The following is a 72,089-nucleotide window of genomic DNA, read 5'->3' on the forward strand; positions in this document are numbered from 1 at the left end:
GAAGAGAAGGACCAGGGGAGACAGGAGAACATCTTCCAATATCTGAGGGGCTGCCACAGAGAGGAGTTAGGGGGTCAAGCTATTCTCCAAAGCACCTTTGAAGGCCAGAGAAGGAAGAATGGATAGAAACTGACCAAGGAGAGATTCAACCTGGAAATGAGGAGGAATTTCCTGACAGGGAGAACAATCAACCCATGGAACAGAAGTTTTCTTTGGAAGTTGTGGGAGCTTCATCCCTGGAGGCTTTCAAGAAGAGACTGGACTGCCCTTTGTCAGAAATGGTGTAAGGTCTCCTGCTTGGGCTGAGGGGGGGGGTTGGACTAGATGACCTCCAAGATCCCTTCCAACTCTTGTTAATCTGTTAAGCACTCGGCATGGCTAGTTTAGTGAAGAGAAGCACCAGGGGAGATAGGATGGCCTTCGGAAGTTGTGGGAGCTTCATCCCTGGAGGCTTTCAAGAAGAGACTGGACTGCCATCTGTCAGAAATGGTGTAGGGTCTCCTGCTTGAGCTGTGGGGGGGGGGGAGGGTTGGACTAGATGACCTACAAGGTCCTTTCCAACTCTGTTAATCTTCTCTTTGGCTCAAGCTTAGCAGAAGAGACCCAACCTCAAGAGGACGGCGTCTTCTGGATTTCAAGGTGGAGCTTCCTGGAGGGTGAGGCTTCCTCAGAGCCTATATCAACGCCCTTCCTTCCTCCAGCCCGCGGTTTCGACCTTCTCTGCATCTCCTGGCCATCATGAGAAGTTCCCTGGTGGCTCTCCAGCTGTTCCTGGCTTTTGCCCTGGTCTGGGCGACCTCAGTGCCGGAGGAAAAAAAGGAATGTTGTGGGCCAGGAGTGCCTCCAGAAGAGAGTTGCTGCCCTAAAGGCAACGCCACTTCACAGGAAGCGGGAAAAACAGCGGGAACGAATTCGGAAGAGCCAAAAACACAGGAGACGGTGCCAGCGGTAGGAGCGGGAAAACTGTCGAAGAAGGCACATGTTCCAGCGGAACCGACTTCGGAAGAACTGGAGGAAAGAGGGGAGGAGCATCGCGAAAGGATGCAGCACAGTTCAAGCCCGTACGAATTCATGTTCTTGAAGGACCAGGCCCTGAATTACTTCAACGAACGGCGCTCCGATGCTCACTACAGACCCCTAGAAGATACAAATATCAAAGTGAAGGTAATTCCAAGGGGCAGCCTCGGGAAGGGGGCGCAGGTGGGTTGAGGGACTATGCCATCTGCAGAGGGGTCTGGCTGCCCCCGACCCATCGTGAACTAGCGACTGCCCTCTCTTGATGGTCCTTGATGAATGTGTTTTGCTTCCTTTCTTTTATTTTTTATTTTTTCCTCTCATTCACACTGAGGGCTTAGGCCCCCAAGACAAATTCCTTGGGTGTCTAATCACGCTTGGGCAATAAAGAATTCCATTCCATTCTATATTCTATTCTATTCTGTTTCCATTCCTATTTATTCTATTTCTATTTTTCTTCTGTTCCATATTCTCTTCTCCTCTCCTCTCTTCTTCTTTTTTTTTAAAAAAACTTTATTTATTTTTCTTTGAAAGAGACAAAACAACACATACAGAACAAGAGCAGGGAAGTAAAAGAAAAGCACATAGTTTCATCCAGCATGTCGTTTGGTTACAAGTTTTTGTGGAGTGGTTTTTACAATTAGAAGTAAGGTCACTAATTATCCATTAAACATAGTCAAATATTCCATTGAGCATTGTATGTTCAAGTTACCATTGATATTCTTTCTTTTGTGACAGCCCTTGTTTCTTTACATCCATAATTATATACTAGGTAACAATAAGTCTTTATAAAATTATATCACCATTCTCTGGAAGATAAGAATAAAAATTAAGTCAAAGAAAAAGAAAAACTCATTGCTTCATATAAGACATTTCTACTTTCTACTCCTCTCTTCTCTATTCTATTCCATATTCTATCCTATCGTATCCAATCTTATCCTATCCCATTCTAGAGTATATATCCTATCCTATCCTCTTCCTATTCTATTTCTTTTATATTCTATATATTCTATTCTATTCTATTTCTATTCTATAGTACATATTCTATTCTATTTCTATTCTGTTCCATATACTCTTCTCTCTTCTCCTATTATATTCTCTTCCATATTCTATTCTATTCTATTCTATTCTATTCTATCCTATCCTATCCTATAGTATATATTCTATTCTTTCTATTTATTTCGTATTCTATTCTATTCCTATTTATTCTATTTCTATTTCTATTATATTTTTCTTCTGTTCCATATTCTTTTCTCTTCTCCCCTCCTCTCCTCTCCAATTTTATTCCATATTCTATTCTGTTCCATATTCTCTTTTCTCCTCTCCTCTCCTATTCTATTCCATATCCTATCCTATCCTATCCTATCCTATCCTATCCTATCCTATCCTATCCTATCTTATCCTATCTCATTCTATAGTATATATCCTATCCTATCCTATTCCTATTTCTATTCTATTTCTTTTATATTCTTTTCTATTCTATATGTTCTATTCTATTCTATTTCTTTTCTATAGTACATATTCTATTCTATTCTATTCCATTTCTATTCTGTTCCATATATTCTTCTCCTCTCGTCTCCTATTATATTCTCTTCCATATTCTATTCTATTCTATCCTATTCTATAGTATATATTCTATTCTATTTCTTTCTTATTCTATTCTATTCCATTCTATTTCTTCCATATTCTATTCTATTCTCTTCCATATTCTATTCTATTCTATTCTCTCCCATATTCTATTCTATTCCATTCTATTTCTTCCATATTCTATTCTATTCTCTTCCATATTCTATTCTATTCTATTCTATTCTCTCCCATATTCTATTCTATTCTATTCTATTCTATTCTATTCTATAGTATACAGGTGAAACTCGAAAAATTAGACTGTCGTGCAAAAGTTCATTTATTTCAGTAATGCAACTTAAAAGGTGAAACCAATATATGAGAGAAGACTCATTACATGCAAAGCAAGATAGTTCAAGCCGTGATTTGTCATAATTGTGATGATTATGGCTTACAGCTCATGAAAACCCCAAATCCACCATCTCAGAAAATTAGAAGATTACATGCAATCAATAAAACAAGGATTGTACATAGAACAATATCGGACCTCTGAAAAGTATAAGCATGCATATATGTACTCAGTATTTGGTTTGAGCCTCAGGGTCACCAGAGTGGTGCAAATGGTTCTTGTAGTCTGCAATTCCCCCCCCCCCCTCTGGAAATCCATTCCTACTCCCGCACCAATTCAAAAGGTGTTTATTAGAGATTGTGTTGTTTTCGCAGAGAAAGCAACTTTTGGGAGACGTGGGTTTAAAACTTCAATAGGACATTGGGACATTAAGGGTAAAGAAGCCGAAACTGGAAAACGGGAAGGGTCTGCAATTCCGATAAGCAACTCAGCTTTGGCGAGTAGATTAAGTGAACAGTTTTAACTACACCAGGGGTGTCCAAACTTGGGAACTTTAAGACTTGTGGACTTCAACTCCCAGAATTCCCCAGCCAGCATAGAATTCTGGGAATTGAAGTCCACAAGTCTTAAACTTCCCAAGTTTGGACACCCCTGGTCTAGTTAGTACATAGCAGAGAAGTGAACTGCTTGCCTCAATTTATTATGCTTAAAGGTTGTAAGGAAACAAGAAATATAGGCTAAGGATTTTTTTTAAAAAAGGGACGAAAGGTAGTCTGTGGAACTGGGCAAAAGGTGGGGCAACAGATGAAGCATGGGAGGAAATTCACGGAGAAACAGGCATTCCAGGAAGATTGGAACCTTGTGGTCTTGGTCAAAGGGGGCTGGAAGGGGGATTTGTGGTTGGGGTGGAGGAAATAAAAATCTAGAGAAATATATTCCTCTGTGTGCCCACATAGCTGGCCACTTGCTCTTCCAAGAACGTATTTTATAATTGAGCCAGTCAGGATCGAACTGCTGGCAATGGGCAGAGTTAGCCTGAATCTTGCATTCTAACCACTTGGAAGGGAGGGAGGGTGGGAAGGTGGGAGGGAGGGAGGGAGGGAGGGAGGGAGGAAGGAAGGAAGGAAGGATGGAAGGAAGAAAGAAAAAATAGCAATAACACTTAGACTTATATACTGCCTCAGTGCTTTTACAGCCCCCTCTAAATGGTTTACAGAGTCAGCCTCTTGCCCCCAACAATCTGGGTCCTCATTTTACTGACCTCGGAAGGACGGAAGGCTGAGTCGACCTTGAGCTAGTCAGGACTGAACTCCTGGCAGTCAGCAGAATTAGCTTGCAATGCTGCATTCTAACAGGAAGGAAGGAAGGAAGGAAGGAAGGAAGGAAGGAAGGAAGGAAGGAAGGAAGGAAAATAGCAATAGCACGTACACTTATATACTGCTTCATAATGCTTCACAGCCCTTTCTAAAGCAGTTTACAGAGTCAGCAATATTGCCCCCGACAATCCTCATTTTACCGACCTGGGAAGGATGGAAGGCTGAGTCAACTTTGAGCTGGTTAGCATCAAACTGCTGGCAGTGGGCAGCATTAGTCTGCAATATTGCATTCTAACCACTGCACACAAAGGAAGGAAGGAAGGAAGGAAGGAAGGAAGGAAGGAAGGAAGGAAGGAAGGAAGGAAGGAAGGAAGGAAGATAGCACTTAGACTTATATCCCGCTTCACAGTGTTTTTACAGCCCTCTCTAAGCAGTTTACAGAGTCAGCCTTTTACCCCCAACAATCTGGGTCCTCATTTTACCCACCTTAGAAGGACGGAAGGCTGAGTCAACCTTGATCCTGGTGAGATTCGAACTGCCAAACTGCAGGCAGCCGGCCGTCAGGAGAAGTAGCCTGCAGAATTGCACTCTAACCACGGCGCCACCCTGGCTCAGTGCTTACTGCTTCATTTCATGACTGGTGAATCTGTTTCTCAGTCTGGAGACCCATGTTCTCCATCTGCGTGATAGTTCTTTGCCTAGGATAGCTTGAGGATTCCTCCACTGGGCAGCGGGGTGGTGTAGATGACCTCCAAGGTCCCTAGAATTCAGGAGAGACGCAATCTAGAACTAAGGAGAAATTTGCTGAGAGTGAGAACAATGAACCAGCGGAATGGTTTGCCTCCAGAAGTTTGTGAATGCTCCATCGCTTTCAAGGCTCTCAAGAAGAGATTCGACAGCTGTTTGTCCAACATGGTGTAAGGTCTCCTGCTTGAGCAGGGGGTTGGACTAGAAGACCTCTGAGGTCCTTTCCAACTCTGTTATTCCTCTTTCCAGAGAGCCATTGGCACTATCCTGACCTTCCCGCTATTTTTGGTGAACACCAACTGTACCAAAGAAGAAGGACGAAGGCTTTCAATCCCGTGGTATGCGCGTCCAAAAGCGGACCCCTGCGTGGCCTTGCCCAAACACGAGCAGAAGGTAAGATGCCAAGCCCATCTCCCTGTTGCGTCTCGCCAAGGTTGCCCACCTGGGGAGCGCTGTCGTACGTTCGCAGTCCATCAGGCTGCATCGTAAGGCACGACCAGTTTCAGGTAAGAGGCGAATCCCCTGCAATGCTTCCCAGGATCTTTTTTGGGTAAAGAGAGGAGAAAATTCTAGAAGAAGAAACCGAGAAGCCGGACTAGAACAAAAGACCTGAGTTGTAAACAAACCAGAACCATCGCCATCTCTCGAGCACCAGGAGGATCAATTGAAAGCCTTGGTAGAAATAGCGAACTAGGAGTTGAGTTCCGGTTCCGGCGGCGGCGGCGACGGGCAGCTCTTTGCCCGCTCCGGCTCCCCGGTGGGCTTCCCCACTCCTTGGGGGGCACAGGACACCCCGCAGAGGGGTCCTGCCGGAGGGGCGGCATCGCGGAGGTCTCCTGCAGCGGCGGCAGCCGGCGGGAGCTCTCTCGCGCGCCCAAGGCACCGGGGAGCAAGCTCGGAGGGCGCATCGCGTTTCCACGCCTCGCGCCTCGCTACAAGCCGACTGGAGAATGCTACAATTGAAGGAAGCAGCTGCGGTGCGGTGAGGTTGCCTCTCTCTCCATCCCTTACTTTGCATGAAGATTTGATTCAGCTTTTAAAACTTTAAAATAACTTTCGGAGCATTTTGGAGGTGCGGCTGGAGGGAGGGGGGTTTCCCCCCCCCCCCCTTGGACAAGCGGCAAGAAACAATTTTGCTCTCAGCCCCCGGGGAAGGAGGAGGGGGGAGAGCCAACGAATGAAGCCTCACTTAGGCTGAGATGATTTTCCTTTCAATTTAATTTTACATATTACAATGATTTGAGGACTTTTGGAACTTTTTAAAACTTTGTTACGCCTCTGTGCCCAAAACTGGCAGGGCAAGATGGCACACTTCCGTTGTCTTTATGAACTCTGAAACCTGACTCCACCTTTAAAATTCAGGCTTCCGGTCTTTGTCTCCGTGTCTCCCAGAGGAACCTCTTGTGGATTGGTATTTTTTTAACCTTCTAGGGGAAATTTTCTATCTATTGCCAGACTTATTGGAGAGATTCTCTTCTGCCTGGTTATTCTGCTCCCGGATTCACCTGGCTACCCTTCTTTTCTAACTGCTTACTTCATATTTGGACTGAACTTTTAACGTTATAAAGGATGGCATCTAAAAGACCCCCTCCTGGAAAACCTGGCTTTGCCACCTCTGCTCCAACATCCGCAACATCCAGTCCAGCCACACAGTCAAAGATAACAGAACTGATGCAACATAAGATTACAGAGATGGACTTTCAACAAATGCTTCAACAAATTCTACAGGGCCAGGAGGAAATCAAGAAACAGTTAAGGGAAATGAAAGATGAAATTAAAGAAAATCAAGCCCAAATATATAAGAACTCACAAAGACTGAATCTTGTGGAAGGGGGGGTGGAGGAGGTGAGGGGGGGGGTGGAAGCTGTGCAGAAAGGGAACAAAGATCTTGACATCCAACAGATGAAATTAGAATTTGAGAGAATGTCCTATTATCTTAGATTTCAAAATGTTATAGAAGAAGATGGGGAAAATATAAGGGACATCATGACAAACATTCTGGCTGACTATACACACAAAGAAAAACAACAGATGGGGTGGGATATAGATCTGGTTTATAGAGTGAACTCAGCTTATGCTAGAACACACAATGTACCCAGGGAGGTTCACATTAAATTCCTTAGAAAAACCACAAGAGATGAAATTCTGGGTGTACAAAGGGGGCAAGCATTGACATATCATGATATGGAGATAACCATTCTGAAGCAGATCCCTAAGAAGATTAGAGAAAAAAGAAAAAATTATTCGCAATTAGCGAATAAATTATACCAGAAAGGGGTGTGGTTTAGATGGTTGATGCCTGAAGGTATGCTGATATTCTGGGAGGAGACAAGAATCAGAATTAATTCACCCATAGAGGCGCAGGCCTTTATGGAAAAAAATAAAACACTCCTAGAGAAACCACCAGACACTACAACGGACACGCAGGACACGGGAGGGGCCAGAGCTCTGCCAGTGGAGGGAGATGGGGCAATAGCAAGAAGACTCAGATCACAGAAATAAATATGAAAATCATATTATTATAAATTGACCGAAAGTGAAAATGGAATTATATTTGGATTTTATATTGTAATGTTTAATTTGATTGAATTTAATAATAGAACTAATATGCTGATTATAATCAATTATATACTAATGCATTATATATAAATGTACGCTATGGGTATGGAGGGAGGGGGGCCTCACACACTTTGCAACTGCCAAAATTTGTATACCTGTCCATTTACCCTTTTCCCTATAAATTTTGAAAAACCAATAAAATTTTATTACGAAAAAGAAATAGCGAACTAGATGTGGATAAGTGGGGAGCAGGACAGTGGTGGGTTCTAGCCGGTACGTACCGGTAGTAGCCGGCAGCAGCTGACAGCGCCCACCTGCCTGCCCTCGTTCTATACTGGTTTTTAAAGCAACCGGCCAATTGCACACGCGTGCTGTGCCTGTGTGAGCTCCGACAAGCAGCTGGGTGTCGCAGGGGTGGTGGAGTCCACATGCGTGTGCAGCATACGTGCACAAAAAGATGCACGGCCCAATGAGCACCGTACCGGTAGCGACGGGGAGAGGAAGCCACCACTGGAGCAGGATATAAGGGTAAACCCCAGGGGTGGGATTCAGCCAATGCCGATTGGTTCGGGCAAACTGGATGCTAATTTTACATCTGGTTCACTGAAGTGGTAGTTGCCAGGACTGGCTGGCCCTGCCTGCCCCTCCCCCCTCCAAGGAGCCTCTATGTAGCCCGTTTTGGATCCAGGGCCCGTGCAGAGACTCTGGGAGGGCAAAAGATGGGCGTACCAGGAGTTCCGGAAGTCTGGAAATGGGCCCGTTTCCAGCCTCCGGAGGGCCTCTGGAGCCTGGGGAAGGCTCAAGGAAAGCCGGAGTTCTTGTCCTGCTTTAGGCATGAAAGCTGGCTGAGTATCAGTCACCAGGAGACAGGGATGAAAGCCAGCTGAGTGACTCCGTATCAGTCACCAGGAGACAGGGAGTTCTAGTCCTGCCTTAGCCATGAAAGCCAGCTGAGGGACTTGGGGCTGAGCTCCATTTTCATTGGCAGAGGCACCACAGGCTGTTTCCAGGGTATCCCCACGGTCCAGATCTAAGCGACCCGCAGGCCAGATCCAGCCCGGGGGCCTTGAGTTTGACACCCCTGTTGTAACTCTTTTTCCTCTTCCTCTACTATGTTCCCAATTTCCAGAAATTGAAATGCAGCGTTTCCATGTTTCTCAATGCCAAGACCAGACAGAGCACCGTGGTGGAGCACGAATGCCAGCCAGTGGCCTTTTGGGAAGATTCCGACGACACATTGGATCTCAATCACTTGATGGATTTTTCAGCCATGGAATTCGGGCAGGACTTCTGATGCCTCCCGCTTTCGACCCTCGTTTCCGGGTAATCTCTTAGATGCAACGCCTCAAATACTTTCCCCTGGAAGAAAAGGGTACCTGTCACAGCTCCGCTTCAGCCAAGGATTCCCCCGTAGTTCTCTGTCCTTTTCTTGCGAAATAGTTGTGAAGATTAAATTGCATAAACCTTCCCGCATCATTGAACTGTTCTTTCTTGTGAAGGTTCAGCGGCTTTGCATGCCTGGGCTGGTGAAAGTCAAGGGAGGGGCTTTAGCCTTTGAATGTTGGGGGGGGGGAACATCCACAGGGAGTCCTCGGCCTACGACCGGTTACTTAATGATCATTTAAAGTTAATTAAAAGTTTAGAGTTAAGTGTACAAAGTTTAAAGTTAAATGCATATCACCGTATACCTTGCATTGTGCAAGGTGATACTATTAACAGTATTGTAGATACTTAAAATAGTATTGTATCTGAAGTGGTGTAAGGTTTCCTGCCTAGGCAGGGAATCTATATCTATAACTCTGTTATTTTATATTCTGTTATTCTATATTCTGTGTTATTCTATATTCTGTGTTATCCCCTATTCTGTTATTCTATATTCTCTGTTATATTTTGTTATTCTATATCTGCTATAGATATAGAATCTATATCTATAACTCTGTTATTTTATATTCTGTTATTCTATATTCTGTGTTATTCTATATTCTGTGTTATTCTATATTCTGTTATTCTATATTCTGTGTTATTCTATATTCTGTGTTATTCAATATTCTGTTATTCTATATTCTGTGTTATTCTATATTCTGTGTTACTCTATATCTGTGTTACTCTATATTCTGTTATTCTATATTCTCTTATATTCTGTTATTCTATATCTGCTATAGATATAGAATCTATATCTATAACTCTGTTATTTTATGTTCTGTTATTCTATATTCTGTGTTATTCTATATTCTGTGTTATTCAATATTCTGTTATTCTATATTCTGTGTTATTCTATATTCTGTGTTACTCTATATCTGTGTTACTCTATATTCTGTTATTCTATATTCTCTTATATTCTGTTATTCTATATCTGCTATAGATATAGAATCTATATCTATAACTCTGTTATTTTATGTTCTGTTATTCTATATTCTGTGTTATTCTATATTCTGTGTTATCCCCTATTCTGTTATTCTATATTCTCTGTTATATTTTGTTATTCTATATCTGCTATAGATATAGAATCTATATCTATTACTCTGTTATTCTATATTCTATTCTAAAGTTATGATGGACCTGAAAAAAAGTATACTTACGACCCATTTCTAAGTTTCAACAGCCACTGCCCCCACCCCCACCCACCCCCCGCCCAGGCAGCTATGTGGCTGTATTTGGGGCCCTAGACCACTCACCATAATTAACAGAATATCAGAGTTGGAAGGGGCCTTGGAGGTCTTCTAGTCCAACTCCCTGCTCATGCAGGAAATGCTATACCATTTCTAGTGTAGTAACTGTCTAGACCAGTGTTTCTCAAAGTGGTCCGTACCGCCCCCTTGGGGGGCGTTAAAGAAGTGCAAGGGGGCGGTAGGAAGTTCTGCCTTACATGGGGGCGTTGAACGTACAGAAGGGGGCGTTGAACAAATTCTATTTATTACTTGTTCTGTGACTAGGCGGACTCACACAGCAGTCATTGCGCGCGGCGCGCGGGCAAACCTGCAACACCGATCGTTGCTGTTGGAAACATGGCTTTCATACGAGCGAATGTGCACTTCCTTAGTCAGTCTTGGGTCTAACATTGCGTCCCCAGTAGCGCAAGGAATAGAAAATTCAATAAAATCCCATAGAATGCTGATCAAATTTCTATGATATCCTATTCAAATTTCTATGGCTGTGCTACTGGGGGTCTAGTGTTTGCCGCGCGCAGTGACTGCTGTGTGAGTCAGCCTCCTTTCACTGCGCCAGGAATGGAGGCTTCCCCAGTAGCACAAGGAATAGAAATTTCAATAGAATCTCATAGAAAGGTGATCAAATTTCTACGGTATTCTATTTAAATTTCTATGGCTGTGCTGTTGGGGGTTGCTGGGTCTTCTTCCTTAGAGTTTAAGCGTCCTTGGCACATCTGACGAGCAGTTTCGGATACGTCCTTCCCTTCTGTCTGAACAGCCAATCACGTTACAGATTGTCATTTGTGTGTCAGACGTCGGAGATGCCCAGTAATTACTACCATAGAGTTATGAATAGAATTTCATCAAATTTCTGTGGTATTCTATTGATATTTCTATGAATATTTTTTTACTGGGATTTTTCAGAAATTTGAGTCATATACCCGGTGGAAAAAAGTCATAGAGTTATGAATAGATTTCCCTAGAAATATTGTAAAATTCTATTGATAACTCTATGGCTTTTTCCACCGGGATGATGATGTTGTTAATCGACGGATTTTCAAATTAATTGTACTATCAGCCACCCTAAGATAAGGTGAGTGTTTGACCACCTCCATGGTCGTTCTAACCGTTAGAACTATTGTTATTGATATAGAATTTAAATAAATATTTCTTATAAGTCGATGTACAAGATTACAACATCCGTCCTTCAATATCTTCTTATAAATTAACAGAGTTCAGTCATCAAGCTGGCCTATTGTTTCTGGGGCTCGTAACATAAAAGCTAAGCTGCTTGCAAACTAGGATATAGCAAGCACTTGCAAACATTCCTGTAACATAAAACGTCTATTCTTGCAACTGCTCGCATAGCCACACGCAAACGTAAAAAATGCAACCACTTGCTTTTGGCAATGTAACATAAACCTCCAATCCGCTTGCAAAGCCGTTCGCAAATTTGCATGCAGCTGGAGGCGCTTGCAAAGTCACCTTTCTATCATTCATCGATGAGAATGAAGAAAAAGCCACAGAGTTATCAATGGAATTTCCTAATACTTCTAGGACATCATGTTCATAGATCTACCGGTGAAAAATTTATTTACGTGTAATACATTTTGCAATTTAATACATTTTGTATATTATACAATTAAATAATCTTTAGGGGGCGGTGGCAAATCAAATTGTGTCTTAAGGGGGCGATGGTTTAAAAAAGTTTGAGAAACACTGGTCTAGACTCTTCTTGAAAACCTCCAGTGTTGGAGGCATTCACAGTTTCTGGTGGCCAGTTGTTCCAATGGTTAATTGTCCTCATTGTCAGGAAATTTCTCCTCAATTCCCGGTTGCTTCTCTCCTTGATTAGTTTCCATCCATTGTTTCTTGTCCTGTCTTGTCCTGCCTTCAGGTGGTCAGTGGTGAAATTCAAAAAATTTCCCTACCGGTTCTGTGGGCGTGGCTTGGTGGTCATGTGACTGGGTAGGTGTGGTTTGGTGGTCATGTGACTGAGCAGGCAGCAAGCAGGAACCTCGCAGAGTGTCACAGAGAGCTCAAAAAACCAACGATCACACTTCACACAAAAATAACACCAAAGCTACACAACCGACTCCACACACAATGCAGCTGGACTTCTTCACACACACACAAAGGTTCCAACGGTCGCACGGCACAGCTGATTGTTGCACAGCAGACCATCACAACATTTATTATTATTTTTTAAAGCATTTTTTTAACGGTTGGGACGAACCAGTAGCATTTCGCCCCTGGCGTGACTGACTGGGTGGGCGTGGCCAGCCTGACTCCATTCCCCAAACCGCTGGCATCTTTGCACTGGGCCAACCGGGCCGAAGCAATGTGGTCCGGCCCCTTACAATTTCTAAGATTGGCCCGCGAGCCTAATCCAACCCCATCGTGGGCTGTATCCGGCCCACGGGCCTTGTGTTTGACACCCCTGCTAAAAAGGCAATTCTACTTGCAATACGATCCCACAGCAGAGGTGGGTTTCTACCGGTACGGTACGGTACAATTCGGCCAAATAGGTAGTAACTCCAGCGGAAACGTGACCGTACTAATTTTATCGGCGGCGCTGTAGGCTCTGCCATCTTGTTTTTTGCTTCTCTGCATAGCATGCATCAAACGCGTGTGTGTGCCCGAAATGCTTCCCTGAGCAAACCGGCAATAAAAGAAGCCGGACCCCACCCCTGTCCACAGCCACCTAAGCCTACCTTGTTTGCATTGTTTTGCGTCGCTCGGCACGAAGCCGGAGAGAATTGCGCCAAACACTCAGAAAGGATTTATAAAGTGCAAAGCTTTTATTTCTTCAGAAGACGTCAATTTGGCGTGTCATAACCGAGGCATCCCGAGACGGCCACGATGAGGCCGGGTCATTCGGCCACGGGTTCAAGAAAGGAAGCAGCATTCTCCACCGCTTGGATAGCCACCGTCAGATGTTTATGGACATCGTCCCACTTGTCCTGCTCTTTGGCCGCAGCCACGGCGTCGGCCAAGCCTGGGAAGGTAGCCACGGACGACGAGCTGGAGGCCCAGATGACATGGCTGCAGGAACAGAGGGAGAGACCCGGGTGCAAATGGCATTCAAAGGCAACAACAGAAATGGATTCTTAACAGCCGGTTCTACTGGAGTGTAGCCAGAGGCGTTTACCAAGTTGGGTCAGAAAAGTCAAGATGGCAGCTATGGTAGTTCACTCAAATCATTGCAGATCCCATCAAAATTAGAGGGAGGGAGGGAGGAAAAGAGGGAGGAAGGAAGGAAGGAAGGAAGGAAGGAAGGAAGGAAGGAAGGAAGGAAGGAAGGAAAGAGAGAGAGAGAGAGAAAGAAAAAAGGCGAGTGAAGGAGAAAGGAAGGAAGAAAAAGGAAGGAAGGAGGGAAGGAAAATAGGGGAGGGAGGAAGGAAAGAAGGAAGGAAGGAAAGAAAGGTGAGTGGGGGAGAAAGGAAGGAAGAAAAGGGAGGAATGAAGGAAGGAAAGAAAGGCGAGTGAGGGAGAAAGGAAGGAAGAAAAAGGAAGGAAGGAGGGAAGGAAAATAGGGGAGGGAGGAAGGAAAGAATGAAGGAAAGAAAGGCAAGTGAGGGAGAAAGGAAAGAAGGAAGGAAGGAAAAGAGGGAGGGGAGGGAGGGAGGAAAGGAAGGAGGGAAGGAAGATGGATGGATGGATGGATGGATGGAAGGAAGGAAGGAAAATGTCAGGGTTCCAAATAACACCCCCAACGAAAGAAGACTCCGAGGCCTGAACTTCGTCAAAGTTCCATTTCATTAGAGATAGGAAGTGAGGGAAAAAGGAGGAAAGAAAAGGGAGGGAAGGAAAAGAGGTGGAGAAGGGAAGCAAGAAAAGAGGGAGTGGGGGAGAAAAGAAGGGAAGGGAGGGAGGGAGGAAGGAAATTGGAAGGGAGGGGAGAAGGAAAAAAAGGGAAGAAGAAAGACAGGAAAGAAGGAAGGACGGAAAAGAGGAAAGAAAATAGGAGGCAATTAGGAAAAATAAAATCGGGAGGAATTAGAAAAACAAAATGAGAAGAAGGGAGGAAGGAGAAGGAAAGGAAAGGAAGAATAAGAGGGGGAAAAACAAGCAAGGAACGACATACGATTTCAGTTTGCAGGAGTACTTGACTTTTTCTAACCTATTTGTAGCAATGGGCTACTAATCGTTGGAGCTGGACCGAATGCAACCTTAGGGAGACTCAGCCTAAATAAATGAGGGGGGGGGAAACCAGGTGTGTGTTGGGCAGTTGAGTTACCTGTAATAATGCTTGTCTGGAAAAGCTCTCGGGTTCAGAAACGTCCTTTCTAACAGCATCAGCTGGTCATTCACCGTCCGCAGAGCAAGAGGGCTAAACGGATGTCCGGGATGAAGGAGAAGAGACCGGTTACCCACATTCCACTAAGCCTCACTGTGGCTTGTTCAAGAAACAGGACTCCCACCCACAAGGGATTAGGTAACGGTAAAGGTTCCCCTTGCACATCTGTGCCAGTCATTCCTAACTCTAGGGGGCGCTGCTCATCTCCATTTCAAAGCCGAAGAGCCAGCGCTGTCCAAAGACGTCTCCGTGGTCATGTGGCCGGCATGACTCAACGCCCCCGAAGGCGCACAAAACGCTCTTCCCTTCCCACAAAGGGGGTCCCTATTTTTCCACTTGCATTTTTTACGTGCTTTCGAACTGCTAGGTTGGCAGAAGCAGAAGTCCCGGGAGCTCACTCCTTTACGCGGCACTGGGGATTCGAACCACCGAACAGCCGACCTTTCTGATCGACAACCTCAGCTACTGAGCCGCCGCGTCAAATCCGCAAGGGATTACAGGGTCATTAAACAATGACTGCCGTTGTTAAATCCGTTAAGTGAATTACTGCAGTCGTTCAGGGAATCCGGCTTCCACGTGGACTTCGCTTGTCAGAAGGTCGCAAAAGGGGGTCACGTCACCCCGGGACGCAGCGACCGTCATAAATGTGAGTCAGTGTTGCCGAGCATCCAAATTTAAATCATGCCAGAAAGGGAGTAAGTATGAAAAAACATCCCGTGTACTTTTTTCAGTGCCGTCGTAACTTTGGACGGTCACTAAACGAACCATTGTAAATTGAGGACTACCTGTACTGTACAGCAGGGGTTGGCAACCTTTCAGGCCTCAGGGATCACTAAATTCATAATTTTAAATCCCACAGACCATTAACAGGATCTGCCTAATGACTGGTTGGGTGGGTGTGGCCAGGTGGTCGTGTGACTGGGTGGGCGTGGCCAAATTGATGTCACTCACGTCGAGGGGCGCCTCGCCGGCCTCTACTCGCCCCTCCCCTCCCAGCCACTCCTGGCCTGAGCCCGCCTGGGCTCCTTAGGGCCCCAACAGGAAGCAGTTGCTGGAGCTAAGCAGCCCCCCGGAGAAAGGCTTGGCAAAGCAGCTCAGTTCAAATTGGATCTGACCGAGAAGGAGGCTCAGTAGAAGCACCTCACTGAGGACTAGGAGCATAGGCTTTCCAAGCAGAGGGAAGACCTGCAGGAGTGCAAGGCCAGGTGCCGGCACCTGGAGGCTCAGTGGGCTGAGATGGTCAGCCAGTTCCAGGCCATGATGCAGCCCCACTGGAACGAGGCCCTCCGGCTCTTCACCACCAGCGGCTCTTCCCTCCAGCCTTCGCCCAAAGACCCCCACCAGGAGGCCGAAGCAGACCCCAAGTCGGGATTTCTGCCCCCCTCTGACCCACACAAAAAGACCCCAAAAGGGGGAGACTCTCTGCAGCAACACAAGTGTTCATTGCACGTATCCGTCCCAGGGGGCCGTGGTTTGAGGACCCCTGATTGAGTGCAATATTAAAAATGCAAATAATTTTTCTGCAGACCACCAAACTTTTCTCGCGGACCACCAGTTGGTGACGGATGCTGTACGGGATTAGAAAAATGAAGGGGAAAAAAGTCACCTGGGAAAGTCTTCCTTTTGCAAACTTGCGATGCGCTGGTTGAGGCCGGCAGCTGCAGATTGGAAGCGAAGTACTGCATCACGGAGGGGGACTGGAAGGATGGGAAGCGGAGAGAAGGGAGGGGAAAGATGAATTTCCTTCACATATAATAATTTGAATTGTGTGATAATGGATGCCACCTGCATGACATCTTTTTTGGCTATTAATATTTTTTCCCCATCGCTTAATGACTCCGTAATCCATTGCGGGGGTGGAGTCAGTGCAAATGAATGAAGCTGAGTGGCCCGATGCCTTTCCTGTTGCCAGCGTGGAGTTTTGTTCAGCAGATATATTCCCATCGAGCTCAAAGAGAAAAAAATATCGCCCTCCACCTGGGATCGAACTCATAGTCTCCTGTTTGTGAGGCGAGAGCTCCCCCTCTAGGCCACCGTACCACTCAGCATGCTTAAAGATACGGAGATTTCCATTTACATTCTCCTAGTGCTTCGTCATAAATGTGGTCTCAAGCGACAGAGAGGAAAGGGACCACCAGAGGCCATCTATTTTCCCCCTGCTCAGAGCAAGCCCCACTTGAGTGTCTCAACAGACGACCATCCATTTGTCACTTCATGTGGCAGGTTGTTCCTCTGGCTAAGAGGAGGTATGGCCAGAAAGTCTCTCCTGGTGTCTACCCTGAATTTTCCTTAGAAGAGAATATTTGTAGTTGACAAATGCTTGGTATTCTCCAGGCTTAGTTGTTCTCTTGCAGACATTTCGTGACCCATCTCGGCAACCTCATCAGTGCTAGAAGGGAATGGGATTTGCCTTCTGTTTATATACAAAGGTTCGAGGGAGCATCCTTGGGGGTCCCTTGATTAGGCTGTTGTTTATGATTTGATTGTTTGTCTGAGTCGGTAGTTCCTTTATTTTAATAGCAAAAATTTTTATTTTTTCATTTTCATAACATATAATCGCATGTATACTATTACATAGCCAGCATCGTTTTGTGTTATTAAATGTTTGTATCAAATCATCTTACTATCAACTCCCAAAACACAATTATTTAGCTCTTCTGCTCTCCATACACCATATTTGTACATTATCCCTCTCTCCTCCTCCTCCTCCCTACCTCCTTTCTTCCCTCTGTCTTCCTTCTCTTCTCTACTTCCCCTTCCTCTCTCCTTCTTCTCTCTCCCCTTTCCACTCCTCCTTTCTCTCCTCTTCTCCCCCCCACCCTCTCTCCCATCCCTCTCACCTTCTCTTACCCCTCTCCTCTACTTCCCACTCTTCCTCTCTCCTTCTCCATTCCTCCTTTCTCTCCTCCTCTTCCCCCTCCTTGCCCTCTATCCTATCCCTCTCTTTTTCCCTTCCCTTTCTCCTCTACTTCCCACTCTTCCTCTCTCCTTCTCCACTCCTCCTTTCTCTCCTCCTCTTCCCCCTCCTTGCCCTCTCTCCTATCCCTCTCTTCTTCCCTTCCCTTTCTCCTCTACTTCCCATTCTTCCTCTCTCCTTCTCCACTCCTCCTTTCTCTCCTCCTCTTCCCCCTCCTTGCCCTCTATCCTATCCCTCTTTTCCCCTTACCCCTCTCCTTTTCTTCCCACTCTTCATCTCATTTACTTCATCTCATTTACCTCTCCTGAGCAAGCTCCCTTTTATGTTGAGGGTATTTATAGTTCACTTTTCGATCTACATATTTCATGTTGACCTCCTTTCTTGAAAAAGAAAAATAGAACAAAAAAGGGATAGCTGGTAGTTCCTTGATTGAGGTATTATTTACTGCTTGATTCAGAGGGCAAAGCCCACTCCCCTGCTAGCACTGATGATGTTCCCTAGTTGGGTCATGAAATGTCTGCAAAAAACCCACCAAGCCCAGAGACCATCAAGGACCCCACAGTCCTCCTCCCCTTCTCTTCCTCCTCCTCCTCCTCTCGGCAGATACCTCTTTCTTCCAGCACTGATGATGTAACCTAGTTGGGTCACAAAACGGCAAACTCAGAGCGCCTCTTGAAAACAAAAAGGCCCTTTGGGAGAACCATGCCCTGAATGACTGAGAATCTCCATAGACAGGTGATCTCCTTCCTTGCTGTCTCTCCGTACAACAGCCCTGCGAGGCAGGCCACTCCCCCCCCTCCTCACCAAGAGAGATGCTGTGGTTGAGAAGGTCCACCTGGAACGCTCGCTCGGCCGCGTCGTACATGCCTTGCAAGGTCTCTCCATAGTCGCTCACGTTGAAGGGAAGGATCGAGGCGCCCGCCAGGCGCAGCAAGACGTTGCCGGCGGTTTGTGCCACGGCCCGGTGGCTGGTGAATCCTGTGGGGAGAGAGGAGGCTGACCAGGGTGCCTGGGAAACTTGCAGTACACTCTGGGCGGGTCAAAAAAAGGCAAGATGGCGGCCACTGGAGCTCCACCAGCTTTGGATGGTGAGAGTGAATCTTCCTCCTAGCGTTTGGGCACCAACAAAGCACCATATGGGAATTGGGCAGTTTCACTCAAGCAAAAGGGCGTCTAGCCAAGGCGATGGTTTTCCCAGTTGCAATGGATGGCTGTGGAAGGTTGGACCACAAGGAAGGCTGAGCGGCAAAGAATGGAGGCCTTTCAAGTTGGCTTGAAACTCAACATGAAGGACCCTCTCAGTTCCTAGGCAATAGATGGGACAGCAGCCAAGGAATTAAAAGAGGCTTGCTCCTGGGGAGGAAAGCGATGGCAAATCTAGACAGCATCCTAAAAAACAGAGACATCACCCTGCCAATCAAAAGTGCGTCTAGCCAAGGCTGTGGTTTTCCCAGTTGCCATGGATGGCTGTGAAGGTTGGACCAGAAGGAAGGCTGAGCACCAAAGAATGGAGGCCTTTGAACTCTGGTGCTGGAGAAGAAGACTCCTGCATTGAGTCCCTTGGACTGCAAGCCCATCCAACCGGTCAGTCCTAGAGGAGATCAACCCTGGCTGCTCTTTAGAAGGCCAGATCCTGAAGAGGAAACTCAAATGCTTTGGCCAACTAATGAGAAGGAGGAAGGACTCCCTGGAGAAGAGCCTCATGCTGGGAAGGATGGAGGGCAGAAGAAGAAGAAGGGAACGGCAGAGAAGGAGGGGGCTGGATGGAGTCACCGAAGCAGTAGGCGTGAGCTTGAATGGACTCCAGAGGATGGGAGAGGACAGGGAGGCATGGAGAAATGTTGTCCATAGGGTCACAATGTGTCGGACACCACTTTGCAACTAACAACAACACTGAAGCATGGAACTAGTGCTGTGATGTTTGTGCGCGATAGTGTGTGTATCTACACAACCCCACACACACACACTCAAAAGTGGGAGTTTGTTTCCTCATTTGCTTCACACCCCAACACACTTACACCCATCCAGAGCCCAACATCTTGGGGGCCATTTCGGTCTGTAAGTCCTTTCTCAACCTTGGCTGGTAAGTGGTTCAGGGACTCACACCCGATTTTATGCCAGGGTGGTTATGTGAATCCCCGCCGTTGTTAAGTGACTCACACTGTCATTAAGCCAGGGGTGTCCAAACTTGGGAACTTTAAGACTTGTGGACTTCAACTCCCAGAATTCCCCAGCCAGCCAGTTCTTGTCCCGCTTTAGCCATGAAAACCAGATGGGTGACTTTGGGCCAATCACCAGGAGATAGTGAGTTCTAGTCCTGCCTTAAGTAAGAAAACCAGATGAGTGACTTTGGGCCAATCACCAGGAGACTGGGAGTTCTAGTCCTGCCTTAAGTAAGAAAGCTGGATGGGTGACATTGGGCCAATCACCAGGAGACAGGGAGTTCTAGTCCTGCCTTAAGTAAGAAAGCCGGCTGGGTGACTTTGGGCCAATCACCAGGAGACTGGGAGTTCTAGTCCTGCCTTAAGTAAGAAAGCCGGCTGGGTGACTTTGGGCCAATCACCAGGAGACTGGGAGTTCTAGTCCTGCCTTAAGTAAGAAAGCCGGCTGGGTGACTTTGGGCCAATCACCAGGAGACTGGGAATTCTAGTCCCACCTCAAGGATGCAAGCCAACTGGGTGTCTTTTGGCACCAGGAAACAGAGAGTTCTAGTCCCGCCTTAGGCATGAAATCCAGCTGGGTGACTTTGGGCCAATCACCAGGAGACGGAGAGTTCTAGTCCTGCCTTAGGCACAAAAACCAGCTGAATGACGTTGGGCCAATCGCTCTCTCAATCCGATCCACCTCGCAGGGTTATTGTTATGGGGAAAATAGGAGGAGGAAGATCTTGTGTTGAATCTGTTTCCCTCCTTGAGTTGTCAAAATAATACAGGTGGGATACAAATAAATAAATAAGTAAAAACAGCGGCCTTGAGGTCTGCCTGCCCCACCGCCCACCAATCATTACCAGGGTCGATATATCGGTCTGCGTAGTCAAAGGTATCGAAGGCCGTGTGGTAGGCTGGGTAAATGCGTGCCGACGTTTTGCTCTGGAGAAGAAAAGAAAAGTGGAAAGCAAAGAAAACACATCACAATGGGGTTTGCTGGCTTATGTTGTGGTGCGACAGTGAAGCCGGAAGCCGATTCAGACAGTGAGGAGGGTTGGGGAGGAACCTGGGCCAGTCCTGGAGTCTGGGGAAGGCTCTGAGGAGGGCTCTGTGTCGGAGGCAGAGAGGGGGCCAGGGCCGTCTGACAGTTATCAGCTGCCTTCGGAGTCAGACATCAGTGAGGCAGAAGAACAGCTGGAGCCTGTTCCCAGTGTGCGCGTGCGCAGAGTTGCCAGACGAAGGGAACGGCTAAAGAACAGGGGTCGACTTGGGAGTAAAGCCACAGGTGGATGGTGAATGGCCCCTCCCAGAGGAAATAAAAGAGGAGCGACAGGGGAGTGGAGTTTGCAGGAGATATTTCACCACTGCTCTGGACCCCTTCCATTTCTGGCCTCATCCCTCCTCTCTAGTGTGCACAAAACACGCTTACACACATTTCTGTGTGTGCCCCAGGGACTCACCCGATCGTAGGTGTAAGCAATGTCCATCGCCGTGATGCCCAGGTAGTGGATAAAAGGTGCAAAATCACTTCCAGCCCCCAGAGACCCCAAGCTGCAAAGAGCAAGCCAAAATCCCAGCTGAGTTTGCGCAGGACATTTCAAGAATTCAGGCTGCATTGCCCTCAAACCAGGTTCTCCCTCTCTTTCTCTCCCTCTCTTTCTCTCTCTTTCTTTCTCTCTCTCCCTCCATCTCGCACCTCTCTTCCTCTCTCTTTCTTCCTCTCTCCCCCCTCTCTTTCTCCCTCTATCTCTTTCCTTCTATCTTTCTTTCGTTCTCTCTCTCCACCTCTTTCTTCCACCTCTCTCTTCCTCTCTCTTCCTCTTTCTTTCTCTCTCCCCCTTCTCCTGCCTCGCTTCTTCTTTCTTTCTCCCTCTCTCTCCATCCCTCTCTTTTTCCTTCTCTCTCTTTCTTTCTCTCTCCCACCTCTCTCTCTCTTTCTCTCTCTCTCTCTCTTTCCTTCCTTCCTTCCTTCCTTCTGTCTCTCTCTGTCTCTGTCTCTCTCTCTCTCTCTCCAACCAACCTTGTAGGGTTGTTATCATGAGAACAACTAGGATAAAAATCTAATCAATAAAATGCACAGTTTCTACAAACCCCAACCTAACAAAAACCACTTCAGAAAGTTTTGTGATGCCAGCCACACAAGGATATTTCTAGACACGCTCTGGTTACAGGCAGGCTGGTGTAAGGACTGGCATTTATGCATTCCCAAGATCAAAAGCAACAAACTACAATTTATACAGCCATGATGGATAAAATGTAGTCCTAACTAGTTTTGTGAAGTTAACCAACAGCTGCTAAAGATCTAGAGTGGCCCTCAATTTACAACCGCAACTGACAATGATTACAGTCATAAATCATAAGAGTCGTAAAGCGGGTCATCACATAATCAACCCGATTTTATGAGCTTTCTCGTGGCCGTTGTTAAAGCCAAGGTGGCAGTTATTGCTCGCTGTGGGTGCTTTTTCGCAGAAAACAGAATCCAAGGCCACTTTTCAGCAAAAACCTTCTAAATTGCAGTCACCCGACAGGCAGGACACTACAAACAACTGTCAGTGTGGGCTGGTTGCCAGAATGTGGTCACATGACTGCAGGGAGGGCATCCAAACTTCAGAACTGGGTCATCTTTGGGGGCACCTGTCGTAACTTTGAAAAGTCACTAAGTGGCCGTTCGTAACTTGGGGACTACCTGAAATTCCTCCTGGGTGGGCTACTCGAAGAAATGAATCTATGGGGGTATAAGATACTCACACACATACACACACCTACTTACACACACACACACACACACCTACCTACTTACACACACACACACACACACACACCACAACTTCTTTTACCTGGGGATTATTCCGTAAGCCGAGCTAGTTCTGTTGAAATGACGTTTCCAGTTTTCATAGACGGACACCGAAGCATCGGCTGGGGTCTTAACCTACAGGGAAAGAAGTTCTTAAAAGTGGATGCAACTAACTTTGTAACTTACAATGATAGTACCGATGAGGAACGTGGTCATCATGGACCGGGGGGGGGGGGGGTACAGTGTGCCCATCAGTAGAAAAAAATTAAATATTCTGTGTAAGGGAAGTTACACATGGATTTTTCTCTCTTCAAAATGTTGCCTGTCTTGTTCTCAGCAACAGTTGGATTCTCTAAACAATGCACAGGAGCCCAACGGACGTATGTTGCTGTATGTGTAACTTTTAAAATTGCTCCATAGCATCTACGGAAGTGTGTAATTTAAACTAACCACACACAGACACACACAAAGCTTACATCTCTCTCTCTCTCTCTCTCTCTCTCTCTCTCTCTCTCTCTCTCTCTCTCTCTCTCTCTCTCTCTCTCTCTCTCTCTCTCTCCTGACTTTATTAAAGGTAATGTGGGATAATATAATATGGGATAATAGGAATCTTAAATATATGTAACTATCTTTATAATGGAGCATGTTAAGAGTTCTGTAAGAGGAAAACTTTAGTGAGAACATTAAAGTTTGCAAGAGGAAGCTTAAACCACACCTAGCCAAACCGCAATATTGAAGACAAGGAAACTTAGATAGTTTTGCAAGTACCTGTGAATTACTAGAAAAGCCACATTTTATTTTAGCTTTGAGAGAAGGAAAAGGGAGGGCTTGTGGGGTGTGTGGGGTGTGTGTTTGGGGGGGGAGCCTGTCAGATCTCTAATAGTTTTGCAAACGAATCATTCAGGATTCAGTCTGTGCTTCTTGCGACTGGATCTATTGCGCAATAAACCTTTTCTGTTTGATCCTGGAATTCTGTGTCAGTTCCTATATTCTATAATAAAGGCACTTTATTCTCCTGTTCATCTGGATTAAGTTCCGATCCTTTTGCGCTTGATTTTTACCAGTATTTTTTTGCGTGTAGATTTTACGTTTTCTTTATCTTAAATTCGAAATTCTACATTGTAAAGTTTGGTGCAAAAAATGTGCTCCGAGGCTTAGTTATTTGGGCTGCATCTGCAAAAGCTGCCACAAATAGAATAAAGAACTGCCTATCCTGTATCTAATCATTTTTAGAGGCTTGGTAAATAAATTGAGTTTCGGCACACGGAAATAGAACCTGATGGGGAAAACCATGGAAGATTTTGTTAAAAAGTGGTTGTAAGAAGTTTTATTACCATCTTGTGAGGGGAAAAAAGTTTCTGACACTTAATAAAAAATCATTGGTGTATGATGGGGGGGGGGGGAATTGGATGCAAAATTGGCATTTAAAAAAAATATGACGGCGCTCTCCAGCTAGAGAGAAGAAATCCATTTGGGTGGTGATGAACAGAAATGGTTTTTTTTTCCAAATCCCTGCACACAGTGATTTTTCTCCTCTTTGGCAGTTTCAACATGGGTGGACTTCAGCTCCCCCCCCCCCCAAAATTCCCAGGCTAGCTGCCACGCCTGCAAGCCATTCTTTTCTTTTGGGACTTCAAGCCTGCCACACTTTCCACTGTGGGGAAATTTGAGGGAGGATTATATGGAGTTGGGTGATAAGTAGCCATAACAACGTTCTTCTCAGAAAGCCAAGGTCATCCTTTGTCTCTGCACCTGACCGGAACTGGATGGGTGGAGATGCCAGCACGGCAGTGGAAGATTGGACCATGTGATGAACTTGTGGGTGTGGGGATGCAAGATCTTGAACTTTCAACTGGGTGGGGAAAACCGGGAAGCTTTCAGATTCGGGTTTTCCCAGATGGGCCAACATGGCTCTTTTAAATAAATTGGAACTTTGAGGAATCTCTTGCTTCGGACTCTGATTTTATTTCGGATGCTATTTGGAACCCTGACACTAGCATGCTTTACAATGGGTGGACTTCAACTCCCAGAATTCCCCAGGATCTCCCAGGCTTTTTGTTACCGCAAGGCAGTGACGTGCAGTCAGGTGAGGCAAGTGAGGCACAGCCTCACCACTCTCATCATGAAAAAAAAAAGGAAAAGGAAAAAGCTGAGCTAGTTGCTGCTTCACCGTGGATGACTCTGCTTAACCTCACTGGTGCTCTCCCTCCCCAAGTGTAGTGACTTCCTCCCCAGGCCCCCATTCATTTCTCTCTCTCACACACACAGCTGGATAAAACTATATAAAAATCTAGCCCAGCTTCACTGATTACAAGTTTGAAAAGGCAACGTGGCTCCACCTGCAATCAAACTACACTTGGGGAGGGAGAGCACAAGCGAGCACTGAGGAGACCACAGGAGGAGGCAGGAAGCCAGGCAAAGAGCCATGCTGTAGTACACACACTTCCCCCCAGCCTCTTTCTTTTGGAAGGCTTGGCTCGGCTCCCCTCCGGCTTCTCTGCCTCTCCTCTCACCCCAGCCTGCCAGCAGGAGGTGGTGGGTGGGCTTTATTGTGTTCCAGGCATTTCCCACCCAGACAGCAGGCTGCATTTGCAATGGTGGAGGTGTTTGGGAAAGGCAGCAGGGGAATGGGGGTGGTGGTGGCAGAGGAGCTGCTTTCAAGCCACTGGAAAAGATATCCAATCCAACTTTTGTGTGTGGGGGGGGTTTGTTTGAGAGTGAGTGAGAGAGGGAAAGGGGTAGGAGAGATAGTCCAATCCAACTTCTGTGTGTGTGTGTGTGTGTGTGTGTGTGTGTGTGTGTGTGTGTGTTTGAGAGAGGGGGAGGAAGGGAGAGAGGGAGGAAGGAGGGGAAGGAGAAGAAAAAGAAAAAGAAAGAAGGAGCAAAGGAGAAAAACAAATGCTGTCGCTTTAAATTGGAACTGAGCATGCCTGGCTGTGGAATTCTGGGAGTTGAAGTCCACAAGTCTAAAAATATTTGAAACCCAGCACTGTGTCAGTGCCTCACCAGTCATAAACCTCACTGCACGTCACTGCCGCAAGGAACAACTGTATTTCAGCAGCTGCTCTCTTTCCTCCCCTTCACCTTCTCTGCTTACCTGCTGAGTAGCAGCAAAAACGACCTTTTGGGCTGGGGGCGTTCCTTGGACCCTCAAGGTGGCATTAGCTGGGGAAGGAGACATGGAACATTAAAGGAAGATGCTGAAGGGTTATGCTTCTCATACCTCTCTTTCCTTCCTTCCTTTCTTCCTTTCTTTCTTTCTCCTCCCTCCCTTCCTTGCATCTTTCCATTTCTCTCACTTTCTTTCTCTCCCTTTTCTTTCTTTTTTCTTTCTTTCTTTCCTTCCTTCCATCTTTCCATCTCTCTCTCTCTTCCTCTTCCTTCTGACTTTCTTTTTTCTTTCTTTCTTTCTCTTTCTTCCTCGTTCTTTATCTTTCTTTCTTTCCTTTCTTTCTCTTTCCTTCCTTCCATCTTTCCACCTCTCTCTCTCTTCCTCTTCCTTCTGACTTTCTTTTTTCTTTCTTTCTTTCTCTTTCTTCCTCGTTCTTTATCTTTCTTTCTTTCCTTTCTTTCTCTTTCCTTCCTTCCATCTTTCCACCTCTCTCTCTCTCCCTCTTCTTTCTGACTTTCTTATTTCTTTTCTTTCTTTCTTTCTTTCTTTCTTTCTTTCTCTTTCTTTCCTTAGTTTCTTCTGTCTCTTTCTTTCCTATCTTTCTTCTTTCTCTTTCTTTCCTTCCATCTTTCTGTCTTTCTTTCTTTTTTTCCTCCCCTACCCACAATTATGAATGTAATGTAATGTAATTTAATTTTTACAAAATGGAGCTGGTGAGCCTATTTTGTTCTATTTTGAGACAGGCAACCTTTTGAGATGCTTACCAAAGACAGCAATATCCACATTGATGTAAGCCACGCTCCTCTCTTGCAATTTGCTGAAAAATTCCTACGAGTGAGAGAGAAAAAAGAGAGGAATCAGTGCCCTCCACTGTGGACCACGGTGTCCATAATCCCTTGCCATTTCACACTGGCAGGGGATGATGGCCGTGGAACCGTCAAATATCCAGACGATACTAAATGATCAAGACGGCTTTTGTTTAAAAGTGAAATAATTGTTTCTATGTTTCATAGTTTGGAAGAGCTTCATAGCTCCCGTTGCCTTAAGAAAGTTCCAAACATCCTTAAAGATCCATCTCATCCTGGGCAACCTTTTATTTTTTGAACTATTACCATCTGGCAGCCGGTACAGGACAATAAAAACAAGGACAAGCAGGCTGAAAAACAGCTTCTATCCCAGGGAAAGTAACTACATTGAATTCTACTGTATAATGTAATATTAATGCATCATCATGGGTTTTCAATTTAATGGTGTAGAATGTGAAGGAGGTGTGTTTGTGTTTGTATTTTTATAGTTTTCTTATGTATGAAGTACCCTGAAGATGGTGTTTAATTTCTTTGTACGAGGTGCAATGACAATAAAGTAAACTAAACTAGTTAAGATTTACAAATAGCTCTCAATTTATACAATACAATACAATACAAATACGAGTTGGAAGAGATCTTGGAGGTCTTCTAGTCCAACCCCCTGCTTAGGCAGGAAACCCTATACTGCTCCAGACAAATGGCTAGCCAACATCTTCTTAAAGACTTCCAGTGTTGGGGCATTCACAACTTCTGGGGGAAAGTTGTTCCACTGATTAATTGTTCTAATTGTCAGGAAATTTCTCCTCAGTTCTAAGCTGCTTCTCTCCTTGATTAGTTTCCACCCATTGCTTCTTGTTCTACCCTCAGGTGCCTTGGAAAATAGTTTGACTCCCTCTTCTTTGTGGCAACCCCTGAGATATTGGAAGACTGCTATCATGTCTCCCCTAGTCCTTCTTTTCATTTAACTAGACATACCCAGTTCCTGCAACCGTTCTTCATGTTTTAGTCTCCAGTCCCCTAATCCTCTTTGTTGCTCTTCTCTGCACTCTTTCCAGAGTCTCCACATCTTTTCTACATCGTGGTGACCAAAACTGGATGCAGTATTCCAAGTGTGGCCTTACCAAGGCATTATAAAGTGGCATTAACACTTCACGTGATCTTGATTCTATCCCTCTGTTTTTATGTAGCCTAGAACTGTTGGCTTTTTTGGCATGTGCTGCACACGGCTGGCTCTTATTTAAATGGTTGCCCACTAGGACTCCAAGATCCCTTTCACAGTTACTACTACTGAGCAAGGTATCACCTATACCAGTGATGGCGAACCTTTTTCGCCTCGGGTGCCAAAAGCACATACGTGCGCGCTATCACACGAACTCGAGTGCCGACCCACATAACGTAATGTCCCCGCTCACCTGTGTGGACCATGCATTTTTGCACAAGGCTTCCTCGCTACTCCCTGCTCTGGCTGCTTCCCCTTGGTTAACACCCAGTGAGGGGAGAAGTTGCTCTGCCACTAACGGGCAGAGATTGGGGTGGGGGTGGGGGGATGCTCAAGTGTGCTCCTGTGTCAAAAAACCTTCCCTTATCATTCTCCTGTGTAAAGATTGGGCCCTTTTTACAATGGCAGGTGTGAGTCCAGTTGCTAAATTCTTCCCTTCTATTAAAGAGGATCCTGGGCACTACAGTCAATAGACAAATGAGGAAGGGAGCTGCTGGCACAGGGGAAAGAAAAGCAGCAAGAAAAGAAGAAAAAGCAGCTTTTTCCCCTCAAGGTGGCTGCTCTGTTCCTCCCCCCTCCCTCATGCTAGCACAGAGGATCCTGCCTGGTCCCTGCAATTCAAAGGGAAATGAGGAAGAGACCAATCTGCATGAGGGAAAGACAAGTAGCAAGGAAATAAGGAAAAGCAGCTTTTCTCCCCTCAAGGTGGCTGCTCTGTTGCCCTTTTCTCCATTTCAGCACCACTCCATGGAGCCTGCCCCACCCCCCATCGCCCAGGTCCTCGCTTCTCCCAAGCATTTCTTTGCCTATTTAATTTCCCCTCCGTAGCATTTTTCCATCGTGTTTCTTGCCGTTTTGGACAGGAAAACAAAGTTTGTGGGACTAAAAAAAACTCCTTTCAATCAATCAATTCCAACTTTGCGAGATCTCTTCCCCCTCCCCAAGTTGTAATTGATTGAAGTTTTTTTTTAGTCCCACAAACTTTGTTTCTCTGCACAGGATGGAGCTGGAAATCAGGTAGGCAAAGAAATGTTTGGGAGAAGCGAGGACCTGGGCGATGGTGGGTGGTGCAACCTCAATGCCCTAGCACTGAAATGGAGAAAAGGGCAACAGCAGCCACGTTGAGTGAAAGAAGCCTCTTTTCTTCTTTCCTTACTGCTTGTCTTTCCCCCCTGCTGGCAGCTCTCCTCATTTCCCTGTGGATTCAAGCGATCGGGCAGGATCCTTTTTAGTAGCAGGGGGGAGGGGGGAACACAGCAGGCAGCACGGGGGGAAAGACAAGCGGCAAGAAAAGAGGCTTCTTTCACTCGTGCTGGCAGCTCTCTCCTTTCCCTGTGGATTCAAGCGATCGGGCAGGATCCTTTTTAGTAGCAGGGGGGAGGGGGGAACACAGCAGGCAGCACGAGTGAAAGAAGCCTCTTTCCTTACCGCTTGTCTCCCCCGTGCTGGCAGCTCTCTCAGCGATCGGGCAGGATCCTTTTTAGTAGCAGGGGGGAGGGGGGAACAGAGCAGCCAGCAGGAGTGAAAGAAGCCTCTTTCCTTGCCGCTTGTCTTTCCCCGTTCCGGCAGCTCTCTTTGCATTGGGCTGTTTTTCGCCCTTTGGAGGCTTCAGGGAATCCTCCAGAGATTAAAAAAAACTATCGAAAATCAGCTGGCCAGCGGGTGCATGCGCACTGGAGCTGACAGGGCAATGCCTCGCGTGCCCTCAGAAATGGCTCCGCGTGCCGCCTGTGGCACGCGTGCCATAGGTTCGCCATCACGGACCTATACTGTACCTGTGCATTTTGTTTTTCTTGCCTAAATGTAGAACCTTACTCTTTTCACCATTGAATTTCATTTTATTAGATAGTGCCCAATGTTCAAGTTTGTCAAGATCCTTCTGTATCTTAAGCCTATCTTCTGGAGTGTTGGCTCTTCCTGCCAGCTTGGTGTCATCTGCAAATTTGATGAGTTCCCCATTTATTCCCTCATCCAAATCATTGATGAAGATGTTGAAGAGTACTGGGCCTAAAACAGAGCCTTGGGGTACTCCACTGCATACCTCCCTCCATGTAGATGCAGTTCCGTTGAGGACTAGACATTGAGTGCGGTTGGTCAGCCAGTTACGAATCCATCTGGTGGTGATGCTGTCTAACCCACTTTTTTCTACTTTATCTAGTAGTAGGTTATGGTCTACCTTATCAAAAGCCTTACTGAAGTCCAAGTAAACTATATCGACGGCATTCCTCTGGCCCCCTAATTTTGTCACATTATCAAAGAATGCAATAAGATTAGTCTGGCATGCTATAATCGTTCATTTAGCAACGATTTCAAATTACACCCCCACTAAAAACAAAATTGACATGTGGCATCTACCACCAGCCAGAATGGCTAAGATGTTCCCAAACCGATCGCCGGAATGCTGGAGGTGTGGGGTATAAGCAGAGAACATTCTACCACATGTGGTGGACTTGCCCCGAGGTTACTGGATACCAATATGGAAAAGCTGTTACAAGTGTAAATTTGTGTTTTGTCTTTTAAATGTTGGAAAATGTAATAAATGCTATTCTTTTAAAAAAAATTGACTTTTGACTGGTCCTCACACTTATGACCGTCGCAGTATCCTCACGGTCACATGATCAAAATTCAGATGTTGGAGACAGGTATGTATTTACAACATTGCAACATGCGGTCACCAATTGTGACCTTCCCAGCCACTCACCGACAAGGAAAATCAACGGGGAGGAAATCTAGATTAACTTAATGACTGCAGTGATTTGCTTAACAATGTCGAGTCGCTTAGCAACAGTGATTGCGAGTTGCTTAACAACACTGGCAAAAAATAAGTTGTAAAATCAGGTGAGACAACTGCCTTGTTTAGTGATGAAAATTTTGGTCGTATGTCAAGGGCAAAACGGCACGACAATCCAAATATATAATTGATGCATAGCATAATAAATAGTCATAATTAGACCCTATGGGTCTTAATTTCTTTTTTTAATTAAGAGATCCGGGGGATGAAACGCCATCAAGAATTTTTTTCTTCTTGATGGCACATCCAGAATCCTGCAATTTCATGGCATGCGCCCCACAGAGAGAAGGGAGAGGTAGATTCATGGTTAATTCACCGTTGATCTAAATTAATGTACCAAATTAATGTACTAATTAATGTACTTAGTGTACTAAATTAATAACCCAATTTCCACGATTTGCATGACGCACTGAATCACAGGCCGAATCACAGGCTAAGCTACATTAATCATTCCTGCCAATCGATTGATGCAAAAAAATTGGGAAAGGACACCAAACATCATCTTTTAACAACCCCATAATCCCTCGCGGGGTGGAGACTGGGCAGCCGAATGGAGTTGAGTGTTTTACTGGCCGGATGCCCTTCCCTATCACCAATGTGGAGTTTTGTTCAGCAGATATATTCTCATTGTGCCTAGAGAGATACCTAGGACCGAACTCACAGCCTCCTGATTGTGAGGTGAGAGCTGCACCTCTAGGCCACCACACCACTCCAGGGAAAAGGCACCAATCATCATCATCATTGCTTAACGACCCCATAATCCCTTGCAGGGTGGAGTCTAGGCAACAGAATGGAGCTAGCAAAGTGTTTTACTGGCCGGATGCCCTTCCCTGTCACCAATGCAGAGTTTTGTTCAGCCGATATATTCTCATTTTGCCCAGAGAGAGAAATATCTGCCTCTACCTAGGATCAAACTCACAGCCTCCTGATTGCGAGGCGAGAACTCCACCTCTAGCTGTAGGTCACCACATCACTCCAGGGAAAAGGCACCAATGGACTCAGCTAATTTGAAGCACGCTGAAGACACTGACTGGGTGCATCTCCTCACGGCTCAGCTTTTTTACCTCAGTGTACTCTGTCGAACCGATGAGGCCGAACTCTTCAGCACCCCAGCTGCCAAAAATGAGCGTTCTTCGTGGGCGCCATTTCCCTGCGTGAGAAGAGAGAGGAAGACAACTCACAGAACTAAATTCTCAACCGGTTCGTGAGATGTGCAAGAATGGGAGTAGACCACATCCCAGCACCTGCTCAAGATGAAAAAGTGGTGGTTAGAATCCTAAAAATCAAAGAGGAAAATGACTATAAAGAAATTAAATTTGCTGATATTTATGGTGATCGGTTTCTCTCTGAAAATGGAAAGAGTGGAATACTGAAAGAGGAATTAAATGGAGGGGAACTCTACCCCAGATGGCAAGACACAGAAGAAGAAAAAACAAAAGAATTTATGAATTTAAAGAGAGAAATTTTATTAGCAATATCATTGATAACACTACCGACAATCAAAGATAAGCTGATTAAGGAAACAGAAGAAGGGCATCGAAATTACGTGAGAGATTTTATAAGCAAAGAGTTGCAAAGAGGAGTCCATACAAATTTGATTAAGGAGATGATTAGAGGACTGACACCACAAATGGCAGAAGACATGAGACTGTTTTGCTACTGGAAAGATACAGGTTGATAGATGGAAGAGTATAATTTAAAACTAGTTAAACTTAGTGAAATTTAGTGACAATAGATATAGTTAAATAAATAATTGATAATAATGTATACAATGTGTAGTGTTATGGTAAGTAATAATTGGATATGAATATTGAATGGTACCTATGAAAGGAAGGTTTTTTTTGGTTATATATAAAGGTTAATAAAAAAGAACTAAGTTAGATACACTTAAGTCTTGAATATTAGGGGGAAAATGTTATGATATGTTATGTTATGAAACCAGGATAGAGTCAAATAAAGGAGGAATAATGATAACAATATATATATATGCATGGGTACAACATAAGGAAATTGGATGTAAACTGTAAACAGTGATTTGGAAGGAGGATTAGAAAATTTTGTTATTAAATATTATGGATGTTTAGCTAGAATAGGACATAAGGATTCAGTGTTATTGGAGGATTTTAGAAATAGTAAATGAAATGCCAGTATGTGGTTATGTATTAAATCTTGGCATATTTTATGATGAAGGACGTTTAAACAATTATAGTCAAATGTAAATGGAGGTATGATGATAGTAACATGTATAAATATCTGAGTTAAAATACTTGAGTTAATATGAATTATGTTTGTTGACTGTGGAAGAGATGCATGAAAGCCTTTTTGTAACCAACTGATACACTTTCTACAGTATGTAAAGAAGGAAGATTTTATGTGTTGTGTTTGTTTTGAAAATAAAAAATAAAAAAAATTATAAAAATAGATGAAAAACTACAATTCCCATCCCTAAGGTGCTTTTTTCAAGAGGCAACTGGACTTTCTGGTTTTTCTTTTGAAAATGTTTCGCTTCTCATCCAAGAAACTTCTTCAGCTCTGGCTGGATGGTGGGGAAGGGAAGGACTGATACTCCTCTCCTCTCCATTCCGTATTCTATCCTATCCTATTCTATTCCTATTTTCTATTCTATTCTATTCTATTCTATCCTATCCGATTCAATTCTATGCTATTCTATTCCATTCTATTCCATTATATCCTATCCGATTCTATTCTTTTCCTTATTCTATTCTATTCTATTCCTATTTTCTAGTCTATTCTATTCCTTATTCTATTCTATTCTATTCCTATTCTCTAGTCTATTCTATTCCTTATTCTATTCCTATTTTCTACTCTATTCTATTCCTTATTCTATTCCATTCTATTCTATTCCCTATCCTCTCCTCTCTTCTCCATTCCATATTCTATTCTATTCTATTTTATACTTTTCCTTATTCTATTCTATTCCTATTTTTTATTTCAGTCTATTCTATTCTTTTCCTTATTCTATTCTATTCTATTCTATTTCCTATCCTATTCTATCCTCTCCTCTCCTCTCCATTCCATATTCTATTTTATTCCCTATCCTATCCTATTCTGTATTCCATTCTCTTCCATCCCATCCCATCTTTTCTATCCTGTTCTGTTCTTCCATTTCCACATCCCACACTAAAATCAAATTAGCAAAGGTATTCCTCCTATCCACGTTTGTTCCGTGTTTTATTTATGAATTACCTTTTTTAAACCACCCACGTGGAAACTCACCTTCCTTCACCATCTTCCCCAAAATACGTGTGATTTCAAGCATGACAGCTGTCCCACTGCTGGGGTCAATGGCTCCGTGCACCCAACTGTCCCGGTGATTGCCATAGAGGACGTACCGATCTAGAAGAGGAGGAGGAGGAGGAGGAAACGGCTAGTAGTTGTGGAGGAAACTAAGAGAGAACTGTGGGAAGAACTAATCCATCTATATAACTCTGTTAGAAATATTGTATACTAGTAGCTGATAACCTGCCGTTGCCCGGATATTTATTTATCCTAATCCTGGATTAGACAGGAAAAGCCCTGATTTCAGCGACAATTAAATTAGTTACAAATGTCCTCCTTGAAGCATCAAAGAAAGTGATGCCACCTTGTTGAACATGGCCATACATTTGTCCTCAAAATAATCAACGCCTTCTTGAAAACGTCCGGACCAAACGTAATTTCTAATGTTGGATTTTCCCCCTTACCAGAGGGAGCCCCCTTGTGGAGTACTGTGAAGCCTTTACCATTGCGCTGTACAGTAGAAGTCATTTCACGGCAGCACAGTAGAAGCCATTTGAAGGCACAACAGGCTGTGTCTTAACAAAACACACACACACACCGAGGGATGTTAGGGGTGTTTTAACCCCACAGTATTTGTTTACAGAGGGTAAGTGACTTACAACACATGGAAAGGGAGGGAGGGAAAGGGAGAGAGGGAAGGAAGGAAGGAGGGAAGGAAGGGGGGGAGGAAGGAATAGCAACAGCTCTTAGACTTATATCCCGCTTCACAGTGTTTTCCCGCCCTCTCTAAGCAGTTACAGAGTCAGCCTATTTCCCCTCAACAATCTAGGTCCACATTTTAACCACCTCAGAAGTACGGAAGATTGAGTCAACCTTGAGCCAGTCAGGATCGAACTGCTGGCAGTCAGCAGAATGAGCCTGCAATACTGCATTCTAACCACTGGGAAGGAGGGGAGCACAGGAAAGAGGAGAGTAAGGGAGAGTAACTCACCTGGCTCCACACTTCCTCGTATCACCCCCAGGACATTGGAAGATGGTTTAATCTGTCTCTGGTTGTAAACGCTCACCCGGACATTGCTAGGATGCAAAGAAATCAGGGTTCAATCAATAGCAATGGGACATGTGCAATTACTTCGGGGTGAGTCAATCTCACCCCATCCATTCCGGATACTTGAGACGCCCCCATTTAACTTCTCATAGGTGTAACTAAGGGACGCGGTGGCTCAGTGGCTAAGATGCTGAGCTTGTCAATCAGAAAGGTTGGCAGTTCGGAGGTTCGAATCCCCAGCGCCGCGTAACGGAGTGAGCTCCCGTGACTTGTCCCAGCTTCTGCCAACCTAGCCGTTCGAAAGCAGGTAAAAAATGCAGGTAGGAAAATAGGAACCACCTTTGGTGGGAAGGGAACAGCGTTTGTTGCGCCTTCGGGGGCATTGAGTCATGCCGGCCACATGACCCCGGAGACGTCTTCGGACAGCGCTGGCTCTTCGGCTTTGAAACGGAGATGAGCACCGCCCCCTAGAGTCAGGAACGACTAGCACATATGTGCGAGGGGAGCCTTTACCTTTGCCTTTTAGGTGTACGGTAATTACCTGGTGTTAGAAAAGCTCCCATTTTTTCGGAATCCAGGTCCCAGGTGGTAATCACAGCCCAGGGCACCTTGCCAGGCAACCTCTGCTTTGGGCCCATCAAGGTTACTGCAAAGTGCAAACCAAGATAGAAAGAAACCACAAAAGCTGGATTAATTCACCAAGGGGGAAAACATCCAGAAGTCCCGATGGATCAGTACATGTTAGCCTTTTAGAACAAGATTGAAAGAAACCTTGGCGGTCTTCTACGCCAACCCTCTGTTCAAGCAGCAGACTCTATTTCATTTAAGGCAAATGCCCGCCCAATCTCTTCTTGAAAACCTCCAGGGATGAAGTACCCACAACTTCTGCTGGCAAGCTGTTCCACTTGCTAATTGTTCTCACTGTCAGGAAATTTCCCCTTAGTTCTAAGTTGCTTCTCTCCTTGATTAGTTTCCACCCATTGCTTATTGTTCTGCCCTCAGGTGCTTTGGAGACTAGTTTGGCTCCCTCTTCTTTGTGGCAGCCCCTGAGATATTGGAAGACTGCTATCCTGTCTCCCCTGGTCCTTCTTTTCATTAAACTAGACATACCCAGTTCCTGCAACCGTTCTTCATATGTTTTACCCTCCAGTCTCCTAATCCTCTTTGTTGCTCTTCTCTGCACTCTTTCTAGAGTCTCAACATCTTTTTTTACATCATGGCAACCAAAACTGGTTGCAACATTCTAAGTACGGTCCTGCTAAGGCTTTATAAAGGGGTAATAAAATTTCACTTGATTTTGATTCGATGCCTCTGTTTATACAACCAAGGATTGTATTAGGTTTTTCGGCTGATGCCGCACACCCCTGGCTCATATTTAAGCGATTGTCCACTAGGGCTTCAAGATCCCTCTCACAGTTGCTGCTATTGAGCCAAGTTTCACCTAATCTGCACCTGTATATTTGGTTTTTCTCGCCAAAATGTAAAACCTTACTTTAAGATTTGTGGACGCCATCTCCCAGAATTAACCAGCCCGCCAGGCTCAATTAGAGATAACAGAGTTGGAAGGGACCTTGTAGGTCATCTAGTCCAACCCCTCAGCCCAAGCAGGAGACCCTACACCATTTCTGACAGATGGCAGTCCAGTTTCTTCTTGAAATCCTCCAGGGATGAAGCTCCCACAACTTCCGAAGGCAACTTCTGTTCCATTATCAGGAAATTCCTCCTTATTTCCAGGTTGAATCTCGCCTTGGTCAGTTTCCATCCATTGTATCTTGTCTGGCCTTTGGGTGCTTTGGAGAATAGCTTGACCCCTTCCTCCTCTCTGGGGCAGCCCCTCAAGATTGCTCACCTTCCCCAGCCAGCCAGGCTCAATTACAGATTCAGATTAACAGAGTTGGAAGGGACCTTGTAAATCATCTAGTCCAACCCCCCGCCCTATTCCATTGCTTGATTGTTCCTTGTCTGGCCTTCGGGTGCCTTGGAGAATAGCTTGACCCCCTTCCTCCTCTCTTTTGCAGCCCTTCAAATATTGGGAGATGCTCTCCTGTCTCCCCTGGTCCTTCTCTTCCCTAGACTAGCCAGGCCCAGTTCCTGCAACCGTTCATCCTTTGTTTGAGCCCCCAGCCCCCTCATCATCCTGGTTGCTCTTCTCTGCACTCTTTCTAGAGTCTCAACATCCTGTTTATAGTGTGGTGACCAAAATTCTGGGCGTTGAAGTCCACACATCTTAAAGTTGTCAAGTTTGGAGACACCCTGACATAACCCATCTGGGCTCTGCCTAGGAAGAGCTTCCGTGTATTTGATTTGATACCCACCAAATCAGCTCCTTGGCATCCTCAAAGCCGATGGGTTGGACGGGGATTGTGGAAATCCCAGAGATCTGATCTTCAGGAATCCGGTAGGTGAAATCTGAATATCGAAAGGAGAGAGTGGGACAGAAGGTAAACGGCCAAAAAATTGGGGGCATTTGGGAACGCAGCAAGAACTGAGCTGCGGAAAAAGATTAAAGAGCTGCACAGGAAGAAAGGCTGTGGGGTGGATGGCAAACAGTGCCCCCCTCGCAATCCTGGTGGACCACAATTCCCCAACTTGTACAGGCAGCTGGAATAGAATAGAATAGAATAGAATAGAATAATTCTGAATAGAATAAGAATTAATAGGATGGGATAGGATAGGATAGGATAGGATAGGATAGGATAGGATAGGGTAGGGTAGGGTAGGATAGGATGAGATGGGATGGGATGGGATAGAATAAAATAAAGAATAGAATAGAATAGAATAGAATAGAATAGAATAGAATAGAATAGAATAGAATAGAAAAATTCTGAATAGAATTAGAATTAATAGGATAGGATAGGATGGGATGGGATGGGATAGAATAGAATAAAATAGAATAGAATAATTCTGAATAGAATTAGAATTAATAGGATAGGATGGGGTGGGATAGAATAGAATAAAGAATGGAATAGAATAGAATAAAGAATGGAATAGAATAGAATAGAATAATTCTGAATAGAATTAGAATTGATAGGATAGGATAGGATAATCCACCAGTTAATGCTATTTTCCATTCTACAATCAATATAACCTAATATGTTTCCAACTAGCCGTCAGAAGGCACGATGAAAATTGGCAAAAAAACAGCCACGGGGCTTGCCTTCAGAAGTGGCTGCCCCATCACTGGAGGCTTTTAAGAAGAGATTAGACAGGCATTTGTCTTTAATGGTATAGACTCTCCTGCTCGAGCAGAGGGTTGGACTACATGACCTCCAAGGTCCCTTCCAATGTTATTTAAATATTTTCAATGACCCCAAAAGTGTTTTTCAGGTGGTCCTTCCTCAGACCATCTCCTGAATCCTAAACCACCCCATTATCACTCTCCACCCTAACAGGAGGATTATCAGATTCACAGAGTTGGAAGGGACCTTGTAGGTCATCTAGTCCAGCCCCCCACCCAAGCAGGAGACCCTACACCCTTTCTGAAAAATGGCAGTCCTATCTCTTCTTGAAAGCCTCCAGGGATGAAGCTCCCACAACCTCCGAAGGCAACTTCTCTTCTATGGGTTGATTGTTCTCCCTGTCAGGCAATTCCTCCTTATTTCCAGGTTGAATCTCTCCTTGGTCAGTTTCCATCCATTGCTCCTTGTATGGATCTTCAGGGGCTTTGGTTTGGTTTGGTTCATTTGGATTTATATGCCGCCCTTCTCCAAAAGGAATCAGGGCGGCATACAACATTAAAAAACACACATCCCAAAAGTTTAAAAAGATTAAATTCATATCCAAAAAAACAAACCGAATTAAAAAGAAAACAATACATTTAAAATAAGTTAAAATTAACAGGCCAGGCCGGCTTTGGAAAATAGCTTGACCCCCTTCCTCCTCTCTTTTGCAGCCCTTCAAATATTGGAAGATGCTCTCCTGTCTCCCCTGCTCCTTCTCTTCCCTAGACTAGCCAGGCCCAGTTCCAGTTCATCGTATGTTTGAGCCTCCAGTCCCCTCATCATCCTGGTTGCTCTTCTCTGCACTCTTTCTAGAGTCTCAACCTCTTTTTTATAGTGTGGGGACCAAAACTGGATGCAGGACTCTAGGTGTGGTCTTACTAGGGCTTCATAGAGTGGTATTAATACCTCCCTTGATCTTAATTGTATCCCTCTTTTAACGTAATTTAGGATTGCATTGGCTTTTTTGGCTGCTGCCACACACTACTGGCTCATATTTAACTGGTTGTCCACTAAGAGGAGAGGGCTCAAATCCCACCATCTGACCTCCAAAGAGACTTTCTTTATGCCTCCTCTTACTTTTGGCAGGAAAATAGGGCGTCAGAAGGTCTCCGAATCCGGTTTTGAAAGAGCCTCTCTCTACGCCGGAGCGGGGCATGTACCACGAAAAAGGATAGGTTTCTGTGGGTGAAGATTTCCCATCGTTGATGTCTGCAGGATCAGTGTATACCACCACACCGATGACGCCAAATTTTGCCCCGTTGATTGCCTGGAGACAGAAGGGGAAAATCTATCAAATCTATTGATTGATTGATTGGTTAGTTTGTCCAACATGTACAAGATAGCAGGTATAAGTATGAACATGGAGATTAACAAAGGAAATGGGTACAAATAAATGGGGACAGTAGGACAGGGACGGTCGGCAGGCTGGTGCGCTTATGCACACCCCCTTTACGGACCTCTTAGGAATGGGGCGAGGTCCACGGTGGACAGTTTGAGGTTGAAGCTGTGGAGGGTTTGAGGATGTAACAACAGAGTCAGGTAGAGCATTCCAGGCGTTGACCACTCTGTTGGCTGAAGTCGTATTTTCTGCAATCGAGTTTGGAGCGGTTTACCTTGTGTTTGTATCTGTTGTTTGCCCGTGTGTTATTGCGGTTGAAGCTGAAGTAGTCGTTGAAAGGTAGGACGTTGTAGCAGACACTTTTGTGTATTATGCTTAGTTCCGACCGTAGGCGGCGTAGTTCCAGATTGTCCAAGCCCAAAATTTCAAGGGATTCCGTTGTGAACGGAGGAATGGAGGACTCTTCTCATGAAATACCTCTGGACCAGTGGTGGGTTGCAAATTTTTTTACTACCAGAGCCTCCCACCGCCGCTACTATCGGTTCGGCCGAACCAGACCAAACCGCGAGCAATCCACCACTGTCTGGACTCATTCGATCGCATTAATGTCCGAAAGACAGTGTGGATTCCAGGCAGACGAGTTGTATTTGAGGATTGGTCTGGCAAAGGTTTTGTATGCCCTAGTTAGCAGTGCAATGTTACCGGAGAAGAAGCTTCGCAAAATTAGGTTAACAACTCTTAATGCCTTTTTGGCAATGCTGTTACAGTGAGCTCTGGGGCTTAGATCGTTTGAGGACTCCTAAGTCCTCAACAGAGTGAGGGTCGCCTATGAGGTCATTTCCAACCAACTTGTGTTTGTAATTAAATCAGGATTTAATTCCAGACTGGGGTAAGGTTTGTATCTTAATACCGAAGTTTCTCCAAAAGAATAGAGGTAGTCCTTGACTTACAACCACAATTTAGCCCCAAATGTCTGTTGCTAAGCGAGACAGTTATTAGCTGAGTTTTGCTCCATTTTACAACCTTTCTTGCCCTAGTTGTTAAGTGAATCACTGCATTTGTTAAGCCCGCAACACAGTTGTTAACGGAACCTGGCTTTCTCCCTTGACTTTGCTGGTCAGGAAAAAAAAATTACCTCAGGACGTGGCAACCGTCATAAAACTGAGTCAGTGGCCAAGCGTCTGAATTTGGATCACATGACCATGGCAGGTGATGATGCCATAGTTGTAAGTGTGAAAACCGGTCACAAACGGTCGCTAAATGAACTGTTGCAAGCCGAGGACTACGGGTATAAAAATTAGAGTTTCCTTTTAGGTTTAATGGACAAGGAACTTGCAAAAAAAGAAAAAAAATCTGGGTTTTTGTTGTCATACATATTGACAACAGCAAGAATGCAAAAATGAACAGACGCAACAAATTCCGGCGATAGAAGAATAGCTGGAAAAAGTGACAGAAACGGCCGAATTTAATCTTGTGTGCAAAAGTGCAAAGTTGAGGATGTAACGATATTACATTTATGCTACTGCAACTGAAAAGAATTCCTTCCACTGACAGTTAACCAGCGGTGATGAATTTTCTTTTAAAAATGTAAATAGAGCATAAGAGTTAAAATATATTTTTAAAAGGTATTAAAAAGTGATCTCCAAAGTTTTTCACTGCAGGAATAAGTATAAATATGTTTCAGTCTCTCTCTAGTTACTTCATATGACTCTTTTTTCTATCATCTATTCTAGCTGATCATCAAAACCATATATCACAACTTCGTGGTTATTTTTTTCAGTTTTACACAAAGTCCATCAGAGGCTCGTACTCAACAATAAACAATAAACGTAGATGATGACTTTTCTCCAGTTAACGAAGTCAATTTATCCATCCAAGCAAAATCTGTCAACATCATCAGTTTTTATCTTCTCATCTCTGCAGGCAATAATCTCGTTTCTGTGACCATATTTTGAAATCGTCTCCGGTGGCTTTTTTCCTCCCTGACTGTTTATTCATTAACCTTATAAGAAAAGCTATCGCCAACTTTGTCAATCATTACCATTTATTAGAACCAAAATATTCTAAAACATTCCTTCCCCCAATTTTTATTTCAATGATAGCCCAGCATAAAATACAACTAAGGAAAATCGCAGCAATTGCAATAAATCCATATAAAGAATATTTAAATGAAGTTTAAAAAGTAACTAAAGATTGCTAATCTATATACTATAAAAATGGCCGTGTGTGTGTGTGTAAGCATAATTCTGGAACGCCTCGAGCAATTTCAACCAAACTTGGTACACAGATGACTTACTCTGTGGAGACAAATATTGTGGGGGTAAGACACCCCTAACACCCTATGGTGTGTGTGTTCCGTTAAGATACAGCCTGTTGTGCCTTAAAATGGCTTCTACTGTACTGCCGTAAAATGGCTTCTACTGGAGTTGCCATGGTAATGGTTTCACAGTACCCCACAAGGGGGCGCCCTCTGTTAATGGGGAAAATGCAACATTAGAAATTGCATTTGGTCTGGACATTTTCCCCCTATAAATAAATAAATACCTGGACAACATCAGGTTATCAGCTAGTACACTATAAAGTTAAAATAATAAAATATATAATTGTATAGAACATTGTATTGCATGGTATTGTATTGTATTATATTGTATTGTATTGTGTTGTGTTGTGTTGTGTTGTGTTGTATTGTATTCTTATTCTTATTCTTATATTATATTCTTATTATATTCTTATATTATATTATCTTATATTATTATATTATCTTATATTATCTTATCTTATATTCTTATATTATCTTATATTATCTTATATTATATTCTTATATTATATTATATTCTTATATTATCTTATATTATCTTATATTATCTTATATTATCTTATCTTATCTTATCTTATATTCTTATCTTATCTTATCTTATCTTATCTTATCTTATCATATCATATCATATCATATCATATCATTTCATTATATTATATTATATTATATTATATTATATTATATTATATTATATTATATTATATTATATTAATTATCTTATCTTATCTTATCTTATCAATCATATTATATTATATTTACATTACTATTGCCTGTTATAATTATAATACATAACATATATTATATTGATAGATGAACCTGTATAATGTAATTATATATGAACATTCTAAAAATGGACAGAACATTTTCAGAGAGTCCAGATATCTTCAAGTGTGTTACAAAATACTGAGGGACACAACCACACACAGCCCCTCTGAACTCCAATGTCTTCCAGGCATGTGTGACTACAATTCCCATCACTCTCAGCCAGGCTCAAACGATCTAAGCCCCAGAGCTCACTGTTACAGCATTGCCAAAAAGACATTAAGAGTTGTTAACCTAATTTTGCAAAGCTTCTTCTTCGGTAACATTGCAATGCTAACCAGGGCATACAAAACCTTTGCCAGAACAATCCTCAAATACAGCTCGTCTGCCTGGAATCCACACTGTATATCGGACATTAATACGATCGAGCGAGTCCAGAGATATTTCACAAGAAGAGTCCTCCACTCTTCTGCTCACCATAGAATCCCTTATGCCACCAGGCTCGAAATGTTGGCCTTGGGAAACCTTGAATTATGCCGCCTACGGTCGGACCTAAGCATAGTACACGAAATTGTCTGCTACAACGTCCTACCTTCCAACGACTTCTTCAGCATCAACCACAATAACACACGGGCAAACAATCGATACAAACTCAAGGTAAACCGCTCCAAACTCAATTGCAGAAAATGCGACTTCGGCAACAGAGTGGTCAGTGCCTGGAATGCTCTACCTGACTCCGTTGTTACATCCTCAAACCCCCCACAGCTTCAACCTCAAACTGTCCACCGTGGACCTCACCCCTTTCCTAAGATGTCCGTAAAGGGAGCGTGCATAAGCGCACCAGCATGCCTACCGTCCCTGTCCTACCGTCCCCATTTATTCGTCCCCATTTCCTGTGCTCATGTCCATGTTTATACTTACACCTGTTATCTCGTACCTGTTTGACAAACAGATAGATAGATAGATAGATAGATAGATAGATAGATAGATAGATAGATAGATAGATAGATAGATAGATAAGCAGGCAGGCAGGCAGCTAGACATACAGACAGACACACATACATACATACATACATACATACATACATACATACATACATACCTACATACATACATACATACATAGACAGGCAGATAGACAGACAGACAGACAGACAGACAGACAGACAGACAAAAAGATGAGTGGACTTCAACTCCCAGCATGCTGGCTAGGGAATTCTGGGAGTTGAAGTCCACCCATCTTAAAGTGGTCCAGTTTAGGAAACACTGATTTATCCTTTAAATGGATGAACTTAAGATGTTGAACTTCTGGTCCTGTTGCATTGAAGAGCATCCTAGAACATCTGACCCTGAAAGAGGAAAACATCTTCCCTCCTGTCTAGTGTTACCTTGGCAACTCTGCCGGCTCCTCCATAGCGAGTGATGGCGATGCTGCCATTGAGGTCGATGTTTTGACTAAGCAGGAATTCATAATCACTCGTTTTTCCTTGGTTGGCGTAGACCAGCTTCCCCTGGAAAGAAAATCAAGTGCCGTGGAGCGGCAAGAATGCCATGTTAGTATTGTATACTGATGTTAATGTTAATGCATTGATACAGGTAGTCCTCAACGTACGACCACAATGGAGCCCAAATTTATGTTACTAAGCGATACATTTAAGTGAGTTTTTTCCTCCAGTTTACATTTTTAACAAATAACAATGTGGTACCTGGATGTCATACACTCTAATACAAATAAAACTAATACAATTAATCACAATTATTACATTCAGCCAACACCCAGGAGCAGAGCCTTCTCTGTGATGGGCCCAGCCCTGTGGAATGACCTCCCCCTTGACATCAGGATTACTTCCGATCTCTGCTCCTTCCGTGTAAAGCTCAAGACCCACCTTTTTCAATTATCTGGCCTGGCTCAACCGTAGTTTATCCTTTCCTCCTGACAGTCCTTTTAAATTTGTAATTTTATTATGGGGTATTTTTAATGGTTAATTTTATTATTATTATTGTGATATATGTAATTGTTACCTCCTCCGTGTATGTTTATGTATGTGTATGTGTGTATGTGTATGTTTATATGTATTTATGTGTGTTTTTATTGTATGCCACCCCGAGTCCCTTGTGGAGAGGGAGCGGCTAACAAATTAAATTATTATTATTATTATTATTATTATTATTATTATTATTATTATTATTATTATTATTATTATTATTATATATTTCTAATATTAATACACGATCATATTAAGTTGCCATCTGTCATTATTCAACTATTCCATGTTTTCTCTTATTATTTTATTATATAAAAATGTATATAACATTCCCCCTTTCTCTTATTTCTGTCTCTTGTTCTAACTTTTAGTTATGTCACCCTTTATTAAAACACGTTTTCTTTCTATTCTACCTAACTTCTAGTCATGTCACCTATATATAAAAGGAAAAGAGAGAGGGAAAGAAAAAGAAAAGCAAATCAAAAAAATAACCATAAAAAGAAATCATTTATCCATCATCTCTTACCCGCTTCAATATTTTAATTGCTATGCTTTTTTTTTTACTTGCCTCCCATATCTTGGATCTTTGCCTGCATCTATTTTCTGGCTGTTCAATCTAGGTATTTCTCCCATCTCTACCCTCTTCCACTGCCTAGTGTCCAAAGTTTGATCTAGGGGGAGTCACTAAGTGTGAAAAACAATCATTTTTTTACTGCCGTTGTAACTTTTGAATGGGGACTAAATGAATGGACTATCTGTAGCCTGATGTGTCAAATAAGCAAAAAATTCACCTTGGGGTAAAAACATCCAAGGTTTCTTGTGTTAAAAGGGGGGAAAAACACAAAAGCCAATCAATCAAACGCACTCAGCAAAGACAATAAATAAGAGGTGTCTTCAGGATGTGTGCGAAAAATTCAAGATGGATTTGTGTTCTGTTCGCCGAGCAATAATGTTAACAACCAATAAAGATGATTTATTGATTTAACAGCAGTAGAAAAGGAACATGCTATCTGGGGATAGATGATAAAACTGAGCAAATTCCAGCCTGAGGTGTGATAAAGATGAGAGATTAGAGAGAAGGGGGTTGTCCCTTCTACTAGCCCATTGAAGATGGGTAGATTTCATAAGTTTTGGTCAACCACACTACAAAGAGGATGAGACTCTAGAAAGAGGGCAGAGAAGAGCAACCAGGATGATGAGGGGACTGGAGGCTCAAACATACGATGAACGGTTGCAGGAACTGGGCCTGGCTTGTCTAGGGAAGAGAAGGAGCAGGGGAGACAGGAGAGCATCTTCCAATATTTGAGGGGTTGCCCCAGAGAGGAGTTAGGGGGTCAGGCTATTCTCCAAAGCCCCTGAAGGCCAGACGAGGAAGAATGGATGGAAACCAACCAAGGAGAGATTCAACCTGGAAATAAGAAGGAATTTTCTGACGGTGAGAAGAATCAACCCATGGAAGAGAAGTTGCCTTCGGAAGTTGTGGGAGCTTCATCCCTGGAGGCTTTCAAGAAGAGACTGGACTGCCATCTGTCAGAAATGGTGTAGGGTCTCCTGCTTGGACGGAGGGGTTGGACTAGATGACCTGCAAAGTCCCTTCCAACTTTGTTAATCTGAATCTATCTAAGATGATCAAAGGGCTGGAGACTAAAACATATGATGAACGGTTGCAGGAACTGGGCCTGGCTGGTCTAGGGAAGAGAAGGACCAGGGGAGACAGGAGAGCAGCCTTCCAATATTTAAGGGGCTGCCCCAAAGAGGAGGAAGGGGGACAAGCTATTCTCCAAAGCATCTGAAGGCCAGACAAGGAAGAATGGATGGAAACTGACCAAGGAGAGATTCAATCTGGAAATAAGGAGGAATTTCCTGACAGGGAGAACAATCAACCCATGGAACAGAAGTTGCCTTCAAAAGTTGTGGGAGCTTCATCCCTGGAGGATTTCAAGGAGAAACTGGATTGTCATCTGTCAGAAATGGTGTAGGGTCTCCTGCTTGGGCAGGGGGTTGGACTAGAACACCTACAAGGTCCCTTCTAACTCTTTTAATCTGTTAGATCTGTTAAATTCCCAGAATCCTCCAGGCAGCACGGAGAATGTTGGATGCGTGAGGACTTCTGGGAGTCGAAGTTCACCCATCTTCAGGTGGCTGAGGTTGAGACTCTGAGATAGAAGAATAAAAGGCATGGGATAGAGTTAGTCTTTCAGGATTTATACCTCGGCGATCCCTGGGGGTCCATAAGCTGCGTAGGGCTTTACTATATCTGGATCTTCTTGATCTGGAGTAAGTGGCTCCTCAGTTTCCCTGGACGCAAACTCCTCAGTGCCATTTTCCAGCACTAGGGGGGAAAAAAGAAATGTTCGTTAAAGTTCCTCCATCTGTAGACATCATCTCCCAGAATTCCCCAGCCAGCATGCTTTAAAGCAGGGGGTCTCCAACCTTGGCAACTTTAAAACTTGTGGACTTCAACTCCCAGAATTCCTCAGCCTGAGCTTAAAGTTGCCAAGGTTAAAGCTGAATTCTGGGAGTTGAAATCCACAAGTCATAAATGTGAGGACTGAGTGTAAGTCATTTTTTTCCAGCACTGTTGCAACTTTGAAGGATTTTTTAGAGCAACAGTGCTGGAAAAAAATGACTTACACTCAGTCCTCACATTTATGACCATTGCAATGTCCCCATAGCCTTGGTATCAAAATTCAAATGTGTAACAAACGTGATATATTTACGACGGTTGCACTATCCCGAGGTCACAGGCGATCTTCCCAGCCGGCTTCCCTCAAGCCAGCCTAAAGGGAAAAGCTGGATTTGCTTAATGACCACCCGATTCACTTAACGACCATGGCCACAATGGTCCCAAAAATGGGCCTGGCAAACTTAACGACCGCCATTGCAGTCGTAAATCGATGATTAGCTGTAACTCCAAACCATTGTTGCTTGTTGTTGTTATCATTATCACCATGGTTTGAGCGTTATGATTAATATTACCATTATTGAAGTCTCCTGTTTGAGCAGGAGGTTGGACTAGAAGACCTCCAAGGGCCCTTCCAACTATGTTATTCTGTATTTCACTCTCTCTTTTTTCAGTGCCATTGTCGCTTTGAACGGTCACTAAGCAAATGATTGTAAATTGAGGATTACCTGCATGGATTGCAACCAGTTGCCTTTTGAAATCAGGCCGAGGATTAGGATTAGGGTAGTCCGCCCATTTGGAGGTGGAGGCCCGTTAAATGGACCACAACCTGGTTTAGCATTTTCCAAACCAGCTGTGGGGAGCCCCCTCACCCCAGAAGAATGAAACATTTTGGGAAATATTTTAAAAGGGCATAATATTATATTTCCCTAACGAAGAAATGGAGAAACGTGTTTTTTAGAGGCAGAAAGTCTTTCTTAATAGCCCGCAGCAGATGCCAGCATTTAAGGAGATAAAGAGCTTATCTAAAGAGGAAGCCGACTATCTAGATGGCTCCATTCATAAGCAAGGCAAACCCTGCAGACAGAAACCCATTCAGGACAGGAGATTAGCCATTAGGCACAATAGAAATTGCCCGAAAGCCTTTCAAAACACAAATCATTGCGCCCGCACACACACACACACAACACACACACACACAGACAGCTGCATTTCAGGACCTGTATAAAAATCCTGTCACTCATCTAGCTAGTTGTTCCGCTGTCCCACAACGGCACGCTGTCTTTTAGTTAGTTAGTTAGTTTACTTCGTTGTCATTGCACCTCGTACAATGAAATCAAATGCCCTCTTCAGTGTACATTATAACTATAAAAACAAAACACAAACACACCCCCTTCCCATTCTACACCAGTGTTTCTCAACCTTGGTGACTTGAAGTCCTGTGGACTTCAACTCCCAGAATCCATTTCTGAGGGCACACGAGGGGTTGCCCTGTCAGCTTCAGCACGCATGTACGGCGGTGGTGGGTTCCGGATCCCGTCGCAACCGGTACGCTGCAATGGGGCTGGACGTCCACCTCGCGTATGTGCGCTGCGATGACTCAGATGCTCTCTATGCACGGCTACGCAATTGGCCCATTTCCCTCAAAAAGCGATAAGGAACGCGGGTGGGTGGGCGGGCCCAACAAACCACCGTTGCGGTACGAGGCCACCGGTATACCCATACCGGGCTGTACCGGCTGAAACCCACCACTGATGTACATCCTGGCCAGCTGGTTTCGGCCTTGATTTTCGGCTGTTTTTCGCCCTCCGGAAGTGTCAGGAGGCTTCCCTAAAGGCTTCCCAGCAAGAGTCAACCAAGCTTATGACTCAAAACACAACCTATAGTTACCCCTGCATGGGAGTCTGACAACCAATCAGAATACAAGCTCAAATTCAAAAGCCCAGAGAGGGCATAAAACCCAGGGACTCTCAGCATCTCTTCCCTTGTTTTGCCCAGGATCTCAAACCATGTGGTCCTGACCACCACCATTAAACCATCTTTCCAAGCAGCCTCCATGTTTCCAGTGTCTTCCCCCCCCACACACTTGCAACGGAACCCAGAAGGACATTTCTTCCAACCCCGCCCTGTCCTTTGCTCCCATACTCACCCACGGCCACCTTGTTGGGTTTCTCTGGGTCTGGGAAGGACAGAAAGACGTCGTACTGCATCTCCGTGGCCTTGTCGAGACCAGTTTTTGGGTCATTCCAGCGTTCAAGTAGGAGTTTGACTAGATCTTGGTCCCCCTTCGTGGTTGCCATGTGTGGCTTGGCTGCCAGCTTCCTAACGTGTGAAGGACAGATGGGGAAACCCTTGTTGGTTGCACATTTCAGATGTCAGAGACCAACGTTACTTTTTTTTTTTTTGCATGATTCCTTCTTCCAACGGAGAATTGAAAAAGCAGAAAAGGCGGCTTCCCTCCAGACGTTTTGGGAAACCTCCAACACTGGAAGTTTTTAAGAAGAGACCGGAGAACCATTTGTCTGGAATGGTACAGGATCTCCTGCTCCAGCAGGGGGTTGGACTAGAAGACCTCCAAGGTCCCTTCTAATCAGGGGTGGGTTCTGGCAGCCGCTACTGCCAGCTCGCTCGTGGTTGCGCCCCGCACACACGCACGCGCAGTACAATAAAAATTGCTCTGTGCATGAGCAGAAGCAAAAACCAAGATGGCGGCATCTATGGCTCCTCCCGGAGAACCAGTTCGGGGCGTGGCAGGCCTGAGTCGCTGCCAGCGGCCCAGGCCACCAAACCACTACTGGTTTGGCCGAATCAGTCCGAACCGGTAGGAACCCACTACTGCTTCTAAATTTGTTATTCTCTTTATTCTGTTATTCTGTTTGTTCTGTTATTCTTTTTATTGTTATTTTGTTATTCTCTTTATTCCGTTAATCTTTTTATTGTTATTTTGTTATTCTGTTCTTCTGTGTATTCTCTTATTCTGTTTATTCTCTAATTTTGTTATTCTCTTTATTCTGTTATTCTTTTTACTGTTATTCTGTTATTCTCTTTATTCTGTTATTCTCTTTATTCTGTTATTCTCTTTATTCTGTTATTCTCTTTATTCTGTTATTTTGTTTATTCTGTTATTCTTTTTACTGTTATTTTGTTATTCTCTTTATGCTGTTATTCTCTTTATTCTGTTATTCTTTTTATTCTCTTTATTCTGTTATTCTCTTTATTCTCTTTATTCTGTTATTCTCTTTATTCTGTTGTTCTGTTTGTTCTGTTATTCTCTTTATTCTGTTATTCTCTTTATTCTGTTATTCTGTTTGTTCTGTTATTCTTTTTATTGTTATTTTGTTATTCTCTTTATTCTGTTAATCTTTTTATTGTTATTTTGTTATTCTGTTCTTCTGTTTATTCTCTTATTCTGTTTATTCTCTAATTTTGTTATTCTCTTTATTCTGTTATTCTTTTTACTGTTGTTTTGTTATTCTCTTTATTGTTATTCTTTTTACTGTTATTCTGTTATTCTCTTTATTCTGTTATTTTGTTTGTTCTGTTATTCTTTTTACTGTTATTTTGTTATTTTCTTTATGCTGTTATTCTCTTTATTCTGTTATTCTTTTTATTCTCTTTATTCTGTTATTCTCTTTATTCTGTTATTCTTTTTATTCTCTTTATTCTGTTTGTTCTGTTATTCTTTTTACTGTCATTTTGTTATTCTGTTATTTTGTAATTGTTTATTCTCTTATTCTGTTTATTCTCTTATTTTGTTATTCTGTTTATTCTGTTATTCTTTTTATTCTGTTATTTTGTTCTTTATTCTGTTATTCTTTTTATTCTGCTATTTTGTTTGTTCTGTTATTCTTTTACTGTTATTTTGTTATTCTCTTTATTCTGTTACTCTGTTTGTTCTTTTATTCTGTTATGAAGTTGGAGCAGACCAGCCTGGCAATCTCCATAAAATGCTTCGAGTGGTACTTTACCATACAGACTGGTTTTTATAATATGTGTAACCTGGTTAAAAATTAAGCCACTTTTAAAAATTAAGCCACTTTTCTGATTTCCTCATTCATCATATACCTGGTAGGTAAGTTTAACATGCTTTGCCAGCAAAGGAAGCGGAGTCTGATCTGAAGTTAAAATTAAACACATTTGGGCTATTTTAAGAAGGCTTAGTCCACAGTCTCCTCTGATCAAACCTCGGAGACTGAGGAGCTTCAGGCAAGAAGAAGACAAACTTTGGATCCAGGCAGTCCGGCCAGATTTCAAGCCTGAGTTAATCCTGAATCCAACTGATCAGTAGAGACAAAATATGTAACCCCAGCCCTGATGTTTCTGGGAGTTTCCTTTTCTTTCTTTCTTTCTTTCTTTCTTTTTTCTCTCTCTCACTCTCTTCCTCCTTCCTTTTTCCCTCCTTCCCTTTTTTCTTTCCCTCTTTCTTTGTCTATGTTTCTTTCTTTCCTCTTCTTTTTTTTCTCCTCTTTCTTTCTTTCTCCTTTTTTCCCTCCTTCCCTTTTTTCTTCCTTCCTTTCTCCTTCCATTTTCCCTCCTCTTTCTTTCTTTCTCCTTTCTTTTTCCCCCCATTCCTTTTTCTTTCTTTCTCTCTCTTTCTCTTTCTCTCTCCTTCCTTTTTCCCTCCTTCCCTTTTTTCTCTCTCTTTCTTTGTCTTTCTTTCTTTCCTTTTCCTTTTTTCCTCCTCTTTCTTTCTTTCTTTCTTTCTTTCTTTCTTTCTCCTTTTTCCCTCCTTCCCTTTTTTCTTCCTTTCTTTCTCCTTCCTTTTTCCCTCCTTCCCTTTTTTCTTTCTCTCTTTCTTTGTCTTTGTTTCTTTCTTTCCTCTTCCTTTTTTCCTCCTCTTCCTTTCTTTCTCCTTTTTCCCTACTTCCCTTTTTCCTTCCTTTCTTTCTCCTTCCATTTTCCCTCCTTTTTCTTTCTCCTTCTTTTTCCCCTCCTTTCCTTTTTTCTTTCTTTCTCTCTCTCTTTCTCTTTCTTTCTCCTTCCTTTTCCCCCCCATCTCTTTATTTCTTTCTCCTTCCTTTTTTCCCTCCTTCCCTTTTTTCTTTCTTTTTCTCTCTTTCTTTCTCCTTCCATTTCCCCTCCTTTTCTTTCTTCCTTCCTTTCTTTCTCCTCACATTTTCCCTCCTTTCCTTTTTTCTTCCTTTCTCTTTCTTTCTCCTTCCTTTTTTCCTCCTTCCATTTCTTTCCTCCTTCCTTTCTTTCTCCTTCCTTTTTCCCTCCTTTCCTTTTTATTTCCTTTCTCTTTCTTTCTCCTTCCTTTTTCCCTCCTTCCATTTCTTTCTTTCTTTCTTCCTTTCTTTCTCCTTCCTTTTTCCCTCCTTTCCTTTTTTCTTTCTTCTTCCTTTTTCCCTCTTTCCATTTCTTTCTTTCTTCCTTTCTTTCTCCTTCCTTTTTCCCTCCTTTCCTTTTTTCTTTCTTCTTCCTTTTTCCCTCTTTCCATTTCTTTCTCTCTCTCTCATTCTTTTTTTCTCTTCCTTCCTCCTTCCTTCCTTCCTTCTAACGTCAAGGTGACCATTCCTCCTTCCTCCTCCTATTCCTCCCCACAACACCCCTGAGAGGTTGAACTGGACTGAGAGAGAAGGACTGGGCCAAAGTCACTCAGCAGGGACTCCCACTCGCCATCTCCTGGTTTCTGGGCCAGCCCTTTCAAAGACAAACACCAGGATCTCAAAGGCCACGGGGCCTTACTACCCCAGGATTCCAGAGCTGGTCCCGAGCCCCCACCCCCCACCCCCCACCCCCCAAATCCTTACTTGAGGTTCTCTCGGATGTTGCCTGCTTCCACCTGCTTCATGAAATCCTCCAGGATTGCTGGGTCCTGATCCTGGGTGGTGATGTTGATCCAGTCGGGGAGAGATGGCACGTCGGAGTCCTCTTTGGGGGGACCCTCTTTGGGGATGGCGAAGTGCCCCAGCAGGATCCCTGCGGTCAAAAGCAGCGCCCCGCCGAAGACGGAGCCCAGAATGTACTTCCAGCTTGCCATGGTGGCCGGTGCCAAGGAAGAGACCCCAGCAGCCTCTTTCTTCCCTCCTGGCTCCAGGAAGGTGTTGCTCGGTGCTGGGACGTGAAAAGACAGGCGTGTTGCAACAATGGCATGCCCTTTGATCGTCCGGGATGGGCCGATCAAGGAAATGGCCTACGTGGTTCTGCCAACGGGGCTGCCCCACGGGGGGGGGGGAGTGTTCTTGGACCAATTGGGTGGAAAGAGGTGAGTCTCCACAGTGGCATTCTGGTGCTCCAAAGCCAGGTCGAATGGGTCGCATAGAAGCTGAATGTGCCACAGGTAGTCAGTTTAACGGAGTTGGAAGGGACCTTGCAGATCATCTAGTCCAACCCCCACCCCACCCAAGCAAGAGACACTACACTATCAGTTCCCATCCATTGTTCCTTGTCTAGCCTCGGAGAAAAGCTTGACCCCCTAACTCCTCTCTGGGGCAGCCCCTCAAATATTGGAAGATGCTCTCATGTCTCCCCTGGTCCTTCTCTTCCCTAGACTAGCCATGCCAAGTACTTAACAGCTTAACAGAGTCGGAAGGGACCTTGTAGGTCATCTAGTCCAACCCCTCAGCCCAAGCAGGACACCCTATACCATTTCTGACAGAGGGCAGTCCAGTCTCTTCTTGAAAGCTTCCAGGGATGAAGCTCCCACAACTTCCGAAGGCAACTTCTGTTCCATGGGTTGATTGTTCTCCCTGTCAGGAAATTCCTCCTTATTCCCAGGTTGAATCTCTCCTTGGTCAGTTTCCATCCATTCTTCCTTGTCTGGCCTTCAGGGGCTTTGGAGAATAGCTTGACCCCCTAACTCCTCTCTGGGGCAGCCCCTCAAATATTGGAAGATGCTCTCCTGTCTCCCCTGGTCCTTCTCTTACCTAGACCAGCCAGGCCCAGTTCCTGCAACCGTTCATCGTATGTTTCAGCCTCCAGACTTAACAGTACTTAACAGTTTAACAGAGTTGGAAGGGACCTTGTAGGTCATCTAGTCCAACCCCCATCCACCCAAGCAGGAGACCCTACCTACACCATTTCTGACAGAGGGCAGTCCAGCCTCTTCTTGAAAGCCTCCAGGGATGAAGCTCCCACAACCTCTGAAGGCAACTTCTGTCCCATGGGTTGATTGTTCTCCCTGTCAGAAAGTTCCTCCTTATTTCCAGCTCTCTGAGCTTGCTTGTTTCTTGCAGATGTTTCCTTACCCAAACCAGGTAACATAATCAGGGCAAGAAGAGAGGGGAGTTTGTGGGAGGGATGAGAAGGAGGAGGAGGAGGAGGAGGAGGAGGAGGAGGAGGAGGAGGAGGAGGAGGAGGAGGAGGAAGAGGAAGAGGAGGAAAAGGACTGTGGGGTCCTTGGTCCTCTCTGAGCTTGCTCATTTTCTTGCAGACGTTTCATGACCCTACTAGATAACATCATCAATGCTAGTAAAGAGTCCTATTTGCTCTCCGTTTATATTCTGGTGTCTTGCCTGTCTGTGTGGGTGTTGGACGGCCTTAGAGATTCTTTGCTTGGGCTATTTCCTGATGGCTCTTTGACAGTTTCTTGTTTACTACTTAATTGTTAAACTGAAGTTAACCTTGGAGTTAATCTGAACCGGGTGCCGATTCCTGATAGGTGCTGGAGTCTTTTTGTTCTCTTTTGGGCTGGTCGATTGTCTCTTTTGCAAAATGCGTGTGCGTTGTTTGTGTCTATTGACGGCTGATTTGTCAGAGGGCCAGGCTTCTGGAAACCCCCTGGCGTTTTTGCATTCGGCCGATGGTCACATTTTCCCAGTGGAAAGTCTGGTCCCATCTGTCTGTAGGTTGTGAAAGGAAAGCGCTTCCGTCAGGCCTTCTGACGGCCAGTGGATGCCTTTGTCCTCTTTGCCCTATAGAGTGGGTCTTGCAATTCTGACATGATATGTTGTAGATGACTCCTGTTTTCTCTTCTGGAGTTGCTGGGTCTTTCGGTTTGGAGGGGAGAGGGGAGGAAGGAAGGAAGGAAGGAAGGAAGGAAAAAGGGAGGGAAGGAAGGAAGGAAAAAAGGGAGGGAGAGAATGAATGAAGGGAGGGAAGGAGGGGAGGATGGAAAAAAGGGAGGGAGGAGAGGAAAGGAAGGAAGGAAAAAAGGGAGGGAGAGAATGAATGAAGGGAGGGAAGGAGGGGAGGATGGAAAAAAGGGAGGGAGGAGAGGAAAGGAAGGAAGGAAAAAAGGAGGGAGGGAGGGAATGAATGAATAAAGGAAGGAAGGAAGGAAAAAGGAAGGAAAGGAAGGAAGGAAAATAGGGAGGGGGAGGGAGGGAAGGAAGGAAGGAAAAAAGGGAGGGAGGGAATGAATGAATAAAGGAAGGAAGGAAGGAAAAAGGAAGGGAAGGAAGGAAAAAAGGGAGGGAGGGGGAGGGAAGGAAGGAAGGAAGGAAACAGGGAGGGGAAGGAAATGAAGGAAGGAAAGAAAAAAGAAAGAAGGAAGGGAGGAAAAAGGAAGGGAGGAAGTGAAGGGAGGGAGGGGAGGAAGGAAAAAGGGAGGGTAGAGGGGGAAGGAAGGAAAAAAGGGAGGGAGGGAATGAATGAATGAATAAAGGAAGGAAGGAAAAAGGGAGGGGGGAAGGAAAGAAGGAAGGAAGGAAAGAAGGAAAAATGAAGGAAAGAAGGAAGGAAGGAAACTTGAGACTTAGATCAGACCCCAGGTTTAGCTTTGCTTTAAGGGGAGATCATAATCAAGGAAGACCCTCCCTTGGGACAGTGCAATGCCCACGTCACACACCCAAGGAACCAAAACAACGACACGAGCCCTTGTTCCAGAGTAATGTTTTTATTGCTGCTTGCCTACAGACAGCAATCTTGTCGGACTAAAGTACTTATCTGCGTATCTATAGATACACCCTGTGAACTGCTAGGGAGGGTCCACCTCGCCCTCTTTCTGCCTACCGGACATTTCAAGCGGCATCACCTCTTTGCTTTTGGGGGAAAAACAGCCCCCCTCCTCCTGCCACTCTGCACTAAATTCCACCACATCGCAATTTTTCATTGCAACGCAACCGATTGTCAAACCTGAAGTTGGCCGAACGGCGGCCATTTTCTTTTTTGTAGTTTTTTTTTCCCCTGGGGAGGTTTCTCTTCTCACTGCTTCGGGGCTGACACAGCCTAGCGTGAGGGGCCCAGGGAGGAGGAGGGGTGTAGAGATAGCTGGGGTGTCGTAGCCTAAATAGAATTCTTTCCCCCGGGAATCCAGGACGTTGGTGCAGGGGTTCGAAAAGTGGCGACAGAGGTCACCTTGCAACTGGACTACCTGCGTGGGACTGGAGACCCGGGGGGAGGGGAGAAGTGACAAAGCTTTACTTTTCATTGGTGTAAAACAGAGGTGGGTTGCTCCCAGTTTTACTACCGGTAAATGCGCAGAACAATTTACAGTAAACTGCACTACTAAACAACACGCCGGCAATGGCAGCGGCAACCGGGGAACCAGTTTGGGGGACGTGGCCAGCCTGGGTTGCTGCCGGTTCTGCGACCCAGGCCAAAATACCACTACCGAACCGACCCAAACTGGGAGAAACCCACCTTGTGGGTTGTAAAACCAGTGGAGACTTAGAGCCTGTTTTCCACCGTGTCTGTGCCAATTTGATATGTCCCAGTTAAATGTTTTTTGAGGAAGGGGCCTGCCTCGGAGTTCTCATTGAAGGGGATGTATTACGTGGAACCCTGACACCGATGCAACCTGCAGCCCCAGGGGTCTCCGCTCGGTGGGTGGGTGGGGGGCACGGAGGGGATGTGACCTTGCCTCTCACAGCGACGTCGAGTCTTGGACAGTGGCAAAATTCCGCCTCTCTCTTCCTCCCCCCTTGCTGACCTGGGGGAGCATACCCCCCACATGCTGAAGACGGAGGTGTAGCTTCCCTTCCGAGGATGTTTCGCCAGGACTCGAGAGCTCCTCGCCGCTCCCTTCCTCCTGCACGGTTACGCAACGGGGTTGGGACCAGACCTTCTCTGGGATCTCCTCTTGCTCCGAGCGCTTGGCGGTCAAGCCACAGCTATCCAGCATCTTCGGCCTTGGCTGATGCTCCAGGCGGGGTCTCGACGCCTTCTCCACCAAGCCAGGACTCCAGGAGACTTTGGCGGGATCTGAGCGGCCCCATCTGCTCCGTTCAGCCAGATGCTCGCTCGCCGCCAGACCGCCGGACAGGTAAGGCGGATGCAGCATGGGGAAGGCCCCTAGTTCTGGTTCTGGCAAAGGGCTAGCAGTGGATGAAGGTGCCGAGGCCTCCTGCAGGTATAAAAAGCAGGGGGCTGGGGGAGAACAGACCAGGCCCCTCTCTTTCCTGCCGTACTCTTCCTCCGTCACGCTCGCGCACTCAGCACAGAATTTCGTGGGCGTCCAAGCAGAGAGAGGCGATGGGTGGAGGTAGCTCTTGGCAACAGGAGGTCCATGGACCTCGTAGTCCCTCAGCGACCTGACTGGGTCAAAGTCCGAGCTGCAGCCCAGCCTGCTGCTTTCAAAGGTCAAATCAGCCTGGGCAGGACTGCTCTGGGTGCTGGAGTCTCTATCCTTAAAAGGAGGAGGGGGAGGAATGACATCCAAGAGAGGTTCAGAAGAAAGTCCCATGTGGTTCTCTCCCCCAGGCTGGGCCGGGATGCCGGATTTGGGGAGCAGACCCGAAATCTGGATAAGGTTGGGAAACAGACAGAAACATGGATATTGTTTAGATGTCCCAGACTTGTCAAGAACCGGCCACTCCTTTAACCATCATGTCACTATTTCTCAACCCTGGCAACTTTAAGGTGGGTGGGCTTCAACTCCCAGAATTCTCAGAGTCGAAGTATCTTAAAAGTTGATAAATTTGAGACACATTGCTCCATTATCTATCTACACTCTATCTGTCTCTATCTATCTATCTATCTATCTATCTATCTATCTATCTATCTATCTATCTATCTATCTATCTATCAATCATCTATCTATCTATCTATCTATCTATCTATCTATCTATCTATCTTCTATATATCTATCTTTCTATATCTATCTATTTAATCTATCTTTATCTATCTATTCTATTCTATCTGTCTATATCTGTTTGTCTGTCTGTCTGTGTCTGTCTGTCTCTCTCTCTATCTATCTATATTCTATTCTATTCTATTCTATTCTATTCTATTCTATTCTATGTTTTTATTCTATTCTATCTGTCTATACGTATCTATCTGTCTGTCTGTTTATCTATTGTCTAACTACCTGCCTCTATCTATCTATCTATCTATCTATCTATCTATCTATCTATCTATCTATCATCTATCTATCTCTGTCTGTCTATTCTATTCTATTCTACTCTATCTGTTTATATCTGTCTCTTTCTGTCTGTTTGTCTATCTGTCTGTCTTTGTCTGTCTCTCTCTCTCTCTCTCTCTCTCTCTCTATCTATTGTCTATCTATTCTATTCTATCTATCTGTCTTGTCTGTCTGCCTGTCTGTCTGTCTATCTGTTGTCTAGCTCTCTACCTATATATTTATCTGTCTGTCTATATCTATCGTATCTCTCTCTCTCTCTCTCTCTCTCTCTATCTATCTCTGTCTGTCTGTCTGTCTGTCTGTCTGTCTATTTTACTCTATTCTATTCTACTCTATCTATCTGTCTATATCTGTCTCTTTCTGTCTGTTTGTCTGTCTATGTCTTACTCTGTCTGTGTCTCTCTGTCTGTCTGTCTCTCTATATATATCTGTTGTCTATCTATTCTATTCTATCTGTCTTGTCTGTCTGCCTGTCTGTCTATATGTTGTCTATCTCTCTACCTATATATTTATCTATCTGTCTATATCTATCGTATCTATCGTATCTATCATATCTATCATCTATCTATCTATCTATCTATCTATCTATCTATCTATCATCTATCTCTATCTCTATCTATCTATTTTTCTATCTATCTATATCATCTATCTATCTATCTCTATCTCTCTATATATCTATCATATATATATGATAGATGATAGATATGATAGATATCATGATAGATATGATAGATATGATATATCTGTCTGTCTGTCTGTCCCTCAAATACTGGAAAACTGCTATCATGTCACCCCTAGTCCTTATTTTCATTAAACTAAACATACCCCATTCCTGCAACTGTTCTTTGTATCTTTTAGCCTCCAGTCCCCTAATCTTCTTTGTTTAATACTATATTAATTTTATAAGATGCAGAAATACAAAAAAAAAAAATAGTAGGAAAGAGGAGGGAAAAGGATACGTAATAGTACAAACTAGCCATTTCAATAGCAACAAACCCATCTCATCAGTAAAACTCAAAATCAAAGTTTCATTCCCACCCCCCCACCCCCATCACAGGCATAAAGTCCAGAAGTGGTTTCCAAATAGAAACAAAAGTAATTGTGGATGGGTATTTGGTTGTTGTTTTTTCTTTCTTCATTTAATCAAAGCAATCAATTTCCCCATCTCTGCTAATTCCATCAACTTCTTCAGCCACTCATCCGTCGTGGGAATCAAAACGCCCTTCCGTTTTTCGGCCTAAAGTCATCTTGCTGCCATCGACATTTATAGCATCAAAGTTCCGGGTTTTTTCCCCCCTTTATCCCAACCTATATTTCGATGCGTGTAAGGTACTCACGTTGATTTTCTCAGAGACGCAAAAAACATTTTGGAACCTGATAAGCCGTTCCAACTCAGCTATTCGTTGGTTCCAACACTGTCTTTCCTCGGCCATTGTCTGCACCTGATAAGAAAGACAGGTGGGGCAGTTAGACAAAGAGATGGATTAAAACGATGACTTAAGGACAAACTTCTGTCAAACTCATGGAATTTGTTTGTTTGATTGTTTATCTATCTACCTATTTATTCATTCATATCCTGCCTCAAGGGGTGGAAATAACTCAAGGTGATACATCTTCCTGTTTTTGGCACAGCGACAACAACAATCCTGCAAGGTGTGTAGGATTGAGAGAGAGAGAGAGAGGGACTAGCCCAAAGTCACTCAGCTGGCTCTTCTGCACCTAAGGTGGGAGTAGAACTCAGTCTCCTGGTGATTGGCCCAAAGTCACTAAACAAACTTTCCTGCTTAAGGCGTGACTAAAACTATTACCTGCTGATTGGTCCAAAGTCATTCAGTCAATTTTCAATGCCTAAAGTGGGACTAGAATTCAATGTCTCCTGGTGATTGGCTCAAAGTCACCCAGCCAACTTTCAAGCCTAAGGCAGGACTAGAACTCCCAGTCTCCTGGTGATTGGCTCAAAGTCACCCAGCCAACTTTCAAGCCTAAGGCAGGACTAGAACTCCCAGTCTCCTGGTGATTGGCTCAAAGTCACCCAGCCAACTTTCAAGCCTAAGGCAGGACTAGAACTCCCAGTCTCCTGGTGATTGGCTCAAAGTCACCCAGCCAACTTTCAAGCCTAAGGCAGGACTAGAACTCCCAGTCTCCTGGTGATTGGTCCAAAGTTACCTGACAAATTTCCATGCCTAAGGCAGGACTAGAACTCACCGTCTCCTGACGATTGGCCCAAAATCACCCGGCCAACTTCTATGTTTAAGGTGGGAGACTAGGACTCACTGTCTCCCAGTGATTGGCCCAAAGTCACCCAGCCAATTTCCATGCCTAAGGAGGGACTAGAACTCACCGTCTCCAGGTTTCTAGCCTCCTGCGCCTTAATAATTAAACCAAACTGGCTCTATCATCCAGACCCAGAATTAGCAGACATGAGTTGGGTAACTATATATATATATATATTAAAAAATCTAATAAATAAATCATATTAAATAAATAAATAAATCCTATTAAATAAATAAATAAATCCTATTAAATATATAAATATTATTAAATAAATAAATTCTAATAAATAAATAAATTCTAATAAATAAATAAATCCTACTAAATAAATAAATCCTACTAAATAAATAAATAAATCCTATTAATTAAATAAATAAATCCTATTAAATAAATAAATTCTATTAAATAAATAAATATTATTAAATAAATAAATTCTACTAAATAAATAAATTCTAATAAATAAATAAATCCTACTAAATAAATAAATAAATCATATTAAATAAATAAATAAATCCTATTAAATAAATAAATAAATCCTATTAAATAAATAAATAAATCCTATTAAATAAATAAATCCTATTAAATAAATAAATACATCCTATTAAATAAATAAATAAATCCTACTAAATAAATAAATAAATCCTATTAAATAAATAAATAAATCCTATTAAATAAATAAATCCTATTAAATAAATAAATCCTATTAAATAAATAAATATTAAATAAATAAATACATCCCATTTAATACATAAATCCTATTAAATAAATAAGTTCTATTAAATAAATAAATTATATTAAATAAATAAATCATATTAAATAAAATATATTAAATAAATAAATAACATCTATCAAATAAATAAATAAAATCTATTAAACAAACAAACACATTCTGCAGGTATTAGGAACCAGTTTTTCCACCCTGATACCCAAAAATGATTTAAATGATTTCCAATAAATTCCCATAATTTCTCTTAAATGGAAAAAAAAATGCTTCACATAGTCAAGTGTAGACAGGGTGATACCAAGTTTCTGCAGCATGAAAGCTTATTCGTGATCTTAATTCATTGCCACTGTAAAATAGGAAACTTAGCTCAGCTGTATATTAACCTTGCAGGTATGAATCTACAAAACATGCAGATGGTATATAAGATTTCAGAGCATTTAAAATGATCTGAAATTGCATGTAGAAACTGGCTCCCAACTTCGTATGTCATGGTAATCAATTAAGTAACTTAATATGCAATTAACAATATTATTAAAAAGTGATACAACAGGTTTCTTACAATCCTCTGAAGTTTCTCTTCTAACAACTGGTTGGTGTGACGGGTATTGGAATACTCTTCTTGAATCCTAATTGAAGAAAAGCGGAAAGTCATGAAAAAATTTCTGAATGAAAGTTCTACACAGAGAAATTTGGGATCAGAAATCCATTTTTCTCAAAATTGGCCACTTTAAGATCGGGTGGACTTCAACTCCCAGAATTCCCCAGCCAGCGTCTTTTAAGCTGGATGAACTTCAATTCCCAGAATTCCCCAGCCAGCATTCTGGGAATTGAAGCCCACTTATGAGGGACACGGTGGCTCAGTGGCTAAGACGCTGAGCTTGTCGATCAGAAAAATCGGCAGTTCGGTGGTTCAAATCCCTAGTGCTGTGTAACGGAGTGAGCTCCCATTTGCATGCTTTTGGACTGCTAGGTGGGCAGGAGCTGGGGAAGGTAATGGGAGCTTGCACCATTGTGAGGCACTCGGATCTCCAACCCAGGCTGTCAGCATCCTTAACCACTGAGCTATCGTGCCCCTCTATTGGCATTTAGCATTTCTTAAATAAATGTAGTAGGGACGCGGCGGCTCAGTGCTAAGACATTGAGCTTATCGATCGGAAAGGTCGGCAGTTTGGTGGTTCGAATCCCTAGCTCTGCGTAACAGAGTGAGCCCCCGTTAATTGTCCCAGCTTCTGCCACCTAGCAGTTTGAAAGCACGTAAGAAATGCAAGTAGAAAAATAGGAACCACCTTTGGTGGGAAGGGAACAGCATTCCGTGCGCCTTCGACGTTGAGTCATGCCGGGCACATGACCACGAAGAAGTCTTTGCACAGTGCTGGCTCTTCAGCTTTGAAATGGAGATGCACACCGCCCCCTAGAGTTGGGAACAATTAGCTTATATGTGCGAGGGGAACCTTTACCTTTATATCTTAAAGTGGCCACGGATGAGGAACTGTGAAACTTCTATAATAATTCCCAAATTGCAATGCATTGTGCAAAGATGTTGGTAACGTTAATATTTTAACACTAAGCTCCTCCCCAAAGTGGGTTGGGCTACAGGGAACCCCACCCCTTCAAGACCTCCTGTGCTTTCAATTCTTCCTTACCTGCTATAATTTTCCTTTAAGGACTCCAAAGTCTCCTCCCATTTTCTTTCCAGATCTTGTTGAGTTGATACAGATTTGGAGTCCAAAACAGGAATTTTGGGTGGCTGCTGCTCCTGGGAAGACCTTGCATGAGAACAAAAACTCATTTACTATCTCCTATACTACCTCCTCTTACAATACTACCTCCTCCTGTAGCACCACCTCTTACAATACTAGACAACACAGCATCAACAGTAGAGACCTTCAAGTTGCTAGGTTCTATCCTATCTCAGGATCTAAAATGGACACCTAACATCAAAAACATCATCCAAAAAGCACAAGGAAGGATGTTTTTTCTGCGCCAACTCAGGAAGCTCAACCTGCCCAAAGAGCTGCTGATTCAGTTCTACAGAGGAAGGATTGAGTCTCTCATCTGCACCTCCATAACTGTCTGGTTTGGCTCTGCAACCCAACAAGAGAGACAGAGACTTCAGAGGAGAATCAGAACTGCAGGAAAAACAACGGCTGCCAACCTGCCTTCCATTGAGGACCTGCACACTGCAGGAGTCAAAAAGAGGGCTGGGAAAATATCTACAGACCCCTCGCATCCTGGACATCAATTGTTTCAACTCCTACCCTCAAAACGACGCTATAGGGCACTGCACACAAGGACAGTTTTTTCCCAAATGCCATCACTGCTGAACAAATAATTCCCTCGCCAGTGTCAAATTATTTACTAAGACTCTATTACTATTATTATGAAAATTACAAGCCATCACCCTGCCTCTTAAACTTCAATGGGAAATTGAGAACCACGAGAGTACCGACACATAAAATCGGGAAATATGAAATTTAGAGATTGATTAACTGTAGCTTTTTAACAAACAACTCAGTCACGGTTGCTCCAGTATCCCAAATCCGTCCTTCACATTTATGAAAGTTCTTTTCCTTTGAAAAAGAGATTGATCATCCTCATCGCACACGGAATGTGGAATAATCGACAACGTGACTATTTACATGGTCTCTGGTCGGTGACTGGAATAAACCTGATTGGATTTGATCAATATTTATAAGGCCACCTCATGTGAGGCTGCGGATGGAATACAAGTATTAAAATCCGAACAATAAACCAACACCCCACCCCGCCCCATCACAGGTAATCCCCTATTTTTGACCATAACACAGCTCAGGAATACAGTTGTAAGTCAAGCTGGTCATTAAGCAAGTCACTATATGACTGCGTCTGATTTTATAATCTTTTTGTTGTTGTTGTTGTTGCATTGTTAGGCAAATCCGTTGAATACAATTGTGTGATTTTTGCTGGAAACTGGAAGTACAGGTAGTTCTCAAGTTACAAGCCTTAGTAAGGCCACACCTAGAGTACTTCAGTTTTGGTCCCTACACAATGTAAAAAAGATGTGGAGACTCTAGAAAGAGTGCAGAGAAGAGCAACCAGGATGATGAGGGGACTGGAGGCTAAAACATACGATGGACGGTTGCAGGAACTGGGCCTGGCTGGTCTAGGGAAGAGAAGGACCAGGGGAGACAGGAGAGCATCTTCCAGTATTTGAGGGGCTGCCACAGAGAGGAGGAAAAATGGATGGAAACTAACCAAGGAGAGATTCAACATGGAAATAAGGAGGAATTGTCTGACAAGGAGAACAATCAACCCATGGAACAGAAGTTGCCTTCAGAAGTTGTGGGAGCTTCATCCCTGGAGGCTTTTAAGAAGAGATCGGACTGCCCTTTGTCAGAAATGGTGTAGGGTCTCCTGGTTGGGTGGGGGGGTTGGACTAGATGACCTCCAAGGTCCCTTCCAACTCTGTTAATCTATATTCATTGAAACAGAAGCTGCCTTCAGAAGTTGTGGGAGCTTCATCCCTGGAGGCTTTCAAGAAGAGACTGGACTGCCATCTGTCAGAAATGGTATAGGGTCTCATGCTTGGAAGTGGGGTTGGACTAGATGACCTCCAAGCTCCCTTCCAATTCTGTTAATCTGAAGGACCAGGGGAGACAGGATGGCCTTCTTCCAATATTTGAGGGGCTGCCCCAGAGAGGAGGAAGGGGTCAAGCTATTCTCCAAAGCACCTTTGAAGGCCAGAGAAGGAAGAATGGATGGAAGGAGAGATTCAACCTGGAAATAAGGAGGAATTTCCTGAGAGTGAGAACCATCCAACTCTGTTAATCTGAATTTGATATTCATACAACCATTTATTTCGTGACCAAAGTTACAATAGCAACGGAGACAAAAGTGACATGACCAGTTTTCCAATTTATGACAGTTGCAGAGTCCCAGGGTCATGTGATCGCCCTTTGTAACCTTTCCAGTCGGCTTCTGCCAAGCAAAGCCAATGGGGGAAGACCGATTCGCTTAACGACAGCATGATTCACTTAACAACGGTGGCAAGAAAAGCCATAAGAGAGGCCGAAACTCATTTAACAACTGCCATAGCAGATGTTTTGGGCTCCATTGTGGTCGTAACTTAAGGGACTACCTCAAAATGCTAATTTTCAGAAAAAAGTTCGCAAATTGTGGTCGCAGGACCTTGGGATTCTGCAAACGGCCATAAATGCAGATTGGTTGCCTAGCGCCCAAAATGCAATCATGTGACATTGGGTACCTGCAGCCATCGGAACTTTGAATCTGGGTCATAAGTAGCTATGGGGGAGGCCTGCTGTAACTTTGAATGGTCATCAATTGACCGTTTGTAAATCAAGGACTACCTGTATACAACATTAAAACAACATATATATTTTTTGTCTTTTAATGACCCAGTAATCTCTTGGATTGGGCAAATGAATGGAGTTAAGTGTTTACTGGCCGGATGCCCTTCGTGTTGCCATTGCGGAGTTTTGTTCAGCAGATAATTGTTTCACATTGTGCCCAGAGAGATAAAAATCTGCCTCTACCTAGGATCGAACTGACAACCTCCTGATTGTGAGGCGAGAGCAACACCTCCAGGCCACCGCACCGCTCATTAAACCAACATAATATAGAAATGAAAATGCAAAATACACAATATTGTTCAAATTGAGGCACCAGAAGGCAACTCAGAAGCAAGTACCCCCAACTGAACCAAACACTAATTCACAATTTATTTAATTTAATTTAATAATTTAATTTAATAATTTAATTTAATTTAATAATTTAATTTAATTTAATAATTTAATTTAATTTAATTTAATTTAATTTAATTTAATTTAATTTAATTAATTTAATTTAATTTAATTTAATTTAATTTAATTTAATTTAATAATTTAATTTAATTTAATTTAATTTAATTTAATTTAATTTAATTTAATTTAATAATTTAATTAATTTAATTAATTTAATTAATTTAATAATTTAATAATTTAATAATTTAATAATTTAATAATTTAATAATTTAATAATTTAATAATTTAATAATTTAATAATTTAATAATTTAATAATTTAATAATTTAATAATTTAATAATTTAATAATTTAATAATTTAATAATTTAATAATTTAATAATTTAATAATTTAATAATTTAATTTAATTTAATTTAATTTAATTTAATTTAATTTAATTTAATTTAATTTAATTTAATTTAATTTAATTATTCATATTTTTTAACTGCCCACCTCTGCTTAGAAGAGCCGTTTCTAAAGGAGATGCAGAATACCAGAATAACAGAGTTGGTGGGGACCTTGGAGGTCCTCTAGTCCAACCCCCTGCTTGAGCAGGAAATTTTATGTCAGTATGCTTACAAGGATGCAGGCCTTACTCACCTGGACGGTTTTGGGTTCACTTCGACCAGAAGTTCCTAAAAGGGCAAAAGGATAAATATATAGATATATATACATATATTTCAATTCTCACTCTTCACCTCCTCCTTCAAAAAAAAGGCAAAGGATCAGCCCTTAAGACTCGGATAAACTAGAAACGGATCTCAAAGGAGACTGGATCTAAAATGATTTCCACTGCCAGCCGATCTTTATGGCTGATTCCAAAACTAGGGCTTTCTGGATAGGATCTTCTTTCCTGCAATTTGGTTTGGTTGTGTTTCTTGAGTGGCAATAATGATGACAGAAAAGCCCTATCTGCTGGGAATTATGGGAATTGAAATCCGACATGTCCACGAGGCACCAGGTTGAAAATGAGGTTGTACATCTTTAATGCAGATTTTCATCTCTTTGCAATAGAGCTACAAAAGTGTGTTTGGCCCTAGTAGCTTTTCATCCATTAATTATTCTTACACCCCACTTATTCTTTAAGACAGGGGTGTCCAAACTTGAGAACTTTAAGACTTGTGGACTTCAACTCCCAGATTGAAATCCACAAGTCTTAAAGTTCTCAAGTTTGGACACCCCTGCTTTAAGAGGACTAGATATTCCCTCCCTGCCTGCCATGTTATAATTGTCAAGGCAAGGTGAGCCAAGAGCTGGGATAAAGTAAAATGGGATTTTTGAGCCCAGATACATCCATATTTTTCTCCTGGTTTTTTTCCCCCTCCTGTTGCTAAATTTCAAAAAGGAAAAGCAAGGATCAGAGTATCCCAAAACAGAAATCAAACTGAAGAACTATTCAAATAAAAGGATAAAAAGAGAGGGGGAAGGGAGGGAGAGAGGAAGGGAGGGAAGGAGGGAGAAGAAAGAAAAAAGAAAGGAAGGAAGGAAGGAAGGAAGGAAGGAAGGAAGGAAGGAAGGAAGGAAGGAGAAGGAAGGAAGGAAGGTAGAATTTATTTATTTGTTGTGTAATGAATTGTACGCCGCCCCGAGTCCCTTGGTGGAGAGGGAGCGGCCTATAAATTGGATTAATAAATAAATAATAATAATAAATAGAAAAAGAAAGAAAGACAGGAAGGAAGGAAGGAAGGAAGGAAGAAGAAGGAAGGAAGGAAAAGAAAGAAAGAAAGAAAGACAGGAAGGAAGGAAGAAAAGAAGGAAGGAAGGAAAAGAAAGAAAGAAAGACAGGAAGGAAGGAAGGAAGGAAGGAAGGAAAAGAAAGAAAGAAAGACAGGAAGGAAGGAAGAAAAGAAGGAAGGAAGGAAAAGAAAGAAAGAAAGAAAGAAAGAAAGACAGGAAGGAAGGAAGGAAGGAAGGAAAAGAAAGAAAGAAAGACAGGAAGAAAGGAAGGAAAGAAAGAAAGACAGGAAGGAAGGAAGACATGTGAACTACAACTCCCAGAATTCCCCAGCCAGCATGCTTTAAAACACATAGACTACAATTCCCAGAATTCCCCAGCCCGCTCCAAACCAGCTGGGGAATTCTGGGAATTGAGGTCCATACATCATAGAGTTGTCAAGGTTGAGAAACACCGAATTAGACAAGTGATTGAATCCCTGAAATTTTGAAGGAGGGTCAAATTCACCATCCTGACCACTACGTTAATGATGGAGAGACTGGAGTCCCTCCTGCAAAGACAAACCACAGGTCTTCTTCTCCTTCTTCAGGATGTGGAGGACCTGGGCCGGGTGGCTAGAGAGTCTCTTCGTTTTGAGAAAAAGCCGGGTACCTTATACAGCATCTGACTCTTCCCAGCCACAGTCCTTGACCATTCTTTACCATCCGACTTCTCTGCTCCTCGGGGCACCATCTCCTCCGCTTTCTTGAAGGACCGTTCTTGAGCCGAGAGCTTCAGAACATGCTCTGATGCTCCTTCACCATCCTTCCTCGCTCCACAAGGTTCTTCCAACAGCTCGGGCAGTTTGGCCAGGAAAGGATCAAAGAGACCTGACTCGGAGCTGCTGCTGGTCTCATCCGGAATCCTGACAGGTTGGGCATTTCCCTGGAGCTGGTTGGGGCAGATGGAGGTGGCATCTCCCTTGGCTTCGAACGGCCCGACTCTTTTCCTCTTGGACAAGGACATTTTCCCTTCGTTTTTCTCCAGCAGGCACTCCGACGACATAGACTTGGTGCTGGGCGCTCTGTTGGTTGGAGAAGACCCTCGGGACTTCCAACCCAGGGACATAAGATTTGAAGGGCTCATGATTTGTTGGGTGACTTCGTTGAGGAACTCCGAAAAGCGCAGCTTGTCTTCTATCCGTCTGTTTTCTCCTAGGATGAGGGACTTCTTGGGGAGGCTCAGATCCAAGCTTTTCGGAGAGGAGGGCTTCTCCTGATGCTCCTGCTGGCATCTCCTGGGCTTCGGAGCCACCAGAGGCTTTGTTCCCGTTGGCCGTTCAGTGATAGCCTCGCTGGATCTGGTCTTCCACAACCGCCCGTCCTCTTCCACCAACCCATTTCTCAAGGCAACCCGGCTGAGAGGATGCTGGACAGTCTTGGAGGGCCGCTGCACAGCTGGAATCTCAACCTCTTCCCCAAAGGCTGGACCATGCGTGGTCTTGTAGATGTTCTGCTCCAGGACTTCAGCTTGTCCCACCTGCGGCCGGAGCCCCGGGTGGCCCTGAGGCAAATCGCCCGTCCCCACACCTCTGACGAACGGGGTGAAGGACCCACCCAGCCTCCTGTTCTCCCGGGTGGGGCAGGAGGATGTGCCCTCCACGGCGACCTCCCTACCAGGTCCAGTTGGAGAAGAACGATACTGAGAAGGCACCATGCACGGTGCCTCCTTTTCAAGCCTGGCTTCTAGAGACCACATGGCTGACGAGGTCGATGTGGACGAGCTGGAGGAGTGGACGGAGAAGCGGTCATCCAGGCTCTCCATCTGCAGGGGCAGATACACCCTCTCCTTCCGTCGCTTGGCCTGCTGTACCGGCGTAAAGAACTTCTCAAGAACCTGGAGCTTCCCAGCCGGAACGCCACTGCCACCATTCTCCTCTGACCAGTGGGTTGGGTTGAATGCCGCCACCTGCTCTTTCTTCTCCAGCTTTGGCCGGATGGTTGAGGCACTCATCTTGAGCAACGGATGCCTGTCTGCTCCTAACCACGTCTTCCCTGTTCATTTAGCCGGGGCCGGACGATTTAGTGGAGCAGAAACGGCACTTGTCAATACAATCAGCCTTGGACGTTTGATTGAACTAATAGAGGCCAGCAGTTGACCGGAGCATGCGTTGCGCCTCTAAAACCAGGTTTCATAAGCAAATTCCTCCGTTGCCAACACCCTGTGGAGGATCTGAGTTGAAGGTAATAAGTGAGTTTGATGCCCTTTTAGTATTAAACTCACAACGGGCCACACCGTTTATGGATTGTAATGTTAGTATAGTTAGACCGTGTATAATGTATATATTATGCCATTGAGGGAAGGACAAGAAGCGATGGGTGGAAACTCATCAAGGAGAGAAGCAACCTAGAACTAAGGAGGACAGATCCATTAATCAGTGGAACAACTTGCCACCAGAAGTTGTGAATGCTCCAACACTGGAAGTTTTAAAGAAGAGGTTGGACAACCGTTTGTCTGAAGTGGTGTAGGGTTTCCTGTCTAAGCAGGGGGTTGGACTAGAAGACCTCCAAGGTCCCAACTATTATTCTATTCTATTGTATTCTACTCTTATTTCTATTTTATTCCTATTCTATTCAGAATCCTATTCTATTCTCTATTATTCTATTCTTATTCTATTTATTATTGTATTCTTTCTATCCTATTCTAATTCTATTCCATTATTCTATTCAGAATCCTATTCTAATTCTATTATTCTATTCTTATTCTATTATTCTATTTTCTTTTCTATTCTAATTCTATTTATTATTCTATTCTATTCATATTCAGAATCATATTCTATTCTAACTGTTATTCTATTCTTTCTATTCTAATTATTTTATTCTTTCTATTTATTATTCTATCCTATCCTATTTCTATTCTGTTCTGCTCTGTTCTATTCTATCCTTTCCATTTATTATTCTATTCTATTCTATTTCTATTCTGTTCTACTGTATTCTATTCTTTCTATTTATTATTCTATTCTATTTTATCCTATCCTATTCCAGTTCTATTCTATTCTGTTCTGTCCTGCTGTTCTATTCTATTCTTTCTATTTATTATTCTATTCTATTCTATCCTATCCTATTCCAGTTCTATTCTACTCTGTTCTGTTCTATTTATTATTCTATTCTATTCTATCCTATTTCTATTCTAGTCTGTTCTGTTCTATTCTATTTATTATTCTATTCTATTCTGTTCTGTCCTGCTGTTCTATTCTATTCTTTCTATTTATTATTCTATTCTATTTTATCCTATCCTATTCCAGTTCTATTCTTTCTATTCTACTCTGTTCGATTTATTATTCTATTCTATTTTATCCTATCCTATTCCAGTTCTATTCTTTCTATTCTACTCTGTTCGATTTATTATTCTATTCTATTCTATTTCTATTCTACTCTGTTCTATTCTTTCTATTTATTATTCTATTCTATTCTATTTTATCCTATCCTGTTCTATTCTATTCTGCGAGTTCTCCATGGTGACTAGAAGGGTGTTTTACACAGCTTTAGCTGGAGCAAAAAGCATCTGGTCCCAGGAAATCGTGCGAACTGTGCCACCCGCTTGGCTTCTAGGAATATATTTATACAATTTAGAGATCTGGATGACTTATGCTTGAAAAACAAACAATCAATCTAATAAAATAAACGGCTGGCTGGGGAATTCTGGGATTTGAAGTTCAGAGGTCGCAAGGGGGTCTTTGTTGCCCACCCTGCTTTAGAGCAATACTTGCCGACAGTGGGCACTTTTAAGAGGGGTGGACTTCAACTCTCAGAATTCCCCAGCCAGCTTGTGTTGAAATACACACATTTTTACAGCTTGGGGCTTGTGACTATAATCGCGGGTTACCTTTTGATTGAGATGTCCCAGGCATTGCACTTTGTAAACCGTGTCCCAAAGGTGCTTTTTCAAGAGGCAACTGGACTTTCTGGGTTTTTTTCTGAAGACATTTCACTTCTCATCCAAGAAGCTTCTTCAGCTCTGACCGGGTGGTGGGAAACGGAAGGATTTATAGTCCTTGGAGACAGCTGGCCATTTGCATCCTTTTAGAGGGTCATTGAGACTGCTTGGAGGTTTATGTGTATCCTCAGATAAATGGATGCTTCTACATACCATTTGCACCACTCAGATGACCTTGAGGACAGACAAACCTCCAAGTGGCCTGGATGCAAAGGATGCAAAGGACCAGCTGTCTGCAAGGAATATAAATCCTTCCCTTCCCCACCATCCAGTCAGAGCTGAAGAAGCTTCTTGGATGAGAAGCGAAGCGTATTTAAAGAAGACACAAATAAACCTCCAAGTGGCCTCAACAACCCTCTAAAAGGATGCAAAGGACCAGCTGTCCGCAAGGAATATAAATCCTTCCGTTCCCCACCATCCAGTCAGAGCTGAAGAAGCTTCTTGAATGAGAAGCGAAACATTTAAAGAAGACGCAAAATAACCTCCAAGTGGCCTCAAGGACCCTCTAAAAAGATGCAAATGACCAACTGCCTGCAAGGATAAATCCTTCCCTTCCCCACCATTCAATCAGAGCTGAAGAAGCTTCTTGGATGAGAAGGGAAACATCTTTAAAGGCACAAATAAACTTCCAAGTGGCCTCAACGACCATCTAAAAGACGCAAATGACCAGCTGTCTGCAAGGAGTCTCAATCCTTCCAATCGCCACCATCTGAAGAACTGAAGAAGCTTTTTGGATGAGAAGCGAAATGTCTTCAAAGGAAAAAAAACCCAGAAAGTCGAGTTGCCTTTTGAAAAAAAGGCACCTTTGGGTTAAATATTTTCAA

At 43.6% G+C, this 72,089-nt stretch overlaps 1 protein-coding gene across 1 annotated transcript; it reads right to left on the reverse strand.

The window, feature by feature from the left end:
- Positions 1 to 13,020: 13,020 nt before the first annotated feature.
- NAALADL1 (N-acetylated alpha-linked acidic dipeptidase like 1) lies at positions 13,021 to 52,615 on the reverse strand. Its single transcript, XM_081968527.1, has 19 exons — positions 52,352 to 52,615; positions 48,748 to 48,920; positions 46,405 to 46,526; positions 43,598 to 43,720; positions 38,869 to 39,058; positions 36,886 to 36,979; positions 35,112 to 35,216; positions 34,514 to 34,599; positions 33,520 to 33,639; positions 31,347 to 31,432; positions 26,231 to 26,294; positions 25,452 to 25,519; positions 22,398 to 22,489; positions 21,021 to 21,111; positions 20,421 to 20,502; positions 18,218 to 18,391; positions 16,103 to 16,193; positions 14,437 to 14,529; positions 13,021 to 13,241 (listed from the first exon to the last, which is right to left on the reverse strand). The coding sequence occupies exons 1-19, from the start codon at positions 52,579 to 52,581 to the stop codon at positions 13,070 to 13,072; spliced, it is 2,256 nt and encodes a 751-aa protein (XP_081824653.1). The 5' UTR covers positions 52,582 to 52,615; the 3' UTR covers positions 13,021 to 13,069.
- Between the last annotated feature and the right edge of the window lie 19,474 nt (positions 52,616 to 72,089).

This window comes from Natrix helvetica, assembly GCF_964273705.1.
Source record: "Natrix helvetica genome assembly, chromosome: 16".
NCBI lineage: Eukaryota > Metazoa > Chordata > Lepidosauria > Squamata > Natricidae > Natrix > Natrix helvetica.

Coding starts and splice junctions, on each gene's coding strand:
- NAALADL1 (XM_081968527.1), bottom strand. CDS start 52,581: ATGGCAAGCTGGAAGTACATTCTGGGCTCCGTCTTCGGCGGGGCGCTG. Junction 26,295..31,346: donor GTTCGACAGAGTACACTGAG/GTAAAAAAGCTG, acceptor TCTCACTCGTAG/GAATTTTTCAGCAAATTGCA. Junction 18,392..20,420: donor AGACCGATATATCGACCCTG/GTAATGATTGGT, acceptor CTCTCCCCACAG/GATTCACCAGCCACCGGGCC.